Here is a 60,948-nt window from a genome sequence, read left to right on the forward strand (position 1 = left end):
AAAACTTAAGTAGTAATTTTGGTAATCAATTGACGCTTGCAAACGTCAAACTTTTCTTATAAATCGAATGATCTTTTCAATTAGAAGTTCTTAGTATGTTAACCATATAATAAAAAAAAAGTCATAGAATAAAAAAATACAGGGGGTTCCATTTTTTAGAAAATGAACCCCCTAGCGCTTTACTACACCCTGTATAATTTGTTTTTAAAATGTGAAGAATATTCAACCATATCCTATTACAAAAGTAGTCTATCAAAAATCTTATCTTCGAGGCATTAAGTTACTCCGTGCAATCATTGACTCACTCTTTATATAATCTTATGCGATTAAAATTTTTATATTTCCGTAAGTGCGACCATTTTGAAAATATTTTGCACAGATTCGGCCTTCAGAGTAACTTCTAAGTACAAATTTTCAAAAATCTACCTATGTCACTTTCCCAGAAACGTTTAACTAAAGCTCCCAAAAAAACACCCTGTAGAGGGAATTCCTTAATATTTTATAATTTCTAACAATAACTTTTGTTTTAAATGTTTTTGTATTTAGAAATAAACTTACTTATTTAAAAAAAATTATTTCTCAAAGATATCTCATATTTCATATCTTTACTAACTGTAAAAAATGCAAAAAAAAATAATCATAAGGGTGCCATGAATTTTATTTAATCCATCAGACAAAAAATTTTGAGAAACACTGCCCTATGTGACTGATTGCATTACCAAAAGGTGATGGGCGGTGGGGTCGTCACTTCCCGACGCCTTATCAAATTTAAAGGCAATTAATTTCTCCACAAAATGATCTTTTTTCACTTCGACTGGTTCAGCTAAAATAGCACTTTCAGTTTTAGAAGCATTGTATTGTGAAGATATAGATATAGGTATTTATATATATTTTAATAATAATAATAATATTGTATTAACTTACTCTTAGATTTTCACCTATGCTCAAGATGAAATTGTTTTAATATTGTCCTAACTTCAATTGTAGTGACTGTGTCAAGCCAGTGGTATGCTTGGGGTCCGACTCATATGCAGTGTCGATTGTGTCAAGTCTGCTGGAATTACTGGAAACGCTACGGCGGTCTTAAGGTGCCGACAAGATTTGGAGAAGGCGATTTTGATATGCTCGGCAAAAAGAAATCGGGTAGTGACGTCGACGAAGACAAAGTGTCCCCCATAATGTCTCACAGACCACACAGGTGTAACATTGGCGGTTGTGGAAAGGAGTTCAAACTAAAAGCGCACTTGGGGCGCCACTACGCGACCGCCCACGGAATTGTAGTCCGTTCAGGATCGCCGAGACCGATTATGAAGACGAGAACGGCGTTTTATTTGTGTACAACACCTTTAACGAAACTTTCGAGACGCTTGTGCAGACACATAATGAAACCGCGACACGCCGCTCGGGCGCCATTCTTCCCCATCAATATACAAGCGGTTAAACAAGAGTGCGGTACTCAAATGACTGGCAAATCTCTTGTAGAACTTAGACAGTTATTAGTGTATAGACGAAAAGATAGAGGTAGTGTTACTAATATCGCCACAAGGTTAGGTAATCCCGGTAATGTCGTGCCCCAGTGGCTTATATTGACGGATAAGGACAGTTTGCCGAAACCCGAACGGGTCGCGTTTCCAAAACCACCTAAGGCTCCAGACGGCAGTCTACTTTACGAACGAGTTCCTAACAAGCCGGAAGCCGAGAAAATTTCTCTCAACAACATGTCGCCTTCGCTGAAACGACGGGCGTACGATGAAATGAACGGAATTGATGGTAAGTACTAGGCTCTTTTGGTACATTATCACTTATTTTATTATTATGTTTACTGGCTTTTATTCTGATTTGGACTGGGACGATGGTAAGGATATTTAAAAAAATTTGCAAATTGCCGCTTACTTATGAATCGTATTTAGGGGCCGTTTTGGCCGGGCCACCAACCAAAAGGCCTAGCAAAGATCCGGCACCCCAGCAGCGGCTAGTACCGGATCAATACGCCGCGGTTATGGCTGCCGCCATGACGTCTGGCCAAACACTACCTCGTCACATAGCTCAAATTAATGGTAAACCCAAAATTGCACACATGACTCGAACGGGGTCCGGTCGGAAGCAGGTTATTAGTTGGATGGATGCACCTGATGATGTTTACTTTCGAGCGACAGATGGAAGCAAGTATGTACATTCAGTTTTTTTTTTTCGTGCTGTTCAAGCTTCATCGATTTCAAAATTTGTTATGGAATAGTGCACAAAATTTGCTTCTTAAGTTAGCTTTAAACAAAAAAAAGCGAGGTACTGTAAGAAGACCTCTTTCATTCAATTAATGAATTTCAATTATTATATGGGAGTTAATTTAGAATATTTAAAAAAATGTAAGCAGATTAAGAGCCTATTCAAAGGTATCGGCAACTTAAAAATTCAAGTACATTTTGAGTTGTTGCTTATATTTCGTCATTCTTAAGTTGGTGAAACTGAAAAATCTTGAGAACTAAAGAAGTGACAGCTAATTTTTGTAAGAGGTTAAGTTAACTCCATCTACTAAATTGAAATATGCTGTGGTTTAACATGAATATTAACAGTTAATGTAATTAAAGTAGTATAATAGGTATCAGTCTGACCAACTTTAAGGTAATCATGAAATATAACTAGCATAACCTCACATTTTGAAGAAATTATGTGAAGTTTGTATGAAGATTGTGGAAAATTGAGGCCTTCTTCTGCAAATTTCTTTGTTGAAAACGCCTAATGAAGGTGCCCTCGAGCCGTTTTTATTAATTTCATGATCGTAGCCATTTCATATTATTGGACTAAAAATAGTTTTAAGGCTGGAGACGCTAAAGTAACAAAATTTGCCGATGTCATTCCATTTACATTACACTAATGGAACAAAATTTTACAGGAAAGTGAGAAGACAGGTAACGTCATCCGACCTACGCAGAGCCGCGCGCAAGCCATGGAGGGTGTTAAAAACCAAAGCAGACGATCTACAAGTTGTCGTACTCGACTGATAATAACTCAGCGCTGCGCTCATGTAATGTCTACAGGGGCACAAATTAAAAGTTACTGAACTTAAATTCAATCACCGCTAGCAATATCACAAAAGTTTTATACAGTGAGTTTGAAAGGAAGGTTTTGTATTTATTGGCAGACAGTGTGAGGGATTTTATATTTATAGATATATTCTTCTTCTTTATCTCTTTTTTCTGTCTCACTACGCACACTTTCTAATATTAATTGTATATACGATATATATATTTTTGAGTTTAGTGACGTGGAGTGCTGATGAGTTATTAAAACCAGTTGTAACGCAATGATCTCGTTATTGTTTACTATGCAAGTGTCGGATGGTGCCACTTTTGTATCTTATGTAGAAAAATGGGCTGGATTATTTTGTTTGCGAGGAGTAATTAGTACCCTTTTGTTCAAATGATTGTTTATTTAACCAGATACTAAACCAATTCATAATAACACAATGCTTTAATGGCAAATGCACCAAAATGGTTCTACATTGAAATGACAATGAAACTGACATAAATTTGGACGTTTTATGCGGTATAAAGCTGATTGAAATAGCGAAACGATTCCCTTGCATTAATTGTTAACGGAACTTATATAATAAAATTTTATTATAAAGGTAGTTACAAATAGGTAGATGGTATAAATTCTGTTACTGTTAATGTTGTTATTATTAGTAGCGTATGTATAGTCAATGTGTGATAAATTGTGTTCATTGGCTAAAAGCCATTGAGTTAATGATCCGTACCTGAAAACTGGCCCATTTTTCTCGACTAACCATCGTATTTTACGAAACAACTACGGTTAATTTTTTTAACTAAGCATTGTAAGTACACGATTTTGTTGTAATTATTATTACAAAGTATACCAAAACATAAAATAGTATGTAATGTAAGTACAATAAAGCATTTAAATTTTAAAACCTACAGATTTTTTTCAGGCGAACACATTTAGGCTATGTATACAATCGGATTTTACTTCCGTTTTAACGTCTATGTCATTTGGGGGAGAGGGAGGGGGGCGCATTGTAAAATGTAATAACTTCAGTTATAAAAAGTCAATGGTGCTTATTTTAATGTAGTCATGCAATAAGTGCATACTTTTATTCTTTTTGTCAAATTATTTATTGCTATTAATAATTCTCTTTTGTAATTATGATGTAAATAGTAGTTCAAAAATAGTGATATTGTTAGAAGGTGATAACAGTGTAAATTGTATAATTTGTATAATGGCAATAATTGAAGTGTGACTACTTAAAAGAAATGGTAAGATAAACCAGGACTTAGTCGGAAGAAACTGCTGGAAATTGTGTAGATATCATTTAATTTAAATAAATGGCGTTTCTTACTTCTTTAGGAAAGTTCGTAACTATGAATGGTAGTTTAATTTACATTTTTTTCATAAATAAAAACTATGAAGCACTGAGAGTTTCTATTTTAATATGAAAGTACCCTTGCATGGTCTTCTGTGTATGTTTAGTAGACATTGTTCAGTCGAATTTGAGAAAAATAATTTCAAGTGGGAGTCACTTCCTCAGTCTTTACCTAGCGAATTTTACTGATACTAAAAATGTATATAGGTATGTTGTTTGAATACTGTTATGTTTTTTAAGTAATTTTTCAACAAATTAATGTTCTTTCCTATAGTGCGATTCACACTTAGGTCTTAATGAAAGGTAGCGTTGCCAAATGTGTTGTTGATGTTGCACAAAAGACCCAGGTTGAAGAAAGGTATTTAGCATAACAATGGCAGCTGCTAGTAAATACAGATACTAAATGCATACAGTACATCTATTTTGAGGAGAAGAGCAATTTCGTTAAAAGCTAGGTACTTGAGCTTGGAACTTCAACAACAGGAATGGTGACAACACTGTAATTTTGGTCCATATAAGACTAACATTGCTCTATAAATTACATACTGAACCTTAAAGGTACCTTTACACTATAATATATCTCACATGATTTTTTATATATGTTATATGATATTTACTACCAACATATTTTTCGTATTGAGTTTTAATGTTTTACTTTACACTTGACAGGTTTTTCATATGACTAATACAAGAAGTTACGAAACCTATATAACTTCTCTAAATTAAAATGTTCCAAGTTCCAAGATTGGGCTACTAGTTCAAAAGTTACAGCCCTTTGAATTTTCTTTCGAAATTGGTTTCTAGTCTATAACTTTTGATTGAGAAGTCTGATCGAAAAAGTACGAATTGTTTTGGATTCTACGCACCAAAATTAATAAGAAAAAGTGTTTTCCCGAGAAATTTGGGTGCAGTCGATTTTTGGAAAAAAGGAAGGTTATACACTGCCTTTTTTTTGCCCCGAAAAAAAAATTGTCTAATTTAATATACGTCAAAGGCAAGAATGAAAAGTTATCGCTGGTTTTTTTTTGGTAATTCCAAGGCATATCTGATTAATTATAAAATGAACCTTTTTATTTTGTTGATTTCTACGGTTTTGAAAACCGGAAAATTATGAGTAATAGTATGAACAGATGCAGTATTTTTTTCTCTGAAAAAAAAGTATTTAGACTTTTGCTCTAAAATAATTAGGGGAGCTAGTAAGTGACTATAAAGAAATTACCATTGAAATCCCTATGCTGCGTCGCGCTAGGCACCACCGTGTATAAACATACATTATATTAAAGCCCTTGGGCCATTGCGTTCCAATGTGCGTCTGTTAGAGTTAGAACGTCTATAGCGCCGGGAAGTCCTGACGCAGCCACGCGCGGCGCCGAAAAATTCCAGCGCCGGAACGTCGCGTACTGACCGTTTTCAGAGTAGGGAAGGTGGAAACACAACCTTATCCTGAGTAAGCTAATTATGTTCAAGATAAGCACGTGTTATCGGCGAAGTAGAGTAGATGTTAATTCGTTCCAAAAACACAGGTTAAGGAAGTTCAGTGGTGTGGTTTCAAAAGAAAAGGAAATTGGTTTAAAAAGGAGAGGAAGACGTTAATCAATGCCTTTCTGTCAAGCTTTCTTGGTTCGGTGGACGTTTGAAACGTAGCCGTTTGTTTTGGTGTAAAAAACAGTCAGTCTTGATTAGTTGTAAAGTTGTGTAGAAGAAAGCTACAGTGTTCAAAGAATTTTCTTTACATCGTGATCAAAGTGAAACTTTTAAATCGAATTAAGCGGAGGCGTTTACAAAGACGTTTAGTCGGTCACTCTGCATAGCGAGAGATACTGAGGTGGGCCATTCTCGAATTCTGGGCGATATGATAATGCGATTGCCTATCCTGGAAGGGTGATATATCGGACTCACTCACTCCTCAATTCATATATATATATATATAAGGGAAAAGTACCACTACATCTTTCTTGATGAGGATGTGGCACCCCAAGCAGACACATTCATCTTCACAGATGGATCTAAAATAATTGAAGAAGCAGGCACTGGTATTTACTCCACTTCCATCTCACCCAACCACTAGGCAACTGTATTCCAATCAGAGTTGGTAGGACTAACGCTTAGTGTCAGAAAAGTTTCTATGCATAACATAAAGAACAAAATTATTAGAATCTCCAATGACAACAGGGCTGCCCTGCAGGCACTTGGGTCACCTCTAGGTTGGTTTCCGAATGTCTAGAGCAAGTAGCAACACCCTTCAACTTGCATGTGTCAAAGGGCATGTTGGAACGGAAGGTGATGAGAAATCTGATTAGTTAGCCCAACTGGCCTCAAAGCAGTTGTTTTAATGGTCCAGAGCCGGTTCTTCCACTTACAACTGTAAACAACCCATTGGACCAATCAGAGCGCACTTTGCCATATTTGAAAAATTCCGGTATACGGAATCTGAAGTGGAAAAATATGCACACCCTCCGTGCTTGCGGAAGCTGAAGTGCATCACTAATACAGATAACATTCGCGAATTATGTAAATAAGGGATGTTTTGTTACATTTTTTATTATCTGCCTATTGTTATATAGAAAAAACTAATTTACATTATATAATAAAACGGAAGACAAATAAAGTTTTTATAATCATTAAAACATTTTACTCCTTTCTCACAAAGTCACTTTTTCTGTCCGTTCAAGGCCATAACTACTCTTTGGAATTTGGTAGCGTATAGCTGTGGCATCCGAGACAAGAATCTTGACGATTAATGTGCGCATGCGCAATATCACTTCTTATTTATTAATATTATATTTCGTAGAAATTCCATAGATGCTTCTAGTAAGGGCAAACATATTTTTGCATTAGGTTTATATCAGGAAAGATACTAATTTTTGCCACAACACTACAGACCAGAAAAATTCATTGTACTTTTTTAATAGTAAGTAAATATATGTATCAAAACAAAGATATTTCTGTTAGCTAGCAGTAGGATGATAATGGGCACTATGGTACAAGTAATAATTTCACTAAAAATGATGGAAAATTTGTTTGTAAATGCACATAGTCATCTACAGTATGGATGATAATAATCACAGATTTAAATATATAAATGTCATAACAGTAACAGTAAAAGAAATATATAAACTTTTTAATGAAAGAAGTTATTTATTTTATAATCTTTTATTCCACAATTTTAGAATCTTTAGTTCTTGTGGATGATAAAGTAAAGAGAAAAACACAATAAAAAAACACCAATAACGGTGGGACAATGCTATTTATAATTCTTGTTAAACAAATCGGGTGCGATTTTCCAATAGGGACAACCATAAAAGATGTAAATATCAAAAACTTACGTAATAATAATTAACAATTAAAATAGTTTCGCAACAATAAGCTATGTACAATACAAAATAGAAATCTTGTAAACAATTTCATAAACTCTTGGGAAGGTTTTTTTATACAATTCTCACTTTTGTGCTAAGATGTAAAAAAGTCGAAATTCATATACAGTATAAGATAAATGTGTAGGTTTGGCATCATTGTACTCGTTAAACCTTACATTTACACATTGATGTAAAAAGAGGTATCGGAAAATAGGGTACAAAATTTGTCTAGGTACTAAAATAGCTTGACATGGATTGGGAACATTAATCTCTAATGAACGAATAAAAAAAATTGAGCTAGTCGGAATGAATGTACATGTCAACATTTATAAACATCTCAATAGATATGGTTAAATGTAATACACATTATCTTATAAGGGCACACGTTTTTTTTTTGTTTTTTCAGCTAACATCACAAGTTACTATATGGGAATTGTAAACATTTATACTTTTGACTGGAATTAAACTAAATTTTTCGGTACTATCATGAGTATAAATTGAAGTATTGGTGATGTAGTGCTTCCGTTTCTTCCTTTAACTTAGACAATGCTTTTTGTATACAGTCTGTTATTTCCTTACGGGCTTCCATATCGGTCGCCTTTCTAGCTTTTAATTCCTTAATAAGACCAGAAAAGTCTAAGGGTTCTCCATAGTTAAATGTGAGATTTTTGCCCATCCGCACCATGTACGGAGGAACATTAGGTAAAACGTCGTCCATACCTATATGCCATATTGGAATAACGATTGGAGTTACCGGCGCTTCGTATATCATTCTGCCAACGCCCCATTTTAATCGCATGTGTTCTTTCGTTAAATTCACCTTACCTATAATGGACAAGTGGGTAATTGTATGCAAATGAGATGACTGTGCAAATTTCCATACCTTCGGGAAATATGTGAACCCATTGCCCTTTTGCTAACTGTTCTATACAGAAATCGACGGCCTGCTGGTACACCCCATTCCCTCTTATCACAGGTATACATTTCCCTAACATAAAAAAATACGAATGTGACGCGCACGTAAAGCATATATCGTTAGCAGCTAAAGACCATCGCATAACCGACCTCTGCACTAAGTGTTTTACATCTAACGTGGCTGTAAGAATTGCTCACATTAACAGATCATTACGCAAATACTGTCTACCTACACCACAATCCTGGATCATCGAAACAGGAATGATGATTTGAAATTGTGATGAGCGGAACATTCTTTGGTCTTTCGTTTAAAGCGTATTGTAGTATATCACGATTGTACACCTTTGTTTTATTAAACCATTCTGCAAAGTGAGATAATTAACTGATGACGAGTATGCGTAAAACAGAGCTTGTACTTACGTATAATAATTTTACTAAATAAACCGACACAAGCTATCGTAATACTGGCCGCTATATTCCACAATTTCGAAGAATTTCGTAAACCAGGAATAACCCAATCAATGTTGTAATTTGCTTTATTTCTCGCTGACATCTCAATTATTGTTGCTAATACAAAAATTCACATTTTTTTGGGAATTTTTAAATAATTTTTCTTATTACGAAAATTTTTAATGACTGATAGACATTGCACCACGTTGTTTTTACGTAACTCGTAACTAAAATATACTACTGCACAATGTGCTTTTCAATGGGAACGCGATTACTTTTGTCATTCATTTTCCCTTTTATCCATTACGTCAACCAAAGTGAAAATGTGACAAACAGCTTCGTTGAAGGACATTTCGTCTAAAAATTGTCATTTGAACTACGATAATCTCGATTATTAACCAAAGATGGCAGCTCCGAAGAAAACCATGGTGAAGTTTTCAGATAATTCGATAACTAGGATTTTGACTGTCTTTTTGACAATATAGCCGCGTTTTTAAATAATGAATGGAAACCATGGTGAGAGTAGGGTTCTTGGATCTTCGGTGCTAAGGCCGTATTAGAGACGATGCAATTTTTATTGCAATTCATTGCACGAAAAATTGCTCCGTGCATTGTGAAAAATGGCACGTACAAGTTCTAGCTGAATTTTCTTGTTTAGAATTAGTGCTATTTTTCTTGCAATTAAATAATTATTTTAGCAACATTTAATTAATGTTTAAATTAATTTAAGTGGTATGCACTGGAGAACATTTTCTCCCTACCTATTAATCAAGTTTGTTTAAACGTCACGTTACTCATTATTAACGAGCTCCCAGCGAATTAATAATTTTACGGGGTCTGTCCATCTGTCCGTCCGTTAGCACGATATCTCGATAACGAATGGGCCGATTACGATCAAATTTAATAGATGGATTCTTTATCAAATTTGTAGATCGGAGTTCGTGAATTGGCAATGTAGCCCAACAAATAAGGAAGGCCCTTTTGACATCTCCGTGAGTTATGAACCGAATTGCATGAAATTCAATATGCATATAGCTTTAACCATATAAAACGCAATTCCAAAAATTAAGCCTACTCGATCAGCATCCATAGTGCTCTTTTCGCATCTCGACCATTTATAAACCGAATTGCAAATTTTTTTTATTTATGGGGGCATTTAAATAAAATTTGATACATAGCCATTTGGAATAAAACTAAATTTAACGCCAGTTTCAAAATTTGATTTTGCGCATGCGCAGTGCCAACTTGCTTATTTATGGAGGCATTCAAATGAAATTTCATACATATACACTTCAAATAAAAGCAAAACTAACATCAGGTTTAAAATTTGGTTTTGCACATGCTATAGCCATACCCAAGAGCTCGTTTTCTATATTTGTTTAGTTTATTTTATAAATATGACCAATTCAAAAATTAATATTGCGTCTGCCGTTACTCTCTTTAAAAAAAAAGAAACAAAGAAGACCACGACGCTTTTGGACCAGACAGTGGCCCTCAAAGGGATTACATATGTCCCAAAATTTATATACACACTTTACACCCCCTTGGGCCTTGTCGTGGTCGTAGGGATGGAGTGGTTCAGTGATCAAGGGCCGAAAGGCAGGATCAACTCGGAGTATGACGGCTCAGGTGCGAGAATGCAGACTAAAGACAACAGCAACACCTTCGTGCTTGTGCCGTGTGAGGCGACTGGTAATAGGGGATGAACGGATCCTGGTAGTTGAGTTACCTGAAATGGCGACAGCACATTACTTCGGCCGGAATTTCGTTTAAAGCTGGATTCACATGAATACGAAATCCGACGATACGATCATCCGAAATGCTTATGATTGGTCAATAATTTGAAATGCGCTTGACATTTCAAACTATTGACCAATCAATAGACGTGACGGGAGGTCATGGCTAGCCCACCATGATCAATCGGCGGCGTGATAGGGGTTGGAGGTTCTAAAAATACCGCGCAAGTAGTGTAGGTACAGCCCTCCCCACCACTCTGACCAGGGGCGGACTGGCACGGGGGGGGGAGGGTGGCGATTGCCACCTAGCCTGTAGATCATAATGGCCCGTTGGAAATATATAAGTATGTGCTGTATTTAGTTTCTTGCACTATTCATAAATTATTAACACGTTTCTCTAATTGGGGTTGATGTTAGGTTGTTAAAAAATTCTGTTTTAATTGAAGTGTTTTACAATGAATTTATCATTTTTTGTCGTAGTATTTTGAAAGTGCTGAAATACAATGATAGGCGACGCACCTCGTGTGGATTGTATATTTTGTTACTTTTAATTATCAGCTGTAATTAAAAAAAAACTGTATGGTAATTTATTTTCGAGAAAGGAGTACTTTAAAATGTTTTTGTGGTGCACCTCAGAGCTCCCCCCCCTCCACCTTCATTACTACACTAATACTTTAATGGCCCGTAACCTATGCAATTCCACCTGGCCCGCAGTTAGCCAGTCCGCCCCTGACTCTGACATCACATCACGTGGCCTGACGTCACATTTACGTGCAGTGGCGATAGTAGATCATATGTATGATCCTTAACTGTACCTTAGAGAAGTCATAGTCTAATCTAAGGTATGATCTAAGGTGGTGATAAGTTTGAATTTGTGCGGGAGATTTGAATTTCCGGACGTCTGCCATTTTGTTGCAGTAAATTTAAAGTTTGAGTTTGCGCGGAAGATTTGAAATTTTGAATTTGCGGATGTCTGCCATTTGTTGGGGTAAATTTGAATTTGTGTGGGGAATTTGAATTTTTTACTGTGATTGGCTGCGTAGGTCAGGTCAGCTTGTTGCTACTTTCCGTTTCATTAATTAAAGGGGGGGGGATATCGTCTTGAAGTTTGTTTTAGCGCATTCACCAGTAGCGATTTTTTAAAACCGCATACGAGGTGTGTTCAAAAACTATCGCGAATTTTCAAAAATTATTCATTTATTCGTGAATATCTATTTTGTCCCCTTCAAAGTAATCCCCCTGAGATATTATACACTTGTGCCAGCGCTTCTTCCAATCCTCAAAGCACTTCAGAAAATCATTTTGTTTTATCTTGTTCAGCTCCTCCTTCGATGCCGTCTTTATCTCGTCAATCGTGGCGAAGCGTCGTCCTTTCATGGGCCTCTTCAGTTTCGGGAACAAGAAAAAGTCACAGGGGGCCAGATCTGGGGAATACGGTGGCTGCGGCATCATTAGTGTGTTGTTTTTGGACAAAAGTCGCGCACAAGCAACGATGTGTGAGCAGGGGCGTTATCGTAGTGCAAAAGCCAATTTTTGTTCTTCCACAAATCCGGGCGTTTCTGGCGGATTGCTTCGCGCAAATTGAGCATAACTTGCAGGTAATATTCCTTATTCACCGTTCTACCCTGTGGCAAGAACTCATGTTTTTCACACCAAATTTGATACAGGTTCTTTGTTCCATTTTTTTAAATACGTAAAAATCGAAAACGAACCAAAACACGTACAAGCAAAGCAGCTGTCAACAATTAACTGAACATTCAAAATGACCGAACTTCTCAGCATAAGTGACAGACATGTGTACCAACATAACGCCACAAAACAATCGAAAATCGATTATACTATACGGTATTTAATTCAAAATTCGCGATAGATTTTGAACACACCTCGTATATGGGGGTTTTTGGGTGCGCTGTTCAAGAATCTGATGTTTCATTTTTGGGCGCGGCAATTAGAAATCTCATGTTACATTTTTAAGAAACAAAATGGCGGATCCAAGATGGTGGGTAAAATTAAGAAAAATTGTTTTCAAATGAAAATCGGTTTAGTGGGTTTTTGGGTGCTCTGAATAAGGATCTGATGTTACATTTTCTAAAAATGAAATACCAAGGTGAATATAATGTTAAAAAAGGGGGAAAAAAATTTAAAAATATTCATCTATATAGTCCGAATACATGATTCAAAAAAGTTCGTCATCCATTGGACATTCTTCGCCTTTTTTTGAAATACTAAATTAGTAATTAGCTGCCATAGGTATGAAATTTCTAACACAGAAACGCCCAAAACGTGTCAAACTGTTTATATATTACCTATCAAATGTTTATACACATAAATGCTTTTAACTTTCCTCGAGTGGTGAAATGGTCGTCGATACTGATTACTGTAAACGTTCAGGTAACGCAGATAACGAAAGAATGCACTTAATCCGGCCATTTACTATATCACATATGTACACAGTAGATAGTACACTAACGGACATAAATAATCGTCCTCGTATATATCTATGTCGTTATTGAATAACATACCTAGTACAATAGTAAGCCCTGGTAATTTTCTGAAACAAGGTAATAGGCAAGGAGTATTCGAAAAGAGCTGCACTGGACATGCCTTGTTGGTTCAGGTATTCATTTTGTCAGTGACCATACCTTTTGCGTTAACAATTGTAGCTAAGAAAGTATTAGATCGTGCCAAGACGAATTTAACCCCCATAACTAGCAAGATATTAACGCTATTCGCTTAAAGTTTCCCCCTTCTAATTGCGGCTTTTACTTCCTCCAAAACTTATCGAACCTAAAGCGATTAAAAATAATGCCGGAAGGGCGAGGTACTAACAGGTGGGGTCAAACAATGGATCATCACAAGTTATGTAAGGCAATCAACAAGTACTGTGCTGCATTCGTAATTAGATCTGATAATTAGTGTCTTAGCCAGTACGTGATCCTTGTCATTTCTTATTTTCTTGTCGCTTCCTATTGTTTCCCTGATGATTTTGCCAACAAAGGACATATGGGGTATAATTACAATAATGAAATAACTATATAATTGCCTTGAATTATTGAAAATTGATAGCGTATGCGCAGGAAATGGGTAAAACATTTCGCAAATGCCACTATTCTTTCAAATGTATTTTATTAGTCATACACGAGACCGTAGGTCAATTCGTTCCTTAACGAACGACAGCTGCCACCGATTGCTGTTATTGTAATAGTACAGCAATTGACGGTTTTCCTTAGGGAAAAGTGCGCGTACTTTTTGCACGCCGATGCTTTGGCGCGTTTAAAATTTAATACTGAAATAGTAAGTGGTTTATTCATTTAATAAATAATGAAAAATTACCGGTAATCAACAATAATGAAGGCCGACGCATTAAAAAAATGGAAAAAGAATAGACCTAGCGTAAAAAATTGTTCATCAATTAATGTGCCCTTTTTTTTATTTTAAGCGAGATGAAAAATGTGCAGAAATGTACTGGGCTGTGCAGTGGCGTTTTTCTTCCTACTTTTAATTTGGGGCATAACGTCGCAAAAGCAAATAATCGCCTACGAAGAGTACGTTATTGAACACGAAATATCAATGGAACACGCCAGAAACGCAGCTTTAGCTATCGATCTCAATTCCAGTAAGTTTATTTTTAACACATTTTCTATAAGTAATCGATAAACAAAAAAGTGTTTAACCATGAATTATTGCGTTACGTTTAATTGAAAATTGCGGTTAATTCGAATGCGAAACTTTTACCGCGCGGCAATCCAAAAAGTGGCTAATTCCTTCGAAAAAGCCTTGGATTAATTGAATAAGGTCGGGCTGCTCCAATTTTAATTACGAAGGGTCAATAGATTAGTAAGAATGAAATAATTGAAGAAAATTTCTTGCCATTACTTTAGGAGCAATTAACATCAATTATATCACTTAAATTTCACAGAGAAAATTACCGATTTGAACACGTGATGTGTGTGTTTTTTATGTTGTAATTTTCTAAGAGGTGTAATTATTCTCTTAGATAATTTAGATTACTTAGGTACTTTTGAAAAATTTTGGGTTTGACGGTGGTATAAATTATAGCAATATGGGCGTTTATTTTTTATTCAATCTACTATGAGGGTAGGAGAATTTGAGACATTCATAATCTTGTAATCCATGATCTTTTCTAAGGACGATTTAACAAATGAGTTTGGCAACACATTATGTGACTGTGAATGGGAATTTACCGTTACCAATCTGCAAAATGGCACTTTTCGATAAGGTATAAGAACAGGCGCAGGTGGGCAAGCTGCTGTATTAATAAAAAAAAAAGCTATTATTTATACGTGTTATGAATCGTTAAATGGTTTGAAATTGTTGCCACAATACACACACAAGCATAAAGGAAACTTTACGTTGTGTAAATGACTCATTTTACGCTTAGTTTAATTGCTACAGAAAAACACTTCAGTAGAAGTACCCAAAGAGCCACAAATTATCGAATTTGTTTTACTACATTTCAACTTAGGACATTTTTTGCTTTTTTTGCTGATCAGAAGTGGATTTGTTCTTGGATGAAGACATGATTTGAACATGCCCTGACGATAAATAATCAAAAGTGCGAAAGTGGTGATATTACATTTGATATGGTACTGGCTATAAGCCCACTTGGATTTTCATACAATTCGGTTTATAAATGGCAGAGATGGCAAAAGTGATCAAAGCCCTCGTGTGAGATCGAAGGGAGTTCAGCGCATTTTTGCGTGGCAGATCAGTATTCTATTACTCAGTTTTGATAATTTCCGGCGAATCTTTTTAAAACATTTTTAGAATTCCTGTTTTTGAAAATCCTTAGATCCCCAGAATGTTCTTAGAATTCCTAAATCGTCATAGAATTTTCTTAGAGTCGTCTTGGACTTTTTTCCAAATCACAGTCACTGTAGCCTCAATTTTGGGGTAGGGTTTATTCGAAATTCAAACTGCCAAATGACCCAAACATTTACACTACACGCTATTATCTTTTCTCTATCTAAAAAAGAAACGTGCAAGTCTACATATCAGCAAATAAGCGAACTGCGAATTTTTTATTGTGGTCATGTGGGATTTTTTTTGCCATTTTTTGACCCTTAAATGACCAGAAAGCTCAAAACCTACTTCATTTTTTGCTTCGACGCACCTGATTTCGCAAAGTGATAGGTTTTGTCAATTTTGAATATTTCCATTTTCCCGGGTAACGGACAGGCGCTTCACGGAAAAAGAGAAAATGGTCACACATTCGTCCTACGGTCTTTCCTTAGCGTCCAAAAAAGCAAAAAAAAACTTATGTGACCTCCTTACGAACGCCATAGGTAACTTCATCATTATTAGACATGTCGATTTGCAGTTTTTTTAAGCACTTGCGACTTACGGCTCATGAGAAAACTAAGTTTCATTTTGGGACAGGGCTGTTTCAGAACCGAAAGTACCACATAGCCCAATTTTTACACTACACGCTGTCATCCTCACTTTCACCTTTTCTCTATCCAACAAGGAAACCCGCAAGTCGATATCCCAGCAAATAAGGGAGCTGCGAATTTTTTGTATTGTGGTCACATTCTTTTCTTTGACGTTTAAGGACTCAAAATGGCACCAAACCGATTTCATTTTTGAATTCTATCTCAGTACTAGATTTAGCGAAGAAACTGCAACGAACGATAAGGGGTCGAGGAAGAGGATTGTGGTTGGTAGAAATGAATTTTTTTCGTTGAGACCAGGTTTTTTACCAAAAATCGACTGTACCAAAATTTCTCGGGAAAACACTTTTTCTTATTAATTTTGGTGCGTAGAATCCAAAACAATTCGTACTTTTTCGATCAGACTTCTCAATCAAAAGTTATAGACTAGAAAACCAATTTCGAAAGAAAATTCAAAGGGCTGTAACTTTTGAACTAGTAGCCCAATCTTGGAACTGTTTGAAATTATGGATTCTACAGGCCACATTCTATAAGAAAAATTTTTTTCCGGGTCAATCTGAGACAATTTTTTTTTCGGGGCTCAAAAAAAGGCAGTGTATAACCTTCCTTTTTTACCAAAAATCGACTACACCAAAATTTCTCTGGAAAACACTTTTTCTTATTAATTTGGGTGCGTAGAATCCAAATCAATTCGTACTTTTTCGATCAGACTTCTCAATCAAAAGTTATAGACTAGAAACCAATTTCGACAAAAAATTCAAAGGGCTGTAACTTTTGAACTAGTAGCCCAATCTTGGAACTGTTTGAAATTATGGATTCTATGGGCCACATTCTATAAGAAGATTTTTTTCCGGGTCGATCTGAGACAATTTTTTTTTCGGGGCTCAAAAAAAGGCAAATTTCTCGGGAAAACACTTTTTCTTATTAATTTTGGTGCGTAGAATCGCACGAAAATCACGTGCTATACTAATTCGGGTGCATAGAATCCAAAAGTGACCATAGATTCGTTCTTAGTACCAAAAAAAACGGCAAAAAATAGTACCAAAAAAAGGCAAAAAAAGGAATGTGACCTTCAGAATGCCCTACTTCTCTATTTTTTAGCTTTTGATAGAGGAGGAATGAAAGTATTTAGTGTAAAATATTAGCCTCCTGAGACTTCCGCTTCCTAAAAAAAGTAACTTCAACTTTCGAGTAGAACTGTTCCAAAACCGGAAATCGTAGATGACCCACATTTTTATACCATACGGTTTCATCCTATTATCCAAAAAGAATACTGTAAGTCTATATCTCAACAAATACTTAAGGAAGAATTTTTTATTGGGTTCATGTCGGATTTTTGACAATTTTCGGCCCTTAAATAAAACCCAAAACGGTTCCGCAGTTGGAAACCGACTTAACCTTTGGATCGCACCCAGTCGATTTAGTAAAGAAATAAGTTCTTGTCAATTTTGCAAATTTTGCGAAAATTTTTCCGATATGAAACTTATATCTCATAGTCGTGCTCGTAGAATCAAAAAATGGTCACATATTTGTTCTCGAGTTCTTCCTTAGGACCCAAAATTTTAAAAAAAAACCGGTGATTATGGCCCCCTTCCTCATTTTTAGAGATAGCGACTTACGGATGAGAAAAAAACTCAAGTAAATTATGGAACTTTTGGGGACGTCATTCTCAAGAGAAACACCCAACCCAGACATACATATTTAGTGTCCTGTTCAAAGTTTCTGGTGCCAAATTAATAGCGATTTATGCGAGTAATGTTAATTAACAGGCTTAGTTTGGCTTTTTGTTGGACTTTAGCTAATTAAAGAGGGTTAATTTGTTAAAAATGGATGGCGTGGCAGTTGAGGAGCGTAGAAATCAAGAGTGGTTGAGAATTAGAAATATTCCGAATGAAGTGAGAAAATGACTGTGGGATTTTGATGCAAATAATGAAAGTAACTATTACAACAATTAGAAATTTGATGTGGGCGGAAAATAATCAGAAATCTGTAAAAATAGAGAGGAAATAAATACTTACACAATTTACACAAAAACCTTTTTATGCAGGAAACATATCAGTATGGCGAAGAAAAGACTGAGAAAAACAACCGTCAAGAGATTACGGGAAAAATTAGCGGAAAACTCTTTAATTATTCGCACGAATAACAAAAAGAAAAGCATTTCGTTTGGTGAAACTAAAACTTTCGTTTATTTTCAGTTGAAACTCCGCCGGGATGTCAAAAATGCAGTAAATCCGAAATAAAATACTGCCTAGGAAGCGATTTTATAAACGATCATTGTTGCTGTGACAAAAGATACCACGGTAAGCTATTAAAATCTTATATACAATTTCTTCGTATGTCGGCGCAAAAAGTATGTAGACTTCAGAATTGGACGCTCTGTATTTACGAAAACGTAACGATAAAAAGTGTCCTTTTTTAGTCTTTCCACGTTGCCGTTACTTTATAGTAAAAAAATAGAACCACCTGATCAAATCGTACCAAATGTTATTATTTTCCAAATTTAATTTGCTAGAAGGCATTTTAGGGGCGCAATCATCCCGCTACAGTAACACCCTATCAACTCGTGAAGCGGTAATCGTGAATTAAGAATGCTCAAAGCCGGCGAGTCTACATATTGTTTGCATCGCCAAAATTTATAACATTTGACTGATAATTTGTTGCTAAATGTACCGTATGTATGAATATTTTTAGAAGTGCTTCCATATATTCCCCATACCTGTTATTTGGGGACGCAACTGTGCAAGCCCATAGCAGGGGACTGCTTAACATACAAAACTATTAGAAAATGCTGTTGTACGCGGTACTTAATTAATAAGTGTAAGTATAATAAGTACAATACGCCATAATTAAATAACGTAATGACCTTTATAGGGAAATCGAGTGCACCTAGGCTTCAAGGTTCGATAGATCTGTGGTTATTATTTTTAATGATTGTTGTAGTGAGGTGACATTATGATTGTTGACTTTGTATATAAATTATCTAGAAAATTGTTACGTAATTAATAAGTCGAATTAAAACATTTCAATCTGCAGTTTTTTGTACGTCCTTACAGCTTAAAACATGTTGGAAGATTTCAGGATAAACACTTGTAAATATGAGTGGATGATTGTAGAAAATTTAATTTGTCCAAATGTATCATTACTAGGTAATAGGAATTCATATACCGGGTGGTCATTTTACTTCAATTTTGTTCACAATTTTAATCTTAATTGTAATTACCCAGAAGTCGGAAGTAGGTATTGTGATATGTATGTACCTACCTACCGTATTGCGATTCCGTTCTTTAAAGAAAATATGGTTTTCATTGACAAGCACGCAAATATTCCAGAATTTTGGGGTACCTAGGTAAGTACTATCAGGAGTATGTACCCAATATTAAGAGTGCATTGTTTTTTTTTCGTAATGTGACCTCAAACATTTATTTTATCAAAAAGAATCGAACACTAAGCAATTAGTTCCGTTAAAAAAATGTCCATGAATTTTCCCGGTACATTGAACATCCGATATAGATCAATTTGTAGATAGAGAAATTCGAATTTAACACTTGTTCCGGTTTACGTCCACTTATTCCTTCGCTAAAATCAATGAGCCAACGAAAAGTTTAGGCTCAGTCTATCACACTTTCTGACTTTCACCAGAGTAGTCTTATATGGAGTTTTCTTTCTAAAATCACGATCACGCTAATTCACTTTATAGCACACGAATTCAAAAAACGTAAATTTTCCAGAATATTCGTCGCGATATATACCGGATGGGGGATTAAGTAACTTTTTTAAGCCAAATATTGCAACAAATCTTAAGAGCATAAATGAAAATCTGGATACAGCCTGAATATGGGGATTTATTATCCACGTCTGGTAAATTTTGTATGCAAAATCGTGTCAATTTTCAGCAGTATTTATTGTTTTTTTAAAATATGATTTTTACGAAAGCAAAAGATAGGTCCAGACCAAAAAGAAATAGACAATTATTATGGATTTCTTTAAACATACTTTTTATTTGGATTTTCAGCTGTGGCCCGTGCCGCATATGAAAAATTTTATTTTGGCACATTGGAAAAAATGCCTGCGTGTAGGACAACATGGACAAATTCGTTATTATGTCAATAAATTCAGTTTTTCAATGAACACTCTGTATATGCAGAATTTAATTTTCGGCCACACTGCCCAACAATAGGGCAACAGTCTACGATAACCAAGCTGAAGAAAAAGACACAATTTGCTCGGAAAAATTCGCGAAAACTCGAGAACGCGTTTTTCGATTTTCAACAAAAAGGCAAAAACAATAGGGTTCCAGAACTAACTACCCACAAAATTTCAACTTGATAGCATTAAAATTGTGACGTGTATAGGGGTGACAAGGAAACGTAACACATACATAGTTATTTTTTAAAAATCTCATTTTCGTGGTCCGGAGACAGCCAAAATTCAGACCCCAAGATAACTTTGTCCCCCTGATAGGTCCAATATTGTATTAAGCTGTATTTGGTATGAATAATAACTTTCTACCTACAGGCAACACAGCATACAGCTAAGTAATCAGGAAAACGTGCCTTAAATTTCTCTCCGGCACAACTGACCTACCAATCACTACCACACGGTATATGATTTGGAGAATATTGTAAATACACCCTGTATATATTAACCCAAATTCCATTTTTCTCAAAAACCCACTAGTTAACAGTTATCACTGTTATCAGACACCTTATGTTCAGTTCTCGCTGCTAATTATTTAATATGCCATTAACCTGGGGAATAATAGGTGCAGGTAAAATCAGTGCAGAATTCGCGAAGGCGATCTCAACACTTCCCAATGACCAGCATCAAGTACTCGCAGTGGCTGCCCAAAATTTGGAAAGGGCACAACAATTTGCCGATGATCTTCAGATAGGGACCGCCTATGGGACATATGCCGAATTAGCAAATGATAAACAAATCGGTTTGTAATTGCACTAGGTACGTTGCTCGCACTTAAACCCGCTTTGCACAGATATCGCCTACATCGGAAACGTAAATACGCAACATTTCGAAGTTTCAAAGTTAATGTTAGCGAGCGGTAAACACGTTTTATGCGAGAAGCCTTTGACACTGAACGAAGCCGATAGCCGCGAGCTAATCGCTCTGGCCGCACAAAAGAAACTGTTTCTAATGGAAGCTGTATGGTCACGGTGTTTCCCGGTGTATGCGAAGTTGAGAAGCTTAATCGATGAGGGTGCAATCGGAGAAGTGATGTACGTAACGGCACAATTCGGTCGTGCCTTTAAAGATGTGGAGAGAATAACGTATGTTTCCCCAAACCCATTTGCACACTCTCTAGTTAAAACAGTTCTAAAGAATTAGGTGGGGGAACGATTCTGGATTTAGGAATTTATACGTTACAGTTTGCTCAATTTGTTTATAAAGGACTAGCACCCCTAAGTATTACAACGAAAGGAACATTAAATGGAAATGGGGTCGATGAATCGACATCTGCCATGATAACGTACAAGGATGGTAAGATTGCAATTGTCTCCACCCACTCTCGAGTCGGGCTGATGAATGAAGCTTGTATTGCGGGTACCAAGGGAATGATTAAGGTCTGTCGGGTGTGCTCGTCCCATTATTATTAAAAAATTTTAGGTTCCAAGGTTTTGGGCACCCGATACAATTATAACGGAAACAGAAACATTCCACTATGCGCTACCAAAAGTTCCAGCAATCAAGTTTAGAAATGAGTACACAATAGGATTGTCATATGAAGCGCTCGAGGTAGGAAGATGCATTGAGATGGGTATGTATTATATACGGTGTGTTGAAATTAAAATGCAATATGCCTTGATGTAGGTTTATTGGAAAGTCCGAAAATGACACATGCAGAGACCATAGAACTTGCCCAACTAATGGATAAAATGCGAGCTGATGTGGGAGTGGTATTTGATGGAGAAAGTAAATAGCTGTATTTTATTTTAATAAAAAATGAGAATAATTTTGTAATTTTATTTTCCTAGCTAGGGGTTGTGCATTGTCCAACTATAAAAAGTTCACAGATTGGATTAGTTGATTGGTTGAACCTATCACTCATTATTAGTAGAGACCGAACTTCATGCTTTTATGCATTACGTAAATAATATATGCAGCTCAAGATAAAGCAATAATTTACACGAACTAACAAAAATGATTCACATTGGCGCAAAGAAAATAGTGCATATTTTGCATTTTTGTGCATATTTAAGATAGATTAGCATTTTATAAATTTTTTGAACCATTTTTATCACAACACAAGTTTCCAGTGGTACTAATTGCAACAATCATATTTTTTTATAAATTATAAAGATAAACAAATAATATATCAAATAAAATAAAGATTATAAGATAGAAACAGAACAAAAGAAAACAATAAAATAGAAAAAGAATAAAAAAATAAATGAAAAAAAAAATGGTTCATGGTACTCTAATTAAAGGTCTCAAAGAAAGGAATCAATTTCTACCAACCATAGCCCTCCTCCTTGACTTATTATCGTGATCGGGTATATTCCCTTCACGAACTTTTTAAGATGGACTGCTAATGCTGAATTAACAAATGACACCTACATGGGGGCCGCCATGATGTGCACTCACTTGGCGCGAAATTCAAATGAACAAGCACTAAGCCAACATTAACCTCACGTTTTCTAAATAAATTACTGTGACACAGTCATTTTCCAAGGCTGCAATAGTCTCAAAACTTGAGCACTAGGAAAATTCCCCTAGAAAATAAATAAATGTGGACATCATGGCGGCGCCCATGCTAGGGCGATTTCTACCTCTATGCAACTGTTTGATCAGCAGTCCATCTTAATTTATAAGTTCGTGATTCCCTTATACCTCAAGAACGGATTGTCGGAAGAGGGTACTCACAAAGAGCGATTGAGACGTCTGCAAGAAATATATTCATTGGTGTTGTCAAAACAAAAGCTATTTCGGTTAAAAAAATGCGCTTTATCTGCACAGGAGTTTTACACAATTTATACTTGTTTTTCTTCTTTTGTGTATTATTTCTTGTCCACGGCTGTTTATTAATAAAATATTTCCTCCCTGTTGGGACATGACTTCGTTAATTTAAGAGAATTGTGGATTATTTGGTTATTCAGTTGTTTATATTTTTCTTATTTGTTGAAATTCGAAGCAAACATCTCGAAAGTATCTTTAAAAGATCTTTTCTAAAAGTAACTTAGTTTACTAGCAAAGATCATAGTGTAATACAAGCATTAGCATTTAAGTTAACCCTGTGCTATGGGTTGCTTTAAGCGAGTGGGTGAATGCCACTCTTTTCGGCGGTTAATAATGTTTAATTGATGACAGTCCTAGAATTAAAGGATTAACTCATCTACGCCACTTTTCTTTTATAAAGTCAATACTTTTCGATTCGTGAGTGAAAGTGTCAATTTTTCAACCAAAAAAACAAGTTTTCAAAGTTGGTCAGATGTTTTGTAAAAAGGCGTCATCGGACAAATTAATTGGCATTGTTTACTAACAACGCCACGTGGAAAATAATGAATGCAGGTGTTTGGAGTTCGGAAGATGGCGGTGGAAATAGCGAAAGAATGATGTGGAGCATATGAATGGAGGTGGTTTCACCTTTTAAGTATGAAAAAAGAAATAAACGATGCTGTTTTCAGGTCGATTGGAAAAGCGTATGCCATTGTTGCGTTAAATTATTAGGGGCATATTTAACTGAATACTTTTTTTTCTTGAGATCTCTACCTGAAATACTTCGACAACTAATTACCAAGTTCAATAATTCTCAAAGATAACAATAATTATTATTTTTATTTTTCTTTCATTACTCCTATTACTTATATCTCTGTGTTGTTCATTTGTACGTTTTATATAATTTGGTTTACGTTGCGCAATTTAATTCAATTTAATTATCTTTCAATGCATTTTTACAAATACTGTACCTATGTTTATAATATTATTCTACTTAAGTATACGATTTTAGTTAAATAATTTTAATTTCACTCTTGTAAACAGTGTATTATTGGAATATGTTTTCTGTTTGAGCAATAAAGTATTATTATTATTATTAAAATTGTGTTTTTATTTGTCCGTTTTGGAAACGGGGCGTTCTGTTAATAAAAAGAGTTTATTAGTCTTAAAATGTTTATTATTTCTTTTCTTTTTACCCGAATGGTATTTCCGACCTATTGGTGGTAGGTCTGTTGGGTGGTATTTTGACCGCATACCGTTACACACAGCATTAAATTTTGGCGCCCAACGTGGGGCTAAAGTAGCATATCTTACACTGTCCTGCAGCAAATTGATTGCAATTTTCAAATATCTTAAGAAAACATAGGCAATGCCTTTGGAAAACAAAAGTTGCTCTCCAGTTCCTGTTAAACCGAAAGTGATAAGGGAAGTTTACTGAGAGATGTCATAAACAAATCCGTTTCTCAATATGGTTAGACACACATACAGAAATTTAAACGAATAGATAGCAAAAGGTTACCATAGCGACAAAATTTATTGTATTGAAAATATATGGAACTGTTTGAAATTATGTATTCTACAGGCCACATTCTATAAGAAATTTTTTTTTCCGGGTCGATCCGACACAATTTTTTTTGCGGGCCTCAAAAAAAGGCACCAAAAATCGACTACACCAAAATTTCTCGGGAAAACACTTTTTCTTATTAATTTTGGTGCGTAGAATCCAAAACAGTTCGTACTTTTTCGATCAGACTTCTCAATCAAAAGTTATAGACTAGAAACCAATTTCGAAAGAAAATTCAAAGGGCTGTAACTTTTGATCTAGCAGCCCAATCTTGGAACTGTTTGAAATTATGGATTCTACAGGCCACATTCTATAAGAAAATGTTTTTTCCCGGTCGATCTGAGACAATTTTTTTTGCGGGCCTCAAAAAAAGGCACTGTAATACCTTCCTTTTTTACCAAGACTACACCAAAATTCCTCGGGAAAATACTTTTTCTTATTTATTAATTTATGTTGCTAATAAATTTTCCCCAGCGACTTCGTATTGACGGATATGGAAACCCATCGTACAGAATGTAAACACATTGACACGGTACGCCGCATTATCTATCGCGGTACGCGAAATAGCAGAGTGTGACATAAACCAAAAAAGTTAAAAACAATCCTACAATCAAATCGGGCTCAATTGTGAATCTAAACCATCCGGAGACACACAGAGGCACATACAAAAATGTCTATCCGTTTAGGAGTGCAGTCACAACACATGTACAGAAGAATGTTATACGTAAAGATAATTTTTCACACATAAAATAATATCTATATTTTTTTATTTTATTTAAACAATCGAATGTGCTAACTAATTGATTACCAAGGATTTCTTATCAAAAATAATTAATTTTTATAAAAACTCAAAAAAGTTTAGGTCTTTTTTTATTGTCTCTATGTTTGATACTATTAAGCTTGTTAATTGGGGCAGAAAGTGAGTGGCTTCCTTGGCAGAATTCGTAAACAGCAAAATTCCAAATAAACATTTGGGGTCTGCTTTTTTGGTACCTAGTAGTTTTGTTTTGTTGAATGCTGAGTGATCCAGAAACATAATATAAAGCAGGTAAGTTAATGGGCAGCTCAGTATGTGACTGGTTGCATCACCAAACGGTAGTGGGCGGTGGGGTCGTCACATCCCTACGCCGGATTATAACAGTTATAACTAAATTAAAAATATCAGGGGACCCTATCACCCATTATTACCACACATAATCAAAATAATAATTATGTTCCTTTTGTAGTATACTTACTCCATCTATAAGTTCAAGAAAAAGCTGCCACACAGAAAATCTTTGTGCACTATAATATTTGGTGTTACAATCTGTAACTCAGTAGACTGGTCATTTAATCCCTCTTCCGCACTTCCCCTTACCTACAACAGAAAATAAAAACTATATAAATATAACTAATCATTTGGAGGTTGAATCAATTAAACAAAGATGTATAAGTTAAACATTTTATTTTATATAAAAAATTAGTTTATATTATCTTCGTAACATTCCTTAAGTTCAAGAAGTTTATCGAGACTTTCAGATAACTCCATTTCCTCAAGCCCGGCGGTTATAAACTGCTGTTTGTGTGGAGACCTAAGCTTCTTTGCTTCTTGGTGAAGGCTATCCAACATGCTTCCAATTTCGACACCAGAATGCAAACCCGCCAGTATAGGTACGGATTCTATAACTGAACAGAACATTAATCAAATGTACAAGACAATTTAAATAAATAAATAAATAAGAAAATTTTTTTTTAATGACAGACAATATTATGTATTTAAGAAAAGGTGACAACATTAAAATATTACAAATAAAATTGTTAAAAAAAAAAAAAAAATTTGCAAAAAAAAAAATTTAGCGTATACTATTAATTATACAATTAAGTGTAATGGAAAATGAACTTTCTCTAGCCTTTCAGTATGGATTTTGTGGCTACATTAACCCCTCTGTACATTCATGTTAACTATTTGCTACACTTCACTTTAATCATTTTTTACCTGCATCTCTTCTGCGCGAATCTGCACATATATTTCCATCTACTCCCACAAACTCATCGAATATATCGGGAAATGGAGTTTTAACGGAGATACCTTGGGCAACTGTTGTCACGTTATTCAGACAGAAGTAGTAATTACAGGACAAATAGAAGCTCAGCATTTCGTTCACTGTATTACAGTTGTATGCCGGCATCAGTATCTGCTTGTTGGCTTGTGAAAGTGGACGCTTTAAGCGATCCTCCCAAATACCGCGTAAAGTGAACATTTGCACAAGTTTATCTGTACCTGTAAAGTACAGTAGTTGCTATAGTATAGTATAGTATATTCAATAAAGACGATTTATTATTATTATTATATTGCTTTGAATATAGACTACAGAAGAAGTACCGTTCATCACGATTGAAGTGTATAGTGTGTTGCCTACATACACATTTTTATTTGGGAACTGTAAGAGATAGGTAGGTAGTTTAAATTTGGCAAAGCTGCGTATTTTGATGCTTAACAAAATGCAGTTTTGGAACTCAAAAAATTCCGACTACTTTCGGAGATATCCGGGAAAAAACGAAATTTTGCAAAATCATTTTAATTTTTTACTGGTTATTTAAAAAAAAATTTCAAAATAAATAACACATTATTATGGTCACTTTTATCCCTCTACAAGATGCTAGTTTTAAATTTTAAATCCGACGTTTCGTCTCCGGTTAACCATCATCAATTTTGCATTTTCTAAAAATAAAAACCATTTTGCAAAATTTCGTTTTTTTCCGGATACTCCGAAAGTAGTCGAAATTTTTTCAGTTTGAAAACTGCACTTTGTTAAGCATAAAAATACGCAACTTTGCATATTTAAACCACCTACCTATCTCTTACAATTTCCGAGATCCCAATGGTGGCCCTTGAATTTGAATCAGCCTGTATAGCGGGAACAGTTTAATTTTCAGACAGACAAACGGAAAATCCCCTTAAAGGATAATGTTAAATTCATGCTTCTCATCATTCTTACCACACAGCATTTTTAAAAATGGGAGCCTCTATAACAATAGTCAATAGGAAAAGAAAATGAATTCCACCATTATGTAGATCGATGTTTAAAGATCAAAAGTAAATGCTTCTAATCATACAGAGAGACAAACCACCCATACAAAAATTTATATCAGGTATTGGCCAATACGTGAGTAGCCAAACCACAATGTGGTACCTTATTTCATCTAGGGAGTAGATTTCTGTACTCACTGAATGGGATATACGAGTTAATGGTTATGGCCACCTGGTGTCCATGTCCAGGAACTAAAATATACTGTTCTCACATGTCCATAAGAATGTTGGTTGCCTACACTACAGTTTTGCTATCCACAGGTCATTCATTTTTACAAAAGACTGTACCTATCGTGCAGTTGGGCGTAATGCTTTGTGTAAGAGGTCCTTCCCAATTATCCAAACAATCAATAAAATCCCCATTTTTGCTTAAAGAAAATGGTAAGCAGACACTAGCCGCGGCTGCTGCACGTCCGTGAGTGTTGAAATATGCACAAAAATCGCCTAGACTGTAATGCGATGATTTTAAACGATGCTTCAATGTAATTGTATCTAAAGCCGATGCCAAAATGGCGCTACTGTGATAATTCAAGTTATGCTAAAAATCAACTTCGTTAGATAAAGGCGGCAACAGCGAAGCGATTACATTATAAGAGACATGATGAAATTTACGCGGCTCGCCCGGTTTCCTCCACCCTGTAGCACCAGTACATAAAGGCACAAATAATGAAGTACGTTCGCGTAACATTTCGAAGGCAAGAGCGAGATTCATGACACAAATGGAATCTTTTAACGGACGCCGCTCTTCCTCATCATCAACATAACGAGATGGAATCACAGGAAAAGCCAAAACCGACTTCCTCTCATACTCGTCATTGATATATTCCAAACATGACGATGTCAAACCGGAAAAACCATTCGTCGCATCTAAAGTAACATGAAACCCCTAAAATATTGTCAATTATAGCATATTTCTGTAGGAATACGCACCTGAAAACTGTCGCACTCCTCCACATAATTACGTATCTTATCGGCAAACTCTTCCTCAAACTGATCGGTCTTCCAAAGCATTGCGCCTAAGGGAAATACGTCAAATTCGCTTTCCCCACCGTGCGCGTACTGCTTAATGATATTTACGGTTCTGGGATGAAATCGCGAATACAAAAAATCCGACCAAACGTGCACCTCGCTGTCCAAACGTACGTTCTTTTTTAAGCAATTATGCGTATCTAACTCTTCTTGAAATTGATTTTTTGGTAGTTTGTCAGCTTTTTTAACCTCAACACCTTGCTTCCAAGTCTCGACGGTGGAGGAATGCGTTGGCGGGTCATACAGAGTGCCATTTTCCGGAAGCGTACCTAAGCTACCTTTCAAGTCGACCAGCAACAGGCGAGGTGTATAAGTAACTTCCCCCTTTAATGATCAAACTTTAACATGCGTGAATAAAGTGTGCAAACTTACTTTGAGAGTTACGCCTTCTCGGAAGAGAACATCGTGATTAATTTCAGAAGGTGTTTTGCTGTTGTATGCGAAGCCAGTCTCTTGAATGTTCCAGGAATGTGTTCCGATGAAATTTGAGTAGTGACCGAATTGTAGAGATAATATTTCCCGCGTTTCCATTTCTGTCCTTAGCCTTGTTTTGAGGTTATGGCTTTATTTTGGGAAAATTTAAGACTAATTGCAATGTTGTGACATCTCTTAACCGGCTGTAAGAAGACGATCTACAGCGTGTTCGTTTAATTCAGCGTATAAAAACAACTTACATCAACTGAGAATGAACATCTTGGTTATTTATGCCTTTTGCCTTTATAGCTTAAATGTAATTGATTTTAAACGACAATTATATTCTAAAACAAGTAAGGTATAGAAACGAGATTCGCTACTCGTTAAGTGAGGTTTCTCTAGAAATTTCTTGCGAAAGCCTCAAGAAAGTAGCTCAAGAGATTATTAACAAGTTCTGTAAGTGAGATTTATCAACATTCTTAAAGTCGAGAGATTCTTGGACAAAGGGTTCCTCAAGAGATTCTTGAAGATACCGCATACCGGGAAAGCGATTTCCTATGGAATTTTTCAAAAATATGAAAAGTAAGAGATTTTCAACTGATATACGTAAAATGTTATAACAACTTTTTCAAAAGACTTCTAATCATTTCTTTTTTTTCCAAAAGGAACGTCCATTTCCAGAAGAGTGGAAAGCGTAAACATTCAATAAGTGGGTATACGACCTCAGCATTTAATAAATTAAATTTCATATAATCGTAAAATGTGCCAAAAATTTGTTTAATTTTTATTTGTATGGGTTGTTTTTTAAATTAATTCATAACGAGAACATCCAAATTTTGTTTTACGAGTACTTTTGTAAAAAGAATCTTATGGCCTTGTCACTCAATGGGAGTGCATATCATAATTTAAAAGTAGGGGAAAATGGGGTGCAGGGATAAATGTTAAAACCTTTCCCCTAGCTATATGAACGTTTCATCCTTATCAAAATTGTAATCACTGGTTCGTTTTAAATGAAGGCCCTGTATAGCAACTTTATGAGAAATGGGAGATGCGCCATCTATACTTTATTTTATACACCAATTATATAAACAAAAATAAGAATAGAATGAGGTTAAATAAATTGTAATTGTATAATAATGAAATATTGTCGAATAAACATTCCTAAGGCTTTGTTTCTTATAATTTCTGTATTTTTAAACAACATTAACATAACACTCATGGGTGAGTATCGAAGTGGTAATCCGTCTCTGATTACTCCGATTGCAGCAGCAGACAACAACATGGAAAAAGAATCCAAGCAGCCTGCCGTCAAAAATCTATCCAACTCGGAAGTATCGTACGCACCAAAACACTATTTTGTATATCCCAAACTTGAAACTGAACAAATTTAATGCTCGCAATTGTAGCCGGACACTTTACACTGCGAATCCGATAGAGAATGTCACAGTCTAAATCCACCATGTATCTACTGTAATTTAAATCCTAATTGTATATACGGAGAGGAGGTCAATGTTAGTTGTAATGTAAATCAATTAGTTCAATGCAAAGTAAGTGCTCGCCATTCGCAAGTATGACTAAAAAAATGTGTTTTATCTAGGGTGAACACAACTTTCAGCGTTCGTTCCAATGCCGATACTGTTACCAGACGGAACTTTGGGAGCATGCTTGCGAATTGAAGGCTAACTGCAATTCGGCAGCGACACCTCCTGCATATTACCGTAGCAACTGCACTGTCAATGATGATGTTCTTTGTTTGGGTAATAATCTACGAAAGCGTAGAAGAGCCATATATATGTACTGGGCTTGGAGATTAAACTTCGAATTCCTCTTTCCATAAAGTACTTTTTTTCAAATCTGATATAATTGTGAGGTTTGTGCATGTCTTTCCTTTCACGAAATTTGGGACCTTTTCAAGTTTTTTGGAAACCCAAAGACATAGTGTCTTCATATAGAAGGCCCTAAAAAAGCATTTTCCACAGTTTTTTTAGATGCTTTCCAAGAGCATAGAATGCTGTGGTAAGAACCAGAAACCCTGGTATAAAAGGTCCTAGACAGCTAGAAAAGTTTCTCTTAAATAGAAGAGATCTAATATGTTCCTGAAAGTTTCTAAAAATGTGCTACAATGGTCTGTAAAAATGTTTAAACTCCAAATTAAGGCATTAATTAACACTATCGGCCGGTTTTGATGTTACCATTAACATTACAGGGTGTCCCACGACATGCTATTTTTTAAAGACTTCTGAGAAAAGAGCAAGTATATTAAGGTAATGTCAATAAGAGGAATTGATGTAAAATATTTTCAAGTTCAACTATAAAATACCCAAAAATTTCAAAAAATGAAATTTTTTTGATTTCACCATACAAAATCACCCTTATGTTTTGCACGTAATCAGACACGGTCGTCATAAAAATAGGGGGTTTTCATTTAAAAAATTGGTTTTAAGTTTTTTAATGTTTTTTAAATTGCAAACGTAATTTTTGATTTAAAAATGAAACTATGTAAAAAGCTGCGGGATCGGATATGCTGATATATAGGGTGTTCCATTTAAACTAAGCAGTTGACATCAACTTTTGGTATAGGTAACCACATTGCCACCAAATTGAAATGTTTAAAAATGAAAACAATTTTTTATAATTTCTTTTCCAGGAGGAAGTTTTTAAAATATTGCGAGGTATAGCGCCAGTATTCTTTGTGAGACACCTTGTATAGATTTAAAAATGTATATGGCAAAATATGTATGTGTGGCCTTCTCCACCTTCGTAATAATCAAGAGTATCTTAACGTAAAATGAATGTTTTTTGTAGGGCATCGCACATTCTTTAAAAATATTCGCTGCAATTGGACGGGCGGACGTCGATGGTCCTCTGCGCTAATTCTAAGCGTAGTTTTGGGAGGATTTGGTGCAGACCGCTTTTATTTGGGTCATTGGCAGGAAGGCATAGGAAAATTGTTTAGTTTCGGCGGATTAGGTGTTTGGACGATTGTTGATGTTATACTTATATCGTTACATTATTTAGGTCCTGCAGATGGCTCTTTGTACATATAACTTTGTTTTAATAATAATAATAATAATACGGAGTAGATATTTATTTTACACAGCTGCGAAGAACTCACTTGTTAGGTGCCACAATTGTGGACTTGCGCTTCCCAGGGTACTAGCGAACCCTTCTCGCATGAGTGCGGAGAGCTTTTTTAAATACAGGAATTTGTTTCTACTGAACAAAAAATATGTACGCCTTAAATAGATCAGGTATATAGTGATATTTAGTAAGAAGTAGACATAGGGATTTATATGTATTGTTTTTCCTATGTTTACTTTAAATATTTCTAAAATGTATAGTGGTTAGGTTGGTAGAGTAGTCTTGACCTAAACCCCGCCCACTTAAAAACAAAGGCAAAAATAAAATAATAAATAAATAAATTAAAATGATTCCCTCAATTTAAATACGATGGTGATTCATTGTATACATAATTTATTTTAATAAAAATACAGAATAAATATTTAATACAGAAACATTCCAGTCTTGCTCCCCTATACATTTAAGCCATAAGATCAATTTCATCTGACAAAAATTCACATAATTCAAATGTATCCATGTGGCCTATGTCCTTTTCGGTAACCTACACATAAAATTAATTAAGCGCCGTATGTTGGACTAACAACTTACAGTTATAACAGCTACCGTATCTTCTTCGAGAATACGTAATTTTAGTTGCATATATCCATTCGGATGACAGTCTTGATTTTTGACACAGCAATACCCGTCTAATAATTCAATATTCACAGCCTTTTGATCGTTTTTGAAAACCGTTAGTCCTACGATATTCAAGTGTGGCACCTGGGCAGCTAATTCTACTCGATCGACACTGGTACTAGATTTAAGGGCGTCGTAGATCTTTTGCAATAAGGGTCGGCTTTTCATTTGCAGTTCATAGTTAACAAAGTCGGAGGGGATGCTCTGTAAGTGAAGACGTGAGAAAAGATCGGGGTCTTCAGTTTGTATTGAGGATATAAGTAAATTGAGGTGTTGCACAGCTCTCGGGTGTTTTTCTGCAAGTAACACTGAATAAGTCAAATTGCAAAGGGGAAGCACTTACGGTAGACGATCGCAATATTCTGTGACGTTAAAACAGAAGTTAATAAATCATAGGGGCGACATTTTAACATCCACATACAGAGAAGAATTTCAATAAACTGATCAAGCTCAATTTTGTCCAACGTGATTCGTTGCTGAAGATTAGCCGTAACTGCCTTCTCCAAGGCCTCAGAGTCCACTACGCAATTCAGTCTGCTTATTGAGGATAAAAAGATTTTGACGTCTTTGGTACGCATGTGTTCGGTTAAATGCGCCGTATGAGATCTGATGATTGCACCTTGTAGTAGTTGAATACAATGCGGTATAAATAAATTAAATAATTCTTCATCGTAGTATAAATACTCTGAATACAATGATAGTAAATGACAAATGGCTGTAAAGGTGTAATACTGAAGAGTTTTGTTAAAAAAGATGGTGCAAGAGATTGTTGTTAGTAAATCCTCATCCTGGTAGTTATTGTGCTTGATTGTCTTAATTAGCGTAATTAAAAGTGCAGGATCTTTCAACAGCGATAGGTTCTCGTTGAGTGTTTGTTTCACTTTTTCTAATAAATTCGCATTAGTAAATTTTGTGTTTGTTCGATACGTAGAATTACAAATGATACATAAATCTTCCACAGTTAAGCGCTCTAAATATTGTTGATTGACTGTTCGAAGGCACTTTCGTAGTATAACTTGTGCTTTTTTCATCTTTTTTTGTAAACCGATATAAAATATAAACTTTATAATTTCCTGCTTGGAACAAACTTCAAGACAGCGATCAATATCGTCTGTTGCATAATTATAAAATTTGTACTCTGTGATACGATTAGGCACGACATGCATAAAAGCACTAAGCAACTTTAGAATATTGTTAGGTTCCATGTTGGTTAAACGCAGACAACATTCAACATCTAACTTATCTAATACCTTCCGTAAATGTTGCTTATTTTGACTTAATACACTGACACTGGCTGTGTAAAATAGGTTTGCGATTTGGTCAACGTTAAGGTTGTGCAAGTTGCTGGTTTTTCCATGTATCAAGCTATCGACAGTACTGGAACCATCCAACTGTGACGACCTCTTATCATTCGCATTGTTTAAGTAAACCAGCATTCGCCCCAGAAGAGTATTTTCTGTTAAAGGTGTGATACTATCCCCTAAGAGAGTCTTCGTGTAATTTCTCACATTGCACTGTAATTTCATTAATTTAACGCTCTTTATAGTGGACACAAAAAAATTGATGTACATTTTCACTTATTATTAAAAAAATCATGTGGTTAGAGCTTTTATTTGATTAGCAGATAAGTGGTTTCCGCTTGGGCGAGGCAAATGATAAGGTAAGTTAATTATGTGTTAATAATAATGATAATAAAGTTATTTTGGATGACAATTGTATTTTTGAAGGTTAGGGTTGATTGATGAATTGTGGATACCAAATTACCGACCGATACCGGTAGGCTGTGGCTATTAGTACTAGTTGCCAGTGTACAGGGTGCAACGGGAAGAAACAAAAATTGTTAAATGTTGGCCGTATCATGTAATTCTTTTTAATTTTCTTTTAAAAACTAAGAATTAAGTTTGGATGATCTATTTCAAGGCTACTCTACCAACCCATCCCACTATACATTTACAAATATCCATGCCCGAACCCGGATTCGAACCTGGAACCCTTAGCAGTTTTAACTGAACTGCGCCACACGAGCCGAAGTGTAAGAAACAGAGGGTTGCCTTTGATCAGCTTATTTTTCACGCAGTGTGCCTCTACAGTGGAACTGTTCTTTCCCCGTTCCCAGACAGAGTTGTACTTACAGAACCAAAGTTTTACGTTAAAAGAAGAAATACTCAAACTTACTAAAAATCAGCCTACATATGTCACGTTACAAAAAAATGTACACTTCTTTGCGTAGCTACTGCTACAAAGGTTTAAAGGCCCTTGAAGCGCGTTGAAAACCTAACCGCTCTCCAAGATCCTAGAACAATGGCTTATAAAGCTCTAAAGTGCCTTAAAGCTTATTAAAAACATTTAAAGAATACGAAGAATACGACTTTTCTATTTCAAATTTAGGCGGGATGTTTAGTTTTTGGAGGAAATAGCCATTCCGGTGGCAATTTTTAAAAGTTACCGGGTTCATTTTATTTGCGTACTATTGTGTGTGAAGTTAGCGTATGGGTTAAGTATGTACACTACAAATGTCTTAAAAATTTTACAAAGCTGGTCTATTATTCTTAATCACTAAAGTATCCCGTAAAATATAGGCCCTTCAAGTATTTTAAATGTTTCTGAAGGATTGCAAAGATGATAAAGGTTCTTAAACACAAAATGCTCTTAAAGGTCCACAAAAGCTTTTGCAGGTTTAGTTTTTAAAAAAGGGAAAGACTTTTAAACCCTTAAAGGCTTTTAAACATTTTTAGAGACCTTTAAAACTAATAACAGCTCAAACCTTTAATAAATACCCTTAATATCGTATGAAATGCTTTTCAGATAATTTTTAAGACTAAAAATAAGGATAACATGTCTTCCTTCTTAAAGACCTCTTGAACTATAATAATAGCTTTTAGTACCCGCAAATATCAAGGAGATTCCAAAAGACGCCCCTTGATCTTTTTTCTAATACTTTAAATATCAAAAGGCTTTAGCGACACTGGAAAACTTCTTAAAGCTTTTGAAGGTTCTTGAGCTAGTCATCTTAAAAGCTTTTATGTTGTTACGGACTTTGGAAATCGTATAAAGCTTTAAAAAGCTGTAAATGCGCGAGCCTTTAATGTCCTTTAGAAAGCTCTAGAGTCTAGTGTTCCCTAAATATTTTAAAGGGCTCTGGAAACCCACACGTGAACATACAGAAGGGAAATATTTCGAAATCTGCAGTAGCAGTTTATAACGGACTCACTGACAGGAAAAATCAGCACCATGTTACATCTAAAATCGTTTGACAATGGGACGAAAAATGCTATAGCACAATTATGCGCTTTTAAAGTATAAGGCCCACCTCATCCGAAAAGTATGATTCAAAGACACTTTTACGTTAATTTCAATATTTCGAAAAGAGGTGTTATAGAACAAGATTACCCGTCCACTCTGTATACTACATTACATGGCAACGTGGCTAAAATTTTATCAGAAGGTGAAACGTCAAACTTTTTTAAGGTTATGTTTTCTGTTTGGATAATTTTTGGTTTTCATGGATTCCTTAAAAACTGCCTTACAACAATTACAAACAAACACCAAGGAGATATACGAAGAAGCAATACGGATATTAATAAAAATAGCTGATAACGTGATAAAAGCCCCCACAAATTCAAAGGTACGATTGCTTCAAAAATCAAACTTGACGCTCTCAACGAAGATTTTGAACGTGTCTGGTGGTTTGGAATGTTTAAAACTCATGGGATTCTTGGAGGTACGACTTATTCTGAACGAACATATCGGGTTAATGCGGTGTTTTAGGATGGGAGTGTCTGGGTTCTTCCGCCCAGCGTTTCGGTTGTGAGTTTGCAGATGTTTCGCAATGCCCTGTCTCAGGAGTTGAATACAAATGTTTTTGCGCAATTGATACAAGATGAGCCGAGTGGTAGCTCATCCGACAGTTCGATTGAACCCGAGCCTTCGAAAGGGGCCATTCCTAAAGTTTCAGTAAGTTTATTTGTAAAAAGTACGTTTAAAGAGCAGTTGCGTTTGCGATGTTGCAATTCGCCTCCTCTGTTCCTTCTTGGAACTGCAACATGATAAGTAGATATACTGTTCCCGATCCTATTATCTGAAATGATTAATAATCTCATTTTGGATTTTATTTTTATTTTACAAACCGTGAATAGCAGTTGTGAATCGATCGTAAATAATCCGCAGGCTGTAAATTGGACGGGACAGTGAAAAATTTGTTGAGAGAAAATGGTTAGCTGAAAAAAGACCCTGTGAATTTAAATGTATCATTTGTTTTACGTACTTTATCCTTGATGTCGTTATTACGAGAGTTCATTAGTAACTTGTGGACTTCTACGCCAGTTTGACGAGCCTACAATGTAACAAGTATTCTCAGATCGTTTTATTAAATCACATGAGCTATATACCTGTGTTGCCGCAATTTGACACGTGATCGCGAGCAAAAGTATTTCGTTCCAATCAATTACCGACCATAAACCCCAGCTTACTGCTCTCATATGCGCACCCAAGACCTGCAAATGAGTCGTTAGAGTGTGTTTAATTGGTCGAAGATACTTGCGAAGTACTCGTAATATGCAAAAAATATTGCGAACACTGTCTTTATAAACAGCAGTGTGAAGCATATTAAGATTTGAAAGGTGTAATTTCTGTTGATGTCGTTGGCCAGATCCACCAAAGAATCATATACCTCCATGAGGGTTGCAATTTTCTTTGAATTCTTGGACTCCACCTCTGTAAATTTAGGAGTAATATTAGAAACAATGTGAAGTTGCTGCTGAGTGTGGTAACCCTACTGTGACCCCTCATTTGTTACGATTATAACGTAGTCTTTGTAATTATAAATTGTTTTTTTTTATTATTAGGCTTGTATAATTTTTAGAATTTATGATTTTATTGATTTTGAAGTTGTGCAAGTTGCATAACATACAGGTACTTTCTGCTGTTTATGATTGTATTCGATTCTATTCGCATTGTATAATTTTGAAAAAGGGAAAATGTTACAAGTAAGGTAGGTAGTAGAAGAGCTAAGTGTAATGTGAAAGGTCCACTCACTTTAAAAGATGAAATCTCAATATTGGTGGGACCGATGTTAATGAACTTTGTGGGACCTACTTATCAACTGATATCTTCAATTTGACATGTCCATAAATAGATCATTTTTCAATAAAACTAGGTAGCACAATTCGTTCCGAGGCTATTGTAGAAAAAGCATTAGAATTATCCTGTTTCATTTTGGCATTTTGGCACAGCACGAAACAAGTTAATTCTGCTTAAGGTGACGGAAATTGGTGGGACGAAATTTGTAAATTAACCAATATTCTGCTCCCGATAAAGATACAAAATACAATACGGTTTTAATGTGTGAAGTGCGGCAAACGCATTTTATTCGGTATGATACTACACAATTATAGATGGATATGAGCTACTTACAGTCTAGAACAATGGAGTTAAACATAGATCGTTTTGAAGGTAAAATTTACTTCCAGGCGCGACTTCCCATAGAGAATGTTTACGGAAGTGTAGGCGCAGTTTTTGTAACGTTTTGAGAATGTGGTTTTGTGTGGAATTCTGTGTTTTAGAGGTTCGTCATAGTTCTTGTTTGGATTTGTGATTTGTGCAGGCGTTTTTAATTTTGTTGTACGCTAAGTTAATTTAATTACTTATAGATAAAGTTGAGTTATGGCCTTTTGTTGTTATTCTTTGTTAATTTGTGTAGATATAAAGGTTGTTATTTTTTAATAAAGTAATTTATATTTCCCTAATTTCTTGATTTATTCACGTTACCCTGATTTTTTTCCTAGCCGAAGTCATTTAATTGGTGGAGAGATTGGTGGCCGTAAATCAAGGTAAGTGGTATTTGGAAGAGGTGTTAATAAGGATTGTTTGTGTCGCCTCATAATTCTCAGTGTAGGTAATTTAGTATTTGTAGTGTTGCCTTGCTAATCCGAGGTTTGTTATCATCCATGTTAGAACAGGCTGTATCGACAGCGCGGAGGGCCATTTTTGGCCCTAAAGCAGGACTTGATAAAATTGTGCTTTTGTACGATAATATGGTAGAAAGTTTTGTGTATTTTAATAATATTTTGGACCATACAGGGTGCGGATTATAAACTGGGGGTCTAGAAAAATGGAAATTAAAATCAATCAAAAGTTATAGACTAGAAATTAATGTCGAAAGAAAATTCAAAGGGCTGTAACTTTTGATCCAGTAGCCCAATCTTGGAACTGTTTGAAATTATGGATTCTACAGGCCACATTCTATAAGAAAATGTTTTTTCCCGGTCGATCTGAGACAATTTTTTTTTCGAGGCAAAAAAAAGGCAGTGTATAACCTTCCTTTTTTGCCAAAAATCGACTGCACCAAAATTTCTCGGGAAAACACTTTTTCTTATTAAATTTGGTGCGTAGAATCCAAAACAATTCGTACTTTTTCGATTAGACTTCTCAATCAAAAGTTATAGACTAGAAACCAATTTCGAAAGAAAATTCAAAGGGCTGTAACTTTTGAACTAGTAGCCCAATCTTGGAACTGTTTGAAATTATGGATTCTACAGGCCACATTCTATAAGAAAATTTTTTTTCCGGGTCGATCTGAGACAATTTTTTTTTCGAGGCTCAAAAAAAGGCAGTGTATAACCTTCCTTTTTTACCAAAAATCGACTGCACCAAAATTTCTCGGGAAACACTTTTTCTTATTAATTTTGGTGCGTAGAATCCAAAACAATTCGTACTTTTTCGATTAGACTTCTCAATCAAAAGTTATAGACTAGAAACCAATTTCGAAAGAAAATTCAAAGGGCTGTAACTTTTGATCCAGTAGCTCAATCTTGGAACTGTTTGAAATTATGGATTCTACAGGCCACATTCTATAAGAAAATTTTTTTTCCCGGTCGATCTGAGACAATTTTTTTTTCGAGGCAAAAAAAGGCAGTGTACAACCTTCCTTTTTTACCAAAAATCGACTGCACCAAAATATCTCGGGAAAACACTTTTTCTTATTAATTTTGGTGCGTAGAATCCAGAACAATTCGTTCTTTTTCGATTAGACTTCTCAATCAAAAGTTATAGACTAGAAACCAATTTCGAAAGAAAATTCAAAGGGCTGTAACTTTTGATCCAGTAGCCCAATCTTGGAACTGTATGAAATTATGGATTCTACAGGCCACATCCTATAAGAAAATGTTTTTTCCCGATCGATCTGAGACAATTTTTTTTTCGAGGCAAAAAAAGGCAGTGTACAACCTTCCTTTTTTACCAAAAATCGACTGCACCAAAATTTCTCGGGAAAACATTTTTTCTTATTAATTTTGGTGCGTAGAATCCAAAACAATTCGTACTTTTTCGATCAGACTTCTCAATCAAAAGTTATAGACTAGAAACCAATTTCGAAAGAAAATTCAAAGGGCTGTAACTTTTGATCCAGTAGCTCAATCCTGGAACTGTTTGAAATTATGGATTCTACAGGCCACGTTCTATAAGAAAATGTTTAATTCTTAAATTTCGATTTCAGGTTTCATATTATTTATTTCGAGTTTAGTTGAAGTCCGATGAACATCTTTTTTTTATCGAATACTAGCAGTCCCGGCGCACTTCATACTGTCTTTTCGAAATCCCGTTTTTTCCCGTTTCCGTGGATATTTCGGAAAGTGTTTTTCGAATTAAATTACAACATATTTTTCTTATGACTTTTAATACTTACACAAGAAGTTACAAAACCTATAATTTCTCTGAATTAAAATTAAAAGTGGAAAATATTACAATCCCCATAACAAAATTAGTAACAGGGAATGGATCATGGGATTGAAATCACTCAATAATCTTTTGAAGGTCCTACTGGGCGTAGAAAGCTGAAATTTTGCATCCAGATTCCTTGGAGATTGTGGGGGAGCACTAAAAAGAATTTTCCGAAATTTTTACGGCAACGGAAAAAAAGGATTTTACGTTTTACATTTAAAACTTGGATTTCTGTGAAGGTTTTAAGGTATACTCCGAAAGCGCTTCCCGACATTCCCACGGGATCGAGGAAAAACTGAATTAAGACAGAAGGTCATGTTAATGCGCGTACAAAATCGCTGGAGCAAAAGCTCGTTTTTCATAGTTTTGTTCAACCTGCGATGAGGAGCGGGTGGTTCAAAAAATATGCTCATTCAATGCAGAAATCAATTCCCTAATACTTTTAATAGGGTTGTTTTTTTTCATATTGTCAGATATAATCGTAGAACCGCAACAATACCATTTTTGTAGCCCCCTCCTCCCCCCTTAAGTACAATTCCGCCGGATATAGTCATATTGGGCAACAAATTAAGACATCTTTTGTAGGATTTAAATCCGATTTGGATTTTAGTCCTACTAGCCTACTACGACAACTAACGCTTTATTTTATATCATCCACGTATTTATACAGGGCGTTCCTAAATATGCAAATACGGAAGGGATAATTCTTTGACTGATTTTATGACTAAAAGTTCATATAAACATAGGTCCGCAAACGCTTCGTTACCGATGTACAGGGTGTTATAGTTCTACCGTACATTTTACAATTTCAACCTTTAATTTATAAGCATATGTGAACACAAGGTACAATTTTCAAAGCCAACTGCGAAATCTAATCAAAACAAAATATCTAAATAAAGTCAGGGCCTACTGGATCATTTTAAAACAAGTTGTATATCAGCATATGCATGATGAAAGCGCATTTTTGGTAATACAGATCAGTATTTTATTAGCCACTGTAACTAAACAATGAGTACTTAAACCACTCGCCGTATTTATACAGGAAGATGTCTATTCATTTAAATAAAAAAAATTCCTTTTATCGCTTAGCATCATAACTATAAATTGGAAAAATTAATAAATAAGTCACTGCGGAGGGCAGGGGGAAATACGAGGGGAAATGTGTAACTTACGTACATTCAGAAGAGTTAGGAATAAAAAATTAAGAAAAATACAAACAATATGAAAACGTGGTCACTCGTGACCGACGAAAGCGCATTTTCCCCGCACGAAATTAGTAATGACTCGGGAGGGAATAAGTGACCAATCCAATTTCTCATTCTGGTCTTGGCTGTACACTGTATAAGAAAGAAACCACAACGAAAAAGTTTACACTGGGGGAGTAGTACTGGTACAGACGGCCAAAGTGTGGACAATAGCGTTCATTTTCTTTTTGGAAAATGCGCTAAAAGGCGGGAAAATTTATACAACAAATTAGAATTCCATGGGACGAATGTTACAACTTGGTACTAGACGACTGCTGATTTTTTTTGTTTTTGTAGCGAATATTTTAAAAATCTAGAGCTACATCGGGGCGCCTTCAGGTTGCCATAAAGTCGATAAAGGATTAGCCACCGGCGATAAGGAACGAAGGTGGATTCTTTCAGATTTAAGAATGTTCTTAGTTTTTGTTTACTATATAAGTAAATTGAATCGTGTTTAAGTTGAGTTCCAACATCTACGCCGAAGGGAACATTGACATTCGCGTACTTTACGTATATAACGATAGGTGGTGAGGTGAGAGAGGTGATCAAAACAGCGAAGCGTTTCGTTTGGGAGCTGTATGGTCAAAGGTTTCAAAACATGGGATTCTGCAATATGTTTTCGGAGCAACCATAACATAAAAGAATGCAACTGGCCGTTTTTTAGAGTATGAATGTTGGAAGAAACGTTTACAAAATCATCGAGGAAAAAGTTAATCGTGAATTTTAGAGCTCGCTTGGTTTATTTGAAAAAGGATAGTTTGCAAGTTTCATAGCCACCTTGTTTTTTGTGCTTGTCATTTTTAGAGCTCTCTCAAATTGTAAAATAAAAAATGCAGAGTCGTTTTAACTGTATTTTTACAGCTGGCCAATTGACGTCTTGTGAAATAGAGAAAGAGAATCAAATTTCTTAAATAAAATAAAACCAAAAAAAGTTTTTTTTTAAATTTCTCCGAGTGTGTTCGGATTTTTTTTAACTTTGTCGCCTTTATTTTTGAGTGGGTGAGGTTTCGCCCAAGGGTGCTCTACCAATCCAACCCATACATTTACACATATCCATGCTCGAACCCGGATTCTAACCAGGGACCCTTAGCACCACAGTCCAGTTTCAACTGAACTGCGCCACACGGGCCGAAAGTGCTGGATTTGGTACAACAAGTTTGTCTTCATTTTATCAACGTTATATCTTTTAGGGTTTCCGAGATCCCAATGGTCACCGTCGAATTTGGGACATCTTATATAGACTGTTTTCAGGGACGCAGCTCTCCGAGACCGTAGAAGATACGACGGTGGTCAAATTAGGGAAAAGTTGTGCAATTAAACAATTATTATCATGCTTTAAAGAAAGTAAGAAAATTCCGATTACTTCCGAAAAAAAACCGAAATTTGCCGATTTCGTTTTTAATTTTTTTTCTGATGTTATTTGAACAGAAGCAACAAAATAAAAACACTTTCTCATTGCCACTTTGCCATAACATACCGTACCTACTATATTGGGTAGCAGATTTTATTACGAATACAACGATATAGGGCACATATGTACACAAAAAAACAAAAGTTGGAAACTGTTGGTTTCAACAGGATGGTGCACCCGCGGACAATGCCCTAATCGTACGAGAACACATATCGGACAATTTTTCTATTTTTCATGTAATTTACCTACCCGATAGGTATTCTCACCCGATTAGTTTGTGCGCCGGTGCACCATCCAGTTGAAACCAAAAGAGTTGCCAATTTTTGTTTTTTGTTGTGCCGTATATTGTTGTACTCGTAATAAAAATACCTTCGCTGTAGACGGCCGGATGTTTTTTTAACGGAACAGTGTATTCTTTGATGCCACTGTGTGTGGTATATTAATTTTTAAGTAAAAATGCCATTTGTAGTGGGTGTCCTAAAAAACTGAAATATTTTTTAATTTCATGTTAATTTCGCATTGGAGTATCAAATTGAGAGGGCCATTAGTTATACAAAATACACTTGATATTTGTCCTTCCATCTGCCTGGCAATGGATCTTCTCAAAAAATTAAGAAATTTTTGGGTCCTTTTCCATTAAATTTGTGTATAGGATGTGAGAATGAAATCCAACTTTGAACGTGTATTACTTACCCTGTGCACCGAACATTTTTTGCAAAATCTCGTTCAGTATCTTAAAACGCTGGTAAATTAAAAATACCAAAAACGAGAACTGGCATTCCATTATAAAAATGATAATAATCGGGAAGTAATAAATAAATAGCATCGCTTGACTTCCGCGCATCGAAATGGAAATGTTGAAGGTAATTGCTACCAGTCCAATAACAAACAGCGACACTTGCTGCCAGAAAATCTTGCGATAGTTGATTTTGTGCCCCAGCTCCTCAAAGATGGAGTCCACCGTGCAGATCCTTTCGATGATATTTTGTATGCGTGGTGGAAGTACGAAGCTGAGAATATAAATGGCGTAGATCAATATAATTTGTCCTAAAATATCGAGTGCGCGTCCGATGCTGGATATTGCATTACCCATGTATACGTTATCTCGTAATGAATCGCCTCTATTGTATTCGTAAATTAAGCTGCAGGAATATATAAACACGTAGGCCATGGTGATGAACTTGAACATTAACGAGGATTTCAGAACGTATTTCCCATTAATATTTTGGGCGTAAATTGGGTTGGTGCCGGAAAGTAACGATAGGAAAAACGTTGGGTTTAAAGCGCTGTAAAGTTGATTGGAGTACATTTTGGGTTTCACTTAAAAGCGCGCACAACACTTTGATTGGGTTAGTAATGCCCAGAAACGACGAGTGATTTAAACTGAAATGGTAATAAATGGTTGCATTTGATTAAACAATCTCGATATCTATCAATTAATCAACCACGAACACGCCACTTTTTGGTGATTCCTGTCTTTCACGGCATTTTGTTCTCGTGATTATTCAAGCCATAATAACTATATCGCTGATGATAAATTTTATGTGTTCACTTGGTGATCAGCTTATTTTCTATTAATAATTGAAGTTGATACTTATCACGAAATATCGATATTGTGTGTGCAATACATTTTTATTTATATAAACATCGTTTCGCATGCTTGGGTAGGTTATCGTGGAATTCCAATGAAATATTGTTATGACAACAAATGGGCCAAATTTATATTAACATAGGTTAGGGGTATCGCTTCGACAACTGATTTGGTAATTAAAAACGAGATACCAAGAATCGGATACGATTTTTTGACACTCGGCTCACATTCGGAAACGCGACTTTTAATCCGGCTCATATTCAATCGCACTCATCCTTCAATTTGTAAAAATCTATTGGTGAAGGTTTGACATTGCCGTCTTTTTTCGTTCTCGTGTTAGACGAGGAACAGACGGACGGATGAACAAAACCATCACATAAGGGGCCAAAAATTCCCCTGAAAACAAGCTCAAAAAGGTACCCCAGGGTAGAATTGTATGATGGAACGGATGACGGTTAGATGTCCCGTCTGAAAAGTGCAGAAACGAAAAATGAAGAAGAAACAGAAACAGAAATCGATCACTATACATATGGGTAGAAAGAATGTTGTGGCTACATTCTCAAAAGAAAAGAAGAGTGACGTCAAATATTTCTACAAGCAATGATGCATCATTTTTCAGATGAAATAACCCCCCCCCCCCTCCTTCAATGTGTACAAAAATTCCAGGGTGTCCGAAATTTAAAGACCCGATTTTCCAATAAATTATTTGACTAGTGGAATTGTAAGAACAAATCTGTAAGTATTTGGTGGAATGGAAGGTTGTCCTTTTTGCATCTTTTGATTTCTATAGAGCATTGTTTTTTTAGTAGCGTTCAGAAACCTCGGCGACCAGATGATTTGGATCATATTCCGTTATCCGTTAATTAGGTATGTTTGATTACAATTGCAAATTTGGCACGAGATCATTCTCTGGATCGAGAAGACGAGTCGGCGGAAGTTCAGTGCGGAGGAACAAACTCTTTCTCCTGTGCTTTCGTGGGATGGCAATTCCAATTGGCGGACTATTGTACCCGAAATCGTGTTGAAAGGGGAGGTAGAGGGAGGGAGTTAGTAGGAAAAAAATCTTGAGACAGACGGTTGGGAACCACGTACGTTGTCACTGTATAGTTCAAATTAATAGTTTTTCGGGTTTACGTTTCGAATAAAGAAGAAGATCGCAACAATCGTCTCATAGTTAATCCAGAAAAAGTCCCAGAAAATTTTCCGGTCGGGAAATACCAAGGAATATCCACGTAGTTTGGTGGCTAAATAAAATGGTTCGTCAAAGGCGAAAAAAAACTTCTAAGGTCTTCTAAAATTCGAGTGTACCACTATTAATTTATACACGCTAGATTAAACTTGATAAAATCAATATATAGGGTGTTTATAAAACATGCGGCATAAATTAAAGAAGCAATTCATTGGTCTATTCTAAGCATTTTAGCGCATTTTCACAAATATTAAAAAAAAGGGCGTTATTGTGGCCACTTTGTCCGCCCGTCTGTCTGTCCGTCCGTCTGTCCGTGTTTTTAGCGCGCATTTTTTAAGAATTAAAAAAAAGTGGTCTTGTTTGCGTTTTATCCGTCCGTCCGGACCCACTTCTGCCGTTTCGAACTACATCTAGGGGAATGGTCCTAGAGTCTTGGAATGTATCTTTAACATATACCTTGAAGGCGTGCCAGACGGCCATCAAATTTCGCTGTCTAAAATCCCCCCCCCCCCCCCGAATTATTTCCTGAGATGCTGTTTTTTAAAGTAAAACGTGCATAACTTTTACATACGACAATCAATTGGTCTCAGATTTGGCAAACGCATGTCTTTAGTGGTGCCAAGTTAAACTTTAGGAAATGGGGGAGGGGGGGGGAGACGGGACACATGTTCTACCCTTCATGGTATTCTAATGAAAGGTCTCATCGAAATACATTGGTTTGTACAAACTATAACTTTCCCGTGCGACTCTTTTTCGAGATCAGTGAATGACGGGGCCTAATTAAAGGTCTCAACGAAAGGAATCGTTTTCTACCAACTACTGCGCTTTTTTCTGTCCTCTTATCAAAGTATGGGTAGGATGAGAACGGGGGGGGGGGGGGAGTGGAACTAGTTTTATTCTTCATGGTACTCTAATGAAAGGTCTCATCGAAGGAAGGAATTAATTTTTACCAACCATAGCCCCCCTCGAGATCGTTTATAATGTTGTATTGCTGTGTGCCCGTCTGCCTGTCCGTTTCTCTCTCCGCCTGTCTGTCTGTCCGTGTGCAGTTGTGCGTTGTACACGGTAACTTTTGTATTGAACCATATTCTTCTAACATTTTAGGGTAGGATTTTTCTTATAAACTGAAATTGAAGTAGCTGGTCAAAAATAGATTGCGCATATGCAACTTATTTGCAGTCGGATTTTTACGAAATTTTAATAGAAGCTGCACCTTACAAATGGGAAATGATGCAAGTGGAAATGCGCTTTTTGTAAATTGTTTACGATTACTTTTTTAACTTGTTTATCCTTTGATGAATTTTGAAAAAGTGTTTTGTTGCGAAAATACAGGGCGACACGTTTCCACTATAATAACAATTTATGACTAAAAATTACATGTATCATTTCTTAATCTGCTAGAATTGTTGAAAATGGCTACCTCCAGCTCGGATGCAACCCTCCAATCTTCTCCTCATCGTCTCCCGGATACTTTCAAAAACAAAAGCGCTTTCAAAAGTCATCAAAATATTTTTAATAATAACCTCTTTAATTTTTGCCGCATGTTTTACAAACACCCTGTATAGAAGGGAATGAAGTAACTGTCTAAATTAACAGGGAAAGTGAACGATTGGACAGAATTTCTAAAACTCGAAAAAATCATCTTTTGAGCACTACGGTTCACTCTCCCGTAGCCCAAATCCGAATGAATCAAAATTTCCCCGGAATAATCTCTACCTATTTCTTTTTAAGTAATTACCACCTACAAAATGGCTTCTTATTAATGAAAACTGCCATCTTTAATCATTGATTCGTTAGCGTTGTTCTTGCCCCACGAAGTAACTGAGAGCTAAGGTAATAAATCAATTTCTCACGTATGGTTAAATTTGCAATGTTGCCTTTCCTACAACACAGAGCGGACCTAATTCCTATTCTGCGGTTTGGAGCAGATAAACTCAATTAAAATAAAGATGTATCTCGTTATCCCGACATCTTGTCTCACACATTTCCTAAAGCTATTAAAAGTTCAACACACTGTAGAATTCTAATGCAGAAAAACGATCGCAAAACTTTAATTGAACGTCCTTACAAATCTAAACTTACTCAAATTTTGAAATTATCAAGCATATACCTGGATCACCCTGTAGGCAACAATTCGCACCCCTAAAAATCTCCAAAATTCAAGGATGTCTTTTATGGAGATCTCCGAAACTATAGAAGATACGACGATGCTCAAAGTAGAGAAAAGATGCGTAATTAAAAGAGTTATTATCATGCTTTAAAGAAAACCGAAGATAGGTCACAAAACCGAAATTTGCCAAATTTTTGTGTGATGTTATTTGATAAGATATAGAAAAATGGTAACCTCTTCTTGAGCTTTACAAGATAGCATTGAGCGAGTTTCAATACAACGTTTCGTTACGGAGAAATAATAAACTTTTTTTATATTGTCCGTAAAAAAATACATACTGTATGGAGTAGCATTTTTTTTATTACTAATATAACGATGTACGGCACACCAGGAAAAAAAGTTAGACGCCGATCTATCAGACACATTTTCTAATATTCTCACACGATTAGGGCGTTGTGCGCGGGTGCACCAACCTGTTGAAACAGTTTCAACAATTTCTCAGACTCCAAGGCCACATCTTTCTTCCTGAAGTGATTAACAAACAGACTATTGACAACACTAGGTAAAAAATTAATGTACGGTTTTTGAACTGCAATCATACCAAGACCAATATTTGTCTGGGGAAAAATAATGTCAACTAGCTAAATTTCTGGCAACCTGACGCCAATTTGTCTTTGTCTTTGTTCTTTAATTACTTCAGGAAGGCGGATGTGGCCTTCTTTGACTTTCACCATCTGGGATTGGTAGTAAGAAGAGGCATTGACCAATAAATGATTAAAAATGGCCGTCGGGATTAACAATCCTCCATTTTATAGGAGCAAAGTTATATTCTTACAACTGCTCATGTTGCACCAGATGTCTTGTGTTGACAACAGTTGATTATATTAGGGGTTGCCATTTAATTATCGTTGAAATAATGAAAAATGATTACTAATTTTTTTATTTCTTTCCAGGAAAGTGCTAAAAGTGCGAATGATACCATCAGTGATCGAAAACTTCTACATGATGTTCCTTTAGTTGTATTACCACCTATGAAATACGTAAGTTTTGTTGTATTTTAGTGCTTAGTGTCGTTGGTGGTCATGATTTTACAAGTCATCGGCAATGACGCTTGCTGAAACTGGAGCATAATAATTATATAAGTTGCTGCGGCACTGATCATCTGAAATTTTCGCATTTATTCGTGTTGAAGATGCTATTTTTAACACGATACCGTGAATAGCAACGAAGCGTTGTACGGAAACATTCCCCAAATTGTAAATTTCACTTGGCGGTGCATTAGAAGTCTCGAAAAATTCATTAACTGAAACAAATTGTTATCAGTTTATATTGTTGATAGTGTTTTAAGAGCTGTACTCCTTTTACCCTAAAGTGAAGTCGTATACCTACTGGTTGCAGACGAAGTGCATACCTGATTTTGTATTTCCTTATGATATGGCTTCAAGAGCAATTTGTGCACAATTCTGCCTGTATTACTTGCTTGGTTTGCAGCCAAATGGCATGAGACGGTGGTGTGAAGCGCATCGACAATATGGATGAGAGCCCACATGGTCCAACATAGTACCGAGACTGGTTTTGTCGTAAACTAAAACGTTGGCGTTTATAATTTGCTAGCATGAATTAAATTACCATCCAGTAGCAATAAAATATGCTAAACATAAGAAAACTATATTGGAATACTAAAGCAATCGCTATAGGCAGCGTGTAATTGGCCGAAAGCTCTTGTGTGACGTCACACAGTTCATCGTACATGCGCATTAAGGTATCAATTTTTCTCAAGTGCAATTCCGAGTTATTTTCCTTAAAGTGAAACACTCGATTGCTTTCTTGGTCGACTAAATCAAGTTTTATAAGTTGTTCGTTCAGCATCAGGAAACGGCGATGCACAAACAGTACAATGTAGGAAAATTGGTTTTCGAAAATATTGACGACAGCTATCGGATATACGAATAACAACCATATCAAGGGCGACAGTGGTAAAAAACCTTCCCTTTTAATATTCTCACTTTGCACAATAGCATTTAGAGTCATGACAACAATCGGTGGCAATTGGGTTGTCAGTTGGTACAAAACCATTCGTTTGTATTTCAGATCTTGGCCAAATCTCGCCAGTGTCAAGTCCACCTTGTAAAGCTTCATAATTGTGTTCTTCATCGCGTTCGCTTTGAATAAGCAAGCGAGGTGGGTCGAATAAAAGTACGTAACGCAACCAAAGAACTCGAAGGCGATTCCGATATTCGACACCTTATTCGAGTTGTAGTAACTATTCGACAATATGCTCTTTCTAGTCTCATTTGCCGTACGCACCAATACGGCACTGTAGAACAGTACGAAGCCGATACTAACGCAGTAGAGGTATTTATGAGTAAACAGAGCATTGCCTCTGTAATTTATGAATACTGGACATATGCCTAAAATGCACGTTAGGCACACCGTCGGCGATATTGCGCTAAAAAAGTGTTTTGCACCCGCCATCTTTCAAGCGTTTAGGCAAGTGTGCCTTGCTCTAGCCCGAAAGTACATGTAAATTGAATCTTTAATAAACCATTGAGGCCATGTATATTTTATGAGCACCTGGCTGTTGGAATTAGTTATTTAATCGTTTCAAATAATCGTGCGAACGAAACACGCATGGTATTGTCTTTATTATTAACGTTTACACAGAGCACGCAGAGGTGGATCTTAGTTTCCTAAGTTTCCATCGCTGCTTTCATTCAATTTTGTCCATTGCCTCTCTTTGGCGAGTAGAAAGTATACAGGGTGTCAAAAATAGATCTATTAAATTAGGGCAATTTAGAAGGTAGGTATTATCTCTACACGACGGGCGGTTCTGTATGACAAAGGTCATCAATTCCAAGGAATATTATTTAAGAGGTACTGTAAATTTTCCTTTTATTTCGTATAAAATCAATAATTGGTTCCTTTTAACAATAAGTAACTTTTTAATTGATATTAATAAGAGTCCTAAAAAGGTGAATTTTATAGAAAAAATAAGAGAGAAAGGATGCCGTTTAGTCTACGGCGGCTGTCTCGCTGTACTGCTGTTTGAACTTAGACTGGTTGTTTTTGGTTAAGTGTTGTAATAAAATAGGAGTGTTTTAGTGTGTTTCTTTTTGATATGTGAATTAAAAATTAAAAGGCGAGTTTTACTTTTTTTAAACTATAAATATTTTCAACGTGAATTTTTCTTGTTTTTGTTGTGTATGAATATGGACCGTATGGACGAGAGCGAGAACCCAACGAACCCAGTTCGAGTTCTTAAAGTTATTTTTTGAAACTGGGAATAAGAATATAAGACTGATCTATCAGTACCTGTCTGTTTCCAAGTAAACTACATTATATTTTGTTATTAAATACTATATAAAAATTATCTCGATTTTGTCTCATTTTGTGTCTCAAATTCTTAGGGATTTTGTATGGGTTTTTGTATAGGTCGTTGGGTGGGTTTTTGTGTCAAAGTGTGGGTTTTGTAAATAGGTTTTTCGTTTTGCCAACCCAGTCCCTAAGTCATCACTTTTGCAACTAAACTGACTACAAGAAATTACAATGTCTTTTTAGTCCGGATTATTTGGAAGTGTCGTCGACATCCAGAGATTTCTGCGTAGTGGAAAATTGCCCTAGGGTAAGGTCAGTGATTTTTGGTATGTGCAGTTTTTTTTACGTAAAATGAAAATACCTTAACACAGGTTGACAATTAGATTCTCAGTTCGTTCCAGATTCAATAGTTTTAACCCCCCCCCCCCCCTCACTTCAGTAATGATAGTAATGAAAGATATTAATAGACGTAAGCCATATTGAAAAATTTAAATGGCCTATTTTTGCGCATTGTTACTCTTCATCTCACCACCGTGTTTCCTTAGTATGTCCCTTCCAACATTCACCCCTTGACTCTTTCATTTACTTTCTCTTTTCCGTTTCGCGAATGTTCAGGAACCTATCAGCCCCTGTCTAATTTGCAACGCCGCTTCAACGTTTTTATTTCTCTTTATAGCTATTTACTAATCCCTTTCTAAACGAAGTGGAATTGGCATTCCATACTGCATTATCCTACGCAGACAAAGACTTACAAAACCGGGCATTAGCCGTTATACCCAAGCTAAAATTAGAAAACAATGCCCAAAATCGTCTACGTAAACTCCAGGAGACAGCCAAAGAAGGTAACGAACTGTAACCGTGCGCTATGATAATGGACATTTTCCAACAGCTAAAGTTAGCGACTTCGACTACACCCTTGACGATTTCCTCTTGCCGGAGGTGCTGGATTGGTTTAAAAACGAGTTTTTCAAATGGGTGGATAGCCCCGATTGTCAGTACTGCAATGGTAATACATTTTTCGCGCACATGAGCGACGATCCTAGCTTATTGATTCATACGAATAGAGTTGAGGTGAGAACTTTGGGGGTGGAGTGAAGGCACAGTGTAAATTTTAGATGCACAAGTGCCATAGCTGCCACCGGCTGACACCGTTCCCCAGGTACAACGATGTCAACATTTTATTATTGACCAGATGTGGACGTTGCGGCGAATGGGCCAATACGTTTACCCTAATTTGCTGCGCGATGGGATGGGACGCGAGATTAATAGTCGATCAAACCGATCACGTATGGACCGAGGTAAATCACCCTCCACGTATCTTCCCTGGTAAATAATCTCTTGGGTAGGTATTTATGCATTCGCAGAAGCGATGGTTACATTGCGATCCTTGCGAAAACGTGTGCGATACGCCGTTGATGTACGAGAACGGTTGGGGTAAGCAAGTGTCATACGTCATCGCGTATTCCTCGGAGGAAGTACAAGATGTCACCTGGCGCTATTCCTCGAACCACAAGACGGTGCTGCGACGACGCACTAAATGCACGGAGAAAGAGTTAGTCGACGCACTAATCAAACTGAGAAACGAGCGCCAAAGAAGCTCGAGCAAAGCGCGAGTGGACTACCTCACCAAACGAGTTTTGCTGGAATTAGTCGAGCTGATGTGCGAAAAGTAAGCACATCCACCACCACTACATTCCCTAACCAATTTTATTTAGAAAGGCTAGTGATAAAGAGAAACAAGGCCGCACTTCCGGCTCAGAACTTTGGCGACTGATGCGCGGAGAAATCCAACCGAAAATTGACTCCTACGTGTTCGTGTTCAAGGGGAATGAGACTGAGACCGTGCGATATTCTGCAGCTTTAGACAAATACGAATGTGCGAAAAAGGATGGTTCGGTCAGTTCCGTCAATGGTTGGCACGCCGGTGCCTTCAATATGACCGGCATTTTTCGAAAGGAGGAGAAGGACTGGAAGATGGTTTATTTGGCTCGAGCTGGTTAGTGGATATGCGTCAAATTTAGTGTTTTGATGTTCGTTTTACAGAGGGCACTGATTTTGGTGTGATTAGCTGGAAATTTGAAGTTGAAGATGCCACCCAAGTTATTGACGTTGTCGACGTGAAGTTGGAACATAAGCTCTATGAAAATGGAAAAGTTGAAGTTACAATAGAGAGTAATGCAACCACCATTAAGATGCCAGAAAGTAAGGCGGCTATTTTGATCTTTTTTGTTAAAGCTGTTTCGTTTCAGATACAGTGGAATTTCGCACAACTGCGGTTAGCGGATCAAGATTTATTGTCATAACAGCCCGATTATCTGGAGGTAAAGGTGATGTTGCTTGGCAGCATGCGCAACTATTTCGTCAAACCTCGTCAAGTAGCGACTTTGCGTTCATCGTTAAATGTTCTTTTAAACCAGTGCATTAAGTGTTAATTTCAAATTATTATGTAGGTATCTAAAATACGGTTCTGTTATTACATTTCAACTATTTTATTACGAAAGTATCTTAAAACGTAGTTAGTTTTATTGGTAAAGTTTTCACTTCTTAGTTTTTCTTATTCTTGCGCTAGAGGTCACCCAAATGTACTTTGCTGTATTTTTCCTTTTGATCTTCCTTAATTCTTTCACGTACGGTGGGAAAGTGAATAAAACAGAAGGAAGGAGAAGGTTTTCATTCGCTGTGGACCTCTAATGGACGTTTGCATCGACAAATTTAAGCGGAGCTTAACTTAAGCATAGCTTAAAATCCATGGTAACCATTTGCAACAAAGCTTGTTATGGATTTTAAGCTACGCTTAAGTTAAGCTCAACTCAATTTTTTTTTAATGAAAATTAAGGAAAGAAAAGAAGGATTGGGGAGGAACAACGAGATGAGTTACATAGGGGAACCAAGGCAAGACGACGACAGGAGCCATATTCTTGGACTGGACCCAAAACAAGATTGTAGCACATTACCCAACTTTTTCACTGGTCACTGGTCTACAAAGGAGCATCGGTTTGGGATCATAGGGACCAATTTTTAACATGAAAATTTTTAAAACTAGGTGGGTCGGACTGGGCTGACGGGATACCGGGGAAATTTGATAGTATTTATTGATTTAAAGGTATAATTCAGGTAACGTATCGATTTTGATCTTGCTGGGATAATTAAATTTGGCGCTTTATCTGAGCACAACGTTGTGTAGGCATTACAGCTAAGGTCATTCTTTAAGAAAATACGACCCATTTCAAATTTTAATAAAGATTATTGACTTATTATTTAGCCTTGGCCCCGTATCCTTGAGGCCAGAAAAGGATTATTAACGAGCAACCGAGGCACATTAATAATCAATCAATAAAAATCAACATTATTGGTGTAACCAACGCAGAGGTACCATTTTCACACCTATACATCGTGAAACATCACAGACTCTGCCCTTTAAAGACTTTTATTAATTAAAGACCTGGTAAAACTCGAAGCATATATGAGTCTGGAGGATCCTAAATGCTCTTTGAGGCTTAGGTGACTAGTAAGCGCTCTTAAAAATCCCTTAAGGACACGCACAAGTCTATTAAGAGTGTTAAGGGATTTTCAAAGACTCTTAAAGACTGAATATATTAGGGTCTAAATCCCTAAAACTCAAAAATTAAGGAATGCTCGATCCTTAAAATTTTTTAATGTTTTTGAAGGCTTCTAAGGACCTAAAAGGTTCAACACTTAACAAAGAAAAAAAAGAAAGCACTAACGACCGGACAAGTAGGTACTATAATTTGCAAATTTTTTAAAATGTGTGACTTAATTTGAGAAGATTTTCGAAAACAAATGCCACTTAAAATTTTCTCTCCTAGAAGCTGGTATGATTAAATTTTAGAGGGCCGGATTAATGTCTCGAGAGGCTCTCTAAGCAATGAGAATTTTCGGGGCCCCCTTTTTTTTTCTTTACGTTGCATCGTCTAATTATAAATTGATACATGCAGTCAGAAAATTGATAAAGATACATACATACAGACTTGATTTAGTAACGGATAAATTCAATAAAAATCAAATAGAAGCGTGTACGGAAATTCGCTCCGATCCGTGGATTTTGTTTTGAATTTCGCATATTTTGACACAACATGTATGTATGTATGCCCCAAAAAAGCCAGGCATAAAACTTTACTTTATTCTTAAATACAAATACCCGTATATTATTGTATTTTTGGATTCCCCAGCAAAATTTAGGTTGCTTGTAACCTATCTTCAACTGTTCACAGAATAATTACCTTCAAGTATTAAAATAGCACTTTATTAACGATTCATGATTTTGGATTTTCTGTCCGTCCGTCCGTTTGTGTACATGATAACTTGCGAACGGTTTCGAATTTTCCCATTCTGTTTTCAGTAATAGCATAGTGTACTATTCTTACACTATGGTAATAGGTAGACAATGGTCAAGGGACTAACTGATTAAATTTTGGTCATTTGGACTTTCTGCCCGTCCGTCTGTGTACATGATAACTCGCGGACGGTTTAATTTGCCAAATCTGTTTTCAGTATTAAGTTTATCATAACCTAAGGAAGAATTGATTAAATTTTCAGTAACCCAGTCGCGAGTTATCATTGTTCACAAGTGGACGGACATGTACACAGACGGAAGGACGGACGGATGGACAGGAAGTCCAAAATCATGAACTCGCTTTTAGGAGCTCGTTAATAAGCCGCGGACGTTTGATATTCTTAAATAGCGCATTCGTGATGACATTGTGTGTACCGATTGTTACTTGAGCAATGCTGGACAGGAAGTGGGAATCGGCCTTAAAGCTGAGCGGGGAGCACGTTAGATCGAATGGTCACAACATCGCCTTTTTGGTTTCTAAGTCTCTTTGGGTGACGACTTAATTGCTTCATTGGCCCCGAGACTGTTTATAAAAAGTTTAATTTTCGTCGTAAGTGCGAGGCCCGTATTTCGGAAAATTCATATAATGTTACGGTTGGATGCCAGCCCATGATGAGTATTTATTTCATAGGGCGAGCATTCCACTGCGCCTGCATCATTTCACATGGAACACAATAAGAGTAATGTTTGCCAAAGTGTATATCTTGTATTATAAATTATTTCAAAATTATTAATTCATTTAATCAAGCTTGTTAGAACCTACAATATTTAATATTTGTTTAATAAATTGTTTATTTAAGATACAAAAAATTAAAATTAAAGAAGTTTCTTTTTTTCCTCATTTGCTCAATATTTTTTGGTTGGTGCCCCAATTTGACTGGTGCCCTAAGCACGTGCTTAAGTCTGCTTATGCGTTAATCCGGCCCTGTTTAAGTGTGACGTTTCGGTTAAAAAAACACATGAACAATACTTGACCATTTACTGAGCGAATGTGTTCCTTGTTTTCAAAATTCATCAAAATTTCCAACTTTGCCTCTATTTAATCGACTTATCTCTTACGGTTTCAGAGATCTTAATGGTCACCCTCGAATTTGCGACACCTTGTACAATACATTATTAAGTACTTTTCAGATACTCTCTAAATGTAACTATTTTCACTCACTGGAATACTGTCACTTTTCTTTACTTGTAGAATAATGTACTATTCAATGACAGAGGCAGACCAGACTACATTTCCTGCCGCCTGTCACTTTACCGGCCGCACCTGTCAGTTTTCCGGCCCCACCTGTCACAATGTTCGTAATGACTCCTGTCATCACTGATAGAATGACATTAATCAAAGGTTCTATATATGAAACTGGAAATCTTATATTAAAATTCGATTTCGGGTAAAATTAATACAAAACTCTTCAGTAAAACGAAACTACGTGACTCGGAAATTAAAGTACTCGGCCCCAAAGGGGCCTCGTACTTCAATATTTTCTGGTCAGTAATATCTGATTTAATTCGGAACAAAGATCACAAAACCTTCCCCATACATTTCATTTATACATATTATTTAAAAATTATATATACAGGGTGTAAAGCGATGGGGTATACAAGAGGGAATTTTTTTAAAAATATTGATTTATGAAAAAAATTTATTCTTCATGATATTTTTTGCTTGCTTTGAAAGTACCAATACCGTTTCGATAATCTAAAATTTATTTATAGAAATCTGGAAAAATAATAAAATTAATTTTTTTAATTGAAAGTTATTACATCATATCACATTATAATCAAGATAGCGTATTGCTATCAAACCACAAACAATCGAAACGTTATTGGTACTTTAAAAGCAAGTAAAAAATATGAAGAATGCGTAACGCATAAAATTCCATGGCATCACAGATTATTGAAAAAGATGGGGGTTTTATTTTTCCAATTTTCCGTCTTTATTATGCAAAAAATTGAAAACTAATACGGTTGATTGGCGTAAAAAAAGTGTTTTAAAAAAAAACCTTAATACATTTTTGGTCTACAATAATTTGGGGAGCCAATAATCGCATGTTATGAATTTTACATTGAAATCCCTATGATGCGTTATGCAAGTCACCACCCTGTATAAGTAAATGAAATTTTGATTATCATTTACCCCATTTCGAGCTTCCCTGACAATGTCTCATTTTCCTAACTTTTATGTAAATAACTATTTAGGGTGAAAATGATCCGGGAGCAAAATATCTAGACGCAAAACGTCCGGGCATCGACTGAAAATCTGGTATGTAATTGATAATAACATATTCATTTTTTATTTGTTTATAATATTGTAACGGAAACGCTCCAGACATGACGTCGCCTTTGGCGCTCTGGAATTTTCTACGCGCGCGATAGTGGGATTTGTATAGGAATATTCCAGACTTATCCGGTAATTACGCGAGTGTTCTGGACTTACATTGCTTGCGTGTATAAATGGTTGCGGACCGAACATCGCAGCAGTTTTACTATCGAATGAGATCGAGTACGGACGAAACATTGAGCGCGAAAATCTGATATAAATTGCGAAGTGTGTAATATAAATGGTCGATATAAATTGTACAGTTTTTGTAGTGTTTAGTTTTGTTTAATAAATATTGATATAAATCGAACCCGAATTTATAAATCACGTTACAATAAGCTTCGTTTCAAATTTCCGACCGCATTGATACAGGAAATATTACGTATTCTGTAGATCATATAGGAATCAAAGTATAAACTATTTCCAACCTGGTTTACTTCCTAAGAGATGGAGACATATTATACACATACGTAGCACGATTTTATTTACTAACAAATTATAATGTTTTAATATTGGTACAGTTCACAATTTGACCATTCATAGTATGCAGTGAAAGTAATACAACGTGTATTACTTTCACTGCATACTATGAATGGTCAAATTAAACGAATTTAACGAAATAAGTGCCTGAATTACTGTTACCCAAATCCAGGATGGCAGTTAAGTATAACTTGTGACGAAACTTACACCCCCTAACACACAAAAAGTAGCTAGCCCACTCTAGTGAATAGCGCTATTGTTATTAACAGTGCTAACTTTACAAGTCATTGGTAGAGATGCTTGTTGAAACTGCAGCATAATGGTCATGTAAGTTGCGGCTGCACCGACAATCTAAAACACAATCACGACGTGTTAACAAACGTACCTTTTTTTATCTTACTATAAAGATTAGCGAAGCGTCGTATGGAAACATGCCCCAAATTGTAAATTTCACTCGACGATGCATCAAGAGCCTTGAGAAACTCATTAGCTGGAAAGAATATCAAGTCAGTCAATTAATGGTAGAGAGGGGACACAATGTTTGAAATTTGGAAACCTACTGCTGATATATTTTTTTAATTTCAATAAGATCATCCCAAAAAAGGGTGCAAACACTATGAATGTACGGACCTTGTACATCACCTCCTTATGATATGACTTTAACAGCAACTTGTGGACAACTGAAGCTGTAACACTTGCTTCAACGGATGCCAAGTGGCATGCAATTGAGGTATGAAGTACTTCAGTTATGTTAATCAACGCCCAAATTAACCAGCACAGTGCCGAGTATGGTTTTAAGGTAAACTAGAACGAAAATATTTAACATTGTCAACGTTGCCAACTTACCATCCAGTAGCAATAGAAGATAGAGAAAAGAATAATTCCATACTGGAATGCCAATATAACCACGACTGGTAGGGTGTAATTCACCGAAAGCTCGCATGCAACATCGCACAAGTGATCATACATGCGCATCAACGTATCCACTTTTCGGAGGGTTTCAGGAAGTTGCGCGTCTTCAAGTTTCCACTGAAATACTTTACCTTCGTGTTCTTTGAGTTTACGTAGCTGACTGTTAAGCATCGCAAATCGGCTGTGTACCAGCAAGACAATGTACGAGAATTGATATTCGAAAATATTCACCACGTACACGGGGAATACGAATATAAACCACGTTGAAAGGGATATGGGTCGGAAACCCTCCCGTTTAATATTCTGGTTTTGCATATACGCGTTTACAATTATCGTTAGTAGGGGTGGTAGCTGCGTTGCAAGTTGGTAAAAAATCATTTGCTTGTACCTCAAGTCTTGACCCATCCGTTCTAGGACTACGTCCACTTTATGTATCTTCATGATTGTGTTTTTGAGCGAGTCCGCTTTTAACACGCAGGAGAAGTACGTTGAATAGAAGTAAGTGACGCTCGCGAAGAACTCGAAGGCGATTCCGACATTAGAGACCTTATTGGACTGGTAGAAGTTGTTGGACATCATTTTGCTCCTCGTTTCACTTATTGTTTGCAAAAGCAAGAAACTGTAGAAAAGTACGAACGCGACGCTGATGTAATATAAGTACTTATGAGTGTAAAGCACAGGACGCTTCTCTTTATAGCCAATGAAAACGGGACATATTCCTAAGACACACGTAAGACTGACAGTTGGCGAAATTGCGTTAAAGAAATAGTCTGCACCCTGCATCTTAGAGGCTTTGATGCTCTGAGGGAAACTACCCCGAATACTTTAGCTAGGTATTTGAATAATTTACAACTAAGTAACAAGTGCTGTATCGATTCCACATTCATTGAATAGTCGATGTAGAGATATTACAAATGGGCATACTACAGTTTAAATGATGATGAAAGAAACATTTTATGATGTAGTTATATCAAATTGGACAGGATTTTACCTTTATTACGGTGAGCAGTGGCTGAACATAAAATTGAAGAAAAAAAAGGGTGAATTTTTTGGCAAATGAATAAATTTACTAACGTTTAGCTATGGTAACATAAATTTTTCTAATTTCCTTCAAAATTTTCCTTAAATTGTTTACTCGTAAAATTAAATACAAAATTACCGCAAAGTTTTGGAAATAGTTTTTTTGGGGATTTTTGGGTTTGCTATATTAATCAGAAGGTTACTATGTCGAAAGATACACCTCATATATCTGTGTATTTCTGGAGAACCTGGGGACATC

The 60,948-nt window shown here is 36.0% G+C and overlaps 10 protein-coding genes across 14 annotated transcripts in view; 5 read left to right on the forward strand and 5 right to left on the reverse strand.

Annotated features, from left to right (window-relative positions):
* LOC116173627 (metastasis-associated protein MTA3) overlaps nt 1-4,433 on the forward strand; it is a 15,260-nt gene extending 10,827 nt beyond the window's left edge. The window contains exons 5-8 of one of the 2 annotated variants that reach the window (XM_031491251.1): nt 988-1,770; nt 1,826-1,855; nt 1,911-2,166; nt 2,891-4,433. In XM_031491251.1, the coding sequence (XP_031347111.1) occupies nt 988-1,770; nt 1,826-1,855; nt 1,911-2,166; nt 2,891-2,999 (1,178 nt within the window). In that variant the 3' untranslated portion in view covers nt 3,000-4,433. The remainder of the gene's footprint in view (nt 1-987; nt 1,771-1,825; nt 1,856-1,910; nt 2,167-2,890) is intronic. The other variant, XM_031491255.1, reaches the window with a different exon arrangement.
* A 2,565-nt stretch (nt 4,434-6,998) lies between these two features.
* LOC116158799 (tafazzin homolog) lies at nt 6,999-9,435 on the reverse strand. The gene is made up of 4 exons (XM_031471641.1): nt 9,070-9,435; nt 8,883-9,011; nt 8,618-8,830; nt 6,999-8,559 (listed from the first exon to the last, which is right to left on the reverse strand). The coding sequence occupies exons 1-4, from the start codon at nt 9,200-9,202 to the stop codon at nt 8,219-8,221; spliced, it is 816 nt and encodes a 271-aa protein (XP_031327501.1). The 5' UTR covers nt 9,203-9,435; the 3' UTR covers nt 6,999-8,218.
* A 4,523-nt stretch (nt 9,436-13,958) lies between these two features.
* On the forward strand, nt 13,959-19,281 carry LOC116159705. The gene is made up of 5 exons (XM_031472750.1): nt 13,959-14,129; nt 14,275-14,451; nt 18,445-18,549; nt 18,941-19,066; nt 19,121-19,281. Exons 2-5 carry the CDS (start codon nt 14,286-14,288, stop codon nt 19,195-19,197), a joined length of 474 nt encoding a protein of 157 aa, XP_031328610.1. The 5' UTR covers nt 13,959-14,129; nt 14,275-14,285; the 3' UTR covers nt 19,198-19,281.
* A 1,541-nt stretch (nt 19,282-20,822) lies between these two features.
* LOC116160058 (trans-1,2-dihydrobenzene-1,2-diol dehydrogenase-like) lies at nt 20,823-22,214 on the forward strand. Its single transcript, XM_031473187.1, has 5 exons — nt 20,823-21,188; nt 21,240-21,531; nt 21,576-21,825; nt 21,869-22,019; nt 22,073-22,214. The coding sequence occupies exons 1-5, from the start codon at nt 20,987-20,989 to the stop codon at nt 22,180-22,182; spliced, it is 1,005 nt and encodes a 334-aa protein (XP_031329047.1). The 5' UTR covers nt 20,823-20,986; the 3' UTR covers nt 22,183-22,214.
* Nucleotides 22,215-25,995: 3,781 nt separating this feature from the next.
* On the reverse strand, nt 25,996-29,437 carry LOC116159934 (protein misato). Of its 2 annotated transcripts, XM_031473034.1 has the most exons (7): nt 29,233-29,437; nt 28,762-29,184; nt 28,418-28,717; nt 28,120-28,369; nt 26,737-27,021; nt 26,248-26,426; nt 25,996-26,118 (listed from the first exon to the last, which is right to left on the reverse strand). In XM_031473034.1, the coding sequence occupies exons 1-7, from the start codon at nt 29,389-29,391 to the stop codon at nt 26,002-26,004; spliced, it is 1,713 nt and encodes a 570-aa protein (XP_031328894.1). In that variant the 5' UTR covers nt 29,392-29,437; the 3' UTR covers nt 25,996-26,001. The 2 variants fall into 2 exon arrangements, with proteins under 2 accessions (XP_031328894.1, XP_031328895.1); XM_031473035.1 differs by lacking the exon at nt 25,996-26,118 and having other exon boundaries at nt 26,189-26,426.
* Nucleotides 29,438-30,358: 921 nt separating this feature from the next.
* On the forward strand, nt 30,359-32,461 carry LOC116167678 (TM2 domain-containing protein almondex). 2 transcript variants are annotated; one of them, XM_031483145.1, is made up of 5 exons: nt 30,359-30,495; nt 30,544-30,632; nt 30,681-30,821; nt 30,872-31,031; nt 32,080-32,461. In XM_031483145.1, exons 1-5 carry the CDS (start codon nt 30,411-30,413, stop codon nt 32,319-32,321), a joined length of 717 nt encoding a protein of 238 aa, XP_031339005.1. In that variant the 5' UTR covers nt 30,359-30,410; the 3' UTR covers nt 32,322-32,461. The 2 variants fall into 2 exon arrangements, with proteins under 2 accessions (XP_031339005.1, XP_031338995.1); XM_031483135.1 differs by having other exon boundaries at nt 30,541-30,632; nt 32,080-32,401.
* A 269-nt stretch (nt 32,462-32,730) lies between these two features.
* Nucleotides 32,731-34,788, reverse strand: LOC116167662. 2 transcript variants are annotated; one of them, XM_031483110.1, is made up of 4 exons: nt 34,600-34,788; nt 33,374-34,544; nt 32,944-33,326; nt 32,731-32,896 (listed from the first exon to the last, which is right to left on the reverse strand). In XM_031483110.1, the coding sequence occupies exons 1-4, from the start codon at nt 34,624-34,626 to the stop codon at nt 32,816-32,818; spliced, it is 1,662 nt and encodes a 553-aa protein (XP_031338970.1). In that variant the 5' UTR covers nt 34,627-34,788; the 3' UTR covers nt 32,731-32,815. The 2 variants fall into 2 exon arrangements, with proteins under 2 accessions (XP_031338970.1, XP_031338963.1); XM_031483103.1 differs by having other exon boundaries at nt 33,374-34,776.
* A 1,593-nt stretch (nt 34,789-36,381) lies between these two features.
* Nucleotides 36,382-54,106, forward strand: LOC116167656 (peptide-N(4)-(N-acetyl-beta-glucosaminyl)asparagine amidase). The gene is made up of 10 exons (XM_031483092.1): nt 36,382-36,751; nt 36,799-36,984; nt 49,245-49,331; nt 52,283-52,448; nt 52,496-52,677; nt 52,722-52,904; nt 52,953-53,275; nt 53,322-53,602; nt 53,650-53,808; nt 53,856-54,106. Exons 1-10 carry the CDS (start codon nt 36,533-36,535, stop codon nt 54,029-54,031), a joined length of 1,962 nt encoding a protein of 653 aa, XP_031338952.1. The 5' UTR covers nt 36,382-36,532; the 3' UTR covers nt 54,032-54,106.
* LOC116167672 (putative gustatory receptor 28b) lies at nt 36,975-44,938 on the reverse strand. The gene is made up of 6 exons (XM_031483121.1): nt 44,095-44,938; nt 37,571-37,743; nt 37,419-37,523; nt 37,295-37,363; nt 37,158-37,247; nt 36,975-37,108 (listed from the first exon to the last, which is right to left on the reverse strand). Exons 1-6 carry the CDS (start codon nt 44,708-44,710, stop codon nt 37,010-37,012), a joined length of 1,152 nt encoding a protein of 383 aa, XP_031338981.1. The 5' UTR covers nt 44,711-44,938; the 3' UTR covers nt 36,975-37,009.
* A 4,860-nt stretch (nt 54,107-58,966) lies between the features above and the next one.
* LOC116158934 (putative gustatory receptor 28a) lies at nt 58,967-60,452 on the reverse strand. The gene is made up of 4 exons (XM_031471809.1): nt 59,604-60,452; nt 59,388-59,561; nt 59,158-59,247; nt 58,967-59,108 (listed from the first exon to the last, which is right to left on the reverse strand). Exons 1-4 carry the CDS (start codon nt 60,450-60,452, stop codon nt 58,998-59,000), a joined length of 1,224 nt encoding a protein of 407 aa, XP_031327669.1. The 3' UTR covers nt 58,967-58,997.
* Nucleotides 60,453-60,948: the final 496 nt, after the last annotated feature.

This window comes from Photinus pyralis, unplaced genomic scaffold (assembly GCF_008802855.1).
Source record: "Photinus pyralis isolate 1611_PpyrPB1 unplaced genomic scaffold, Ppyr1.3 Ppyr1.4_LG1, whole genome shotgun sequence".
In the NCBI taxonomy this organism is placed as follows: Eukaryota; Metazoa; Arthropoda; class Insecta; order Coleoptera; family Lampyridae; genus Photinus; species Photinus pyralis.

What these genes read in the sequence shown, in the direction of transcription:
- LOC116158799 (XM_031471641.1), bottom strand. Translation starts at nt 9,202, where the DNA reads ATGTCAGCGAGAAATAAAGCAAATTACAACATTGATTGGGTTATTCCT. An exon ending in ATTTAGTAAAATTATTATAC is followed by an intron (nt 9,012 to 9,069) that starts GTAAGTACAAGC and finishes CTCACTTTGCAG; the next exon opens with AATGGTTTAATAAAACAAAG. An exon ending in GGTTCACATATTTCCCGAAG is followed by an intron (nt 8,560 to 8,617) that starts GTATGGAAATTT and finishes TGTCCATTATAG; the next exon opens with GTAAGGTGAATTTAACGAAA.
- LOC116159705 (XM_031472750.1), top strand. Translation starts at nt 14,286, where the DNA reads ATGTGCAGAAATGTACTGGGCTGTGCAGTGGCGTTTTTCTTCCTACTT. An exon ending in AGCTATCGATCTCAATTCCA is followed by an intron (nt 14,452 to 18,444) that starts GTAAGTTTATTT and finishes GTTTATTTTCAG; the next exon opens with TTGAAACTCCGCCGGGATGT. An exon ending in GCGGTACTTAATTAATAAGT is followed by an intron (nt 19,067 to 19,120) that starts GTAAGTATAATA and finishes TGACCTTTATAG; the next exon opens with GGAAATCGAGTGCACCTAGG.
- LOC116160058 (XM_031473187.1), top strand. Translation starts at nt 20,987, where the DNA reads ATGCCATTAACCTGGGGAATAATAGGTGCAGGTAAAATCAGTGCAGAA. An exon ending in AGCAAATGATAAACAAATCG is followed by an intron (nt 21,189 to 21,239) that starts GTTTGTAATTGC and finishes CGCTTTGCACAG; the next exon opens with ATATCGCCTACATCGGAAAC. An exon ending in AAAGATGTGGAGAGAATAAC is followed by an intron (nt 21,532 to 21,575) that starts GTATGTTTCCCC and finishes TAGTTAAAACAG; the next exon opens with TTCTAAAGAATTAGGTGGGG.
- LOC116159934 (XM_031473034.1), bottom strand. Translation starts at nt 29,391, where the DNA reads ATGGAAACGCGGGAAATATTATCTCTACAATTCGGTCACTACTCAAAT. An exon ending in TTCATCATGTCTCTTATAAT is followed by an intron (nt 28,370 to 28,417) that starts GTAATCGCTTCG and finishes GTTGATTTTTAG; the next exon opens with CATAACTTGAATTATCACAG. An exon ending in TACGCCCAACTGCACGATAG is followed by an intron (nt 27,022 to 28,119) that starts GTACAGTCTTTT and finishes TGTACTTTACAG; the next exon opens with GTACAGATAAACTTGTGCAA.
- LOC116167678 (XM_031483135.1), top strand. Translation starts at nt 30,411, where the DNA reads ATGAAATATTGTCGAATAAACATTCCTAAGGCTTTGTTTCTTATAATT. An exon ending in ACGCACCAAAACACTATTTT is followed by an intron (nt 30,633 to 30,680) that starts GTATATCCCAAA and finishes TCGCAATTGTAG; the next exon opens with CCGGACACTTTACACTGCGA. An exon ending in ATCAATTAGTTCAATGCAAA is followed by an intron (nt 30,822 to 30,871) that starts GTAAGTGCTCGC and finishes TGTTTTATCTAG; the next exon opens with GGTGAACACAACTTTCAGCG.
- LOC116167662 (XM_031483103.1), bottom strand. Translation starts at nt 34,601, where the DNA reads ATGTACATCAATTTTTTTGTGTCCACTATAAAGAGCGTTAAATTAATG. An exon ending in GAATATTGCGATCGTCTACC is followed by an intron (nt 33,327 to 33,373) that starts GTAAGTGCTTCC and finishes TGTTACTTGCAG; the next exon opens with AAAAACACCCGAGAGCTGTG. An exon ending in ATACGGTAGCTGTTATAACT is followed by an intron (nt 32,897 to 32,943) that starts GTAAGTTGTTAG and finishes TTTTATGTGTAG; the next exon opens with GTTACCGAAAAGGACATAGG.
- LOC116167656 (XM_031483092.1), top strand. Translation starts at nt 36,533, where the DNA reads ATGGATTCCTTAAAAACTGCCTTACAACAATTACAAACAAACACCAAG. An exon ending in GGGCCATTCCTAAAGTTTCA is followed by an intron (nt 36,985 to 49,244) that starts GTAAGTTTATTT and finishes ATTTCTTTCCAG; the next exon opens with GAAAGTGCTAAAAGTGCGAA. An exon ending in GTCGAGCTGATGTGCGAAAA is followed by an intron (nt 53,276 to 53,321) that starts GTAAGCACATCC and finishes AATTTTATTTAG; the next exon opens with AAAGGCTAGTGATAAAGAGA.
- LOC116167672 (XM_031483121.1), bottom strand. Translation starts at nt 44,710, where the DNA reads ATGTACTCCAATCAACTTTACAGCGCTTTAAACCCAACGTTTTTCCTA. An exon ending in TTGCATATTACGAGTACTTC is followed by an intron (nt 37,524 to 37,570) that starts GCAAGTATCTTC and finishes ACTCATTTGCAG; the next exon opens with GTCTTGGGTGCGCATATGAG. An exon ending in ATAACGACATCAAGGATAAA is followed by an intron (nt 37,248 to 37,294) that starts GTACGTAAAACA and finishes GTCTTTTTTCAG; the next exon opens with CTAACCATTTTCTCTCAACA.
- LOC116158934 (XM_031471809.1), bottom strand. Translation starts at nt 60,452, where the DNA reads ATGCAGGGTGCAGACTATTTCTTTAACGCAATTTCGCCAACTGTCAGT. An exon ending in TCTTCTATTGCTACTGGATG is followed by an intron (nt 59,562 to 59,603) that starts GTAAGTTGGCAA and finishes TTTTCGTTCTAG; the next exon opens with TTTACCTTAAAACCATACTC. An exon ending in ACGCTTCGCTAATCTTTATA is followed by an intron (nt 59,109 to 59,157) that starts GTAAGATAAAAA and finishes ATTGTGTTTTAG; the next exon opens with ATTGTCGGTGCAGCCGCAAC.